General features: G+C 31.3%; 5 protein-coding genes across 8 annotated transcripts; 1 reads left to right on the top strand and 4 right to left on the bottom strand.

The window, feature by feature from the left end:
• Nucleotides 1-2,482: 2,482 nt before the first annotated feature.
• On the bottom strand, nucleotides 2,483-6,591 carry LOC109797727 (homeobox protein ATH1). Of its 4 annotated transcripts, none has more exons than XM_083077461.1 (7): nucleotides 6,483-6,591; nucleotides 5,602-5,737; nucleotides 5,393-5,488; nucleotides 3,882-5,133; nucleotides 3,080-3,432; nucleotides 2,909-2,969; nucleotides 2,483-2,792 (listed from the first exon to the last, which is right to left on the bottom strand). In XM_083077461.1, exons 4-7 carry the CDS (start codon nucleotides 5,001-5,003, stop codon nucleotides 2,628-2,630), a joined length of 1,701 nt encoding a protein of 566 aa, XP_082933587.1. In that variant the 5' UTR covers nucleotides 5,004-5,133; nucleotides 5,393-5,488; nucleotides 5,602-5,737; nucleotides 6,483-6,591; the 3' UTR covers nucleotides 2,483-2,627. The 4 variants fall into 4 exon arrangements, with proteins under 4 accessions (XP_082933587.1, XP_020213435.1, XP_020213437.1 ...); XM_020357846.3 differs by lacking the exon at nucleotides 6,483-6,591 and adding an exon at nucleotides 5,967-6,463; XM_020357848.3 differs by lacking the exon at nucleotides 6,483-6,591 and having other exon boundaries at nucleotides 3,882-4,735; nucleotides 4,841-5,133; nucleotides 5,602-6,463.
• A 7,782-nt stretch (nucleotides 6,592-14,373) lies between these two features.
• On the bottom strand, nucleotides 14,374-15,424 carry LOC109798081 (abscisic acid receptor PYL2). The gene has a single exon (XM_020358288.3). It carries the CDS (start codon nucleotides 15,114-15,116, stop codon nucleotides 14,520-14,522), a length of 597 nt encoding a protein of 198 aa, XP_020213877.1. The 5' UTR covers nucleotides 15,117-15,424; the 3' UTR covers nucleotides 14,374-14,519.
• An 8,540-nt stretch (nucleotides 15,425-23,964) lies between these two features.
• Nucleotides 23,965-25,736, top strand: LOC109796116 (transcription factor MYBS3). Its single transcript, XM_020355755.3, has 3 exons — nucleotides 23,965-24,465; nucleotides 24,826-25,025; nucleotides 25,355-25,736. The coding sequence occupies exons 1-3, from the start codon at nucleotides 24,201-24,203 to the stop codon at nucleotides 25,517-25,519; spliced, it is 630 nt and encodes a 209-aa protein (XP_020211344.1). The 5' UTR covers nucleotides 23,965-24,200; the 3' UTR covers nucleotides 25,520-25,736.
• Nucleotides 25,737-29,438: 3,702 nt separating this feature from the next.
• LOC109796115 (glycine dehydrogenase (decarboxylating), mitochondrial) lies at nucleotides 29,439-36,861 on the bottom strand. Its single transcript, XM_083077462.1, has 15 exons — nucleotides 35,296-36,861; nucleotides 34,406-34,651; nucleotides 34,248-34,325; nucleotides 34,058-34,158; nucleotides 33,783-33,978; nucleotides 33,563-33,688; nucleotides 33,061-33,246; nucleotides 32,817-32,930; nucleotides 32,486-32,638; nucleotides 32,057-32,245; nucleotides 31,905-31,982; nucleotides 31,693-31,818; nucleotides 31,504-31,602; nucleotides 31,203-31,320; nucleotides 29,439-29,859 (listed from the first exon to the last, which is right to left on the bottom strand). Exons 1-15 carry the CDS (start codon nucleotides 36,481-36,483, stop codon nucleotides 29,768-29,770), a joined length of 3,090 nt encoding a protein of 1,029 aa, XP_082933588.1. The 5' UTR covers nucleotides 36,484-36,861; the 3' UTR covers nucleotides 29,439-29,767.
• A 28,321-nt stretch (nucleotides 36,862-65,182) lies between these two features.
• LOC109796894 (zinc transporter 4, chloroplastic) lies at nucleotides 65,183-66,900 on the bottom strand. Its single transcript, XM_020356740.3, has 4 exons — nucleotides 66,731-66,900; nucleotides 66,601-66,658; nucleotides 65,802-66,439; nucleotides 65,183-65,715 (listed from the first exon to the last, which is right to left on the bottom strand). The coding sequence occupies exons 1-4, from the start codon at nucleotides 66,743-66,745 to the stop codon at nucleotides 65,260-65,262; spliced, it is 1,167 nt and encodes a 388-aa protein (XP_020212329.1). The 5' UTR covers nucleotides 66,746-66,900; the 3' UTR covers nucleotides 65,183-65,259.
• Between the last annotated feature and the right edge of the window lie 5,189 nt (nucleotides 66,901-72,089).

The raw sequence follows: 72,089 nt of genomic DNA on the forward strand, positions 1-72,089 counted from the left end.
AATTTTTTAATTTTTAATTATATTTTAAATTTATTTTTATGCAATTTTTATTATATTTATAATATTTTTTATTTAATTTTTAGTTGCGTTTAATAGTTTTATATAAATAAATATAATAAAATTAATTTTTAAGTCTCAAATCAATTAAAAATAATATGTAAAAACATATATCAAAATTGAAAATAATCATTATTTTAAAATAATTAAATTAATTCAAATTTAAGAGATAAAATATCAAAAATAAAATTTTAAAATATAAAAAATTAAAATGAATCTAATAAATTAGATAAATGAGAAAAAAGTATAATTTAACCATTTAATCTTTATAATATCAAAAATACTATTTACATCCCACTGTTGACTTAGAATTTTGTTTCCTCTTATCTCTATAACTTTTAAGAAAAATTATATAGAAGTAGTACTAACAATATTCTCATCCAACCAAAGAAGAAAATACTACTGTAATTTAATTAAATCAAATATATCATTAATTACACTAGAATAATATTCTTTTTCTAAAATTTAAGTATACTTTTATTTATTACCATAAAAGTAGTACTAACAATATTCTCATCCAACCAAAGAAGTTGGAAAGCCTTCAAATTTATGAAACTTAACTTTATTTTTAAAAAAAAAAATCAAAATTAGAATGTTTGGTGTCCTAAAAATTTATATATCGTAACAATATATCTTGACATAAATGTTAACAAATTGTCTGCAGTTCAAATCATGTATTTAAATATTAAATAAGTTATATTAGAATAATAATATTAAATTTATATGCACTCATAACCTCCAAGAAATTAGTTATTATTTTTATCAATAAAATATCAATATCGTAAATAAAAAAAGTTTATATATCGTTACAAATATTTTACTCATGTTAGTCTGTATTAATCGTGTTACATGTATCTACAAACATTGTCAAACAATATTCAACTTTGTTGTAACAAGAGCAATGTTTAAACCTGAAAAGAAAAAAAAATAAACAAATACTTTAAAAGAAAAATAATTATTTAAAAAAAATGGAAGTTGTTTCTTAAAAAAAAAAAAAAACTGTTTATTTTAAAAAAAAAAAATTAGACAAACACATTAAAATCTTAAAAAGAAAGTACTTTTATAAGATTTTATTTTTAAATAAACAGACCTACGTGGACAAATTAATGCTTGGAAATTATATGAATGAAGTTTAATGATTAAGTACGGATTTGATTTGACTTTAAAAATGTCTAAACTCTACAATTTAAAAGAACACCTTCGATCCTTCTCACTTCTTTCATTGAAAAATGAAAAATTAGTTACGTTTAAAAAAACGCGTACTCAAACATGCTGTAAATGTATGTTTGTATGGATGTTTGAAAGGATTCAAATGAATGTTTTACTCAAAGCAACAACTACTTATTTATATTCACAAAAATAATAATTAATTTCCTTTCCTTGTAATGTTGGACTTTTTTTTTGTCTTTGCCTACAAAACTTAGAACAAAAATAATGTGATACTAAATAAAAATATTTTAAATGAAAATGTTTTAAATTACAGTAAAATTACAAATGTTAAAAAAATGTTGATAATATACAAAATTATCTCAATTTTGGGTTTAGATAATAAAATTGTAGACTTATTCAATGAGACTTTATTGAGTAAATTACCATTTACTTTTTACTTTTTTTCTATATTAATTCAAAATATTTAAAATAACATTTGTAAATATAAAAAAAAATGCAAGTTAAATAAATTTAAATTAAAAAGTTAATGACCAATGCCTAAAAATTACTTGTATAAATTATGTCAAATTTAGTCTATTTTTATGGCATGTGTGCGGTGGTAAAAGAAATATTGCTGAAGCGATACTTCAGCAAGGTATGGCTATTCTCCCAAAAGAAAAATTTCCTCCTACTACCTTGAGTATGTTAGGTTGAGTCAGTCAATTTTGTTGGTGTTGATAGGAAGTTCGAGGTCGTGCTTCTTTCCCAGAGTCTGATATAGTTCATGCATGCCAAAGGGTTAGCCCATTTTACTTCACGTTTCCATGTGTAATATAACACTTCAAAATAGCGATTTTATTACAATTCGAAAGTGATTACTTGTTACCTAAAATATGTGTATGTTTGGAGTGGGGTGGGGGTTTACTGGTTTAGGAGTGGAGTTATTCTCTACATGATATCAATAAATTATTGCTAGAAGCAATAGGAGTGAGCTAGTGGTGAGAAGTTTAGCTAGCAGGTTCAAACCTCCTTGCCATCTACGTAAAGAAGTCCTCTCAGTCCATCTTTCATTTCTCCTCAGCTTTACTCCCCAGAAAGTATGTGTGATGACGCCAAACCGTTTGCTTTTTTAGTTTTAGCCAGTTCGCAAATGAATCGATCCATTCTTTTCAAAAATGATATTAACCGACACTTCTTGCAATCATGCAATAACACTAATTTCTAGTACGGGTGCAGCGCTATAAAAGAAAATGAAGCTTAAACAATCGAGTTAGTATAGACAGTGAAATAAATGGCGCATTCTATTTTCTCAAGGCGAGTCATGGATATCATCATTAGTAATAGACCCAAAACCACGCGGAAATTGACTTCAGTTGTGCTGTTTTGTATTTAAATTAAGAAAATGGTCCATTTTTGTTCCTTTAGTTTACATTAAACCTTTGATTACTGATGCTTATCCTGTTTCCGTGGCTGCTCTGCAATCCTTCTTCATTCCGACAAGCCTTTCTTTTATTCATCTCAGCATACATCTCTTCAATCATAGGTTTCCACAGCCGAACACGAGCATTTATAAACCAATTCGATACCTGTTCAAAGGCACAGTGGATGACACAACCAAACAAGCATACTAGATCGTTCCTCTTTAAACAAACAAATAACAAGGACGTAGCATGAGTAGTTAATACGAATATAATACTAATACCTGGCTTCTTGTCAACCCACTTTTTACTGCAAGCAAATGCTTCTCTGCATCTTTAGGATACCTGAAAAATCCTTCAGTCAAATTCTATAAATATACTCATGAATCATGATTGAAGTATAAAATAAATCCATGAAAGAGGTATGTTCTGTATGTTCTATAGTTGAAACTCACGGATGAAGGAAATTCTGAAACATCCAAGCCCGTAGAACTGAGACAGATCTTTCTGGCAAGCCTCTTTGGGGCCTCCACAACTGATCTTTTCTTTTCAACTGCTGGAGTGCCCATTGCTTTTGAAGGAATGAAGTTTCAACAGACCATTCATTCTCTTCTGAGAAAGAGTTGTCGAAACTTGATCCCATGGCAAGAATATAATTGCTAATCCTCTCTCTTAAGTCCCTGTAAAGGATAGAGATGGTTTGAAGAGCAAAATGTGAATGTATTTGCGGGTCCAGCTCTGTTGCGGCGTGGAATGCCGATACAACAGTGTGTATCTCATCCAAACACTGGCTATATCGATTGTCCACCTAAGTAAAAAAGAACAGAACATTGCTAATTGCATCATTGCATGACAAGATTTCAGGATCAAAAGAGAAAACTTTCATGTTCTACTGTTAAACTTCACTTTTCTGGTTACCAGAACATTATTATGGTCCAATTTAAGTAATTTATTTGACATAACATGAATATGAATAGAGAAAAGTGCAATGACATTGAGTGAAAAACCTCTATAAACACACGAAAGTAAAATGAATTGAACTAAAATCAATTTATGCATTTAACTTTTATAGAAACTCTCTCATCTAAATTCTCTAAAAGTTGAAGTTCATAAGTTGATTTTACTTTATGATTGACTTAATTCATTTTATGTCTTATTTTCTTCTCTTATAAATATTTACAAAGAAGCTTATCTAAACATGACCATTGTCTATGAGACCATGACCAAAATTGAGGAAATTTAAGAATAGTGTCATACCAGTTGTAGAAGTGTCAGCAATTGGGCTTTCTTTGATTCAGTGGCATGCCTTTGTAATGGAGACTCTGCATGAGTTTCATACACGGAATTTGCATTGTGATCTATCAGTATCCTTCTCTTGAGTGGGAAAGCTGAAGTTGACTTGTTCCCACCTGATCTATTAGCAGCAGCTGAATAATTTAACTGTTCTAAATTTTCAAATGAATATCTTGCAATTTGAGCAAGTATTTCTTGAATCCCAACAAGGTATCTTGACTCCAGTACTTCTGGTGAAAACTGTACATATTTATTACCACCCAAATTCATAGAAAGCTCCCTACTGCTGCTGCATGAGGCTTGTTCCAAGCCTGACATGGTTCCATTCATGCATGGGGTCACATTAGAGCAACTCACCTCTGAGCACTGTCCTGCGGTTGTAGACGATGCAAGACTTAGAGAAAGTTCCTTGCTAAAGTTAGAGGAATGGTAAGCATGATTGGACATGTTTGCAACATTTGATAATGGCCATTCATCTGGATCCAGGTTTCCTACTATTGAAGAATAAGGCTGACACACAGTTGCATCAATCTCTGGAGTCTTAGGAAACTTGTTAGCATTCCACTTGCTAGGGACTTCATTGTAACCACAGTCCTCAAAAGCTGCAGCCAAAGGGTTTGAAGAACCATGCAAAATGTTGAAGAATGGCGCCAGTGGCCCCATTGAGCAGAGTGCGGGAGGCAAGGCTTCTGAGTTCTCTAAATTTTCTTCAAGACCAATTCTAGCAGCGAGAATGGCAGCAAGGGAAGAGGGAGTAATTGGCATTCCTCCAACTAAATTCTCTTGAAGCTCACTGTTCTCCATGGGATTTGAAGCATCTGCCACAATAGTCTTTCCTTGTGAGGCAACTAATGGACTAGAGTTGGCAATAATTGAAGGATTAATGAAGCAAACATCAGCATGGACATTGCTTATAAGTTCACCTTGCTCTCCAGAAAGCATTGGAATTCCATTTATGATGTTGGTTTGATTGTTAAGGTCAAGTGAATAGCACTGAATGAGAGGATTTGAGGTGGAATGTTGGGAAATTTCATCTGTTACTGTAGCATCTCGGCCAGCAATGTACATATCAGTCTCCATCAGCATAAGCAGTAATTAGTAAATTGTAACAAGAGGCTCTTGATCTTGCAGTGGTCTTTCAGAAAAGCTTTACTTCAATAGTGGTATGATCCTTCAATAGAGTCTAGTCATCCGAAGAGAGAAAAGGAAAATGGACCTACATAACAAGAAAACATCCCCACCATAAACTAGAAAAGAAATTTGGAAGGAGAAACGGAGCAAATGGTTAAATAATTATGCAGCATGCGACTTAATCGAGCGTCATTTCAACATTCAAAATAGATGATATGCTGAAAGAAGAAAGAGAAAATCGATCAAAGAATGCTCTTAGCTTAGTTATAAAATATCAACAACGAACAGCCAAATGAATTCATGAAAAGTATCAAACCAAAATGATGCGAGCTAGCACAACCAACCTGAGATTTTTCATCACCCAACAAAGCAAGCGAAGCCACTAAAACATGAGACATTAAACAACTCCTTCCCAAGATATTTTGTCCTTTGAGAACCTACTATAATGTAAAAAGAAAATGCAAAAGAACCGCAGTGGCAAATAGCAAGGTTATTTGTGTTGAAAACAATAAAAGAAATGAAGGCATTCCAAAGTCCAAACTCGGAAACTTACATCATGCCAAATGAAAGACCAGCACCAAAGTTGTGCAGTTGTGCTGATTTCTTTTGCATGAACAGAAGCATCTTTTCCTTCAAGCATCCCAACCCCAAAACACGAGTTTTATTTTCTTAGACCCCATCAAGATATCCTGCACCACCCTCTTTGTCAAATCCTTAACACTAAGAAACACAAAATGTTGCCTATCTAGTCTTGCACATTAAAGACAAGAAGTTGAAGTAGAAAAGCAGCAAAAGGAAGAAAGTGAGTATAAAGTCCAAGGGAAAAAGAGAAACAAAAGGGGGAGTGTTGAAAATGAATGGAAAAATAAAAATGGCATAAATTAAGAGGGAAAGGTGAAAGAGGGGAAGAGGGAAGACATTAGTGTTTGGTGCACTGCAGTGGCACTCATTTGTGTTGCAGGCTTTGCTGGGCCCATCTTTTCCCTCTCTCTCTCTTTCTCTCTGATCTCTTTTGTCCTCCTCAACACCCCTTATTATCTGTTTCCCTGCAATCATCATAATCAAAATATCTGGATTCTCTCTGTTCAAACTCCTGTTCATGGCAGGTAGCCTCAGAAACATTTTCAGAGAAAGGGGTTTGCTTTTTAGCTATTTTAAAACAAGAAGCAAATGTGACGAGAAAGGAGAGTAAATAAAGAAATGAGCTTCAGAGCTTTCCCTTCGGAATGTAACAACTAAACGCACAAGGCAAATGAAATGAGAGGGACAGAGAAAGGGAAACACTGTTAGAGCCTTATAGCAGTGTCCTTGGTGGTGACCAGATACAGAGAGCTGAGATTCAAAGGTGAGGTAAGCAAAGCAACCAATGACGACAAATTTTCACGAATTTATTGTTGTTATTACCGATAAGTAGATTACACTACGGAACCCAACCTGGTATCAACTCTTTATTGGTTGCAACTTGCATGGCACTTGCCAGTTTGTATCTTTGCATGAGCAAACCCATGACTTCATACAGCAGTATAACTTTGCATATCGGGTAATTACCAAAGCCAACAACCACAAACTCTATATTCATTGTGCAAATGCAAACAGTGCCACTAGACATGTGACATGTCATTTTTTTTTTCTCTCGCTTAAATTATCAAATAAAATTAAAGTGTGATTTTGTGAGGTAAACATGACTTCTGTCTGAAGTCCAGCTATTTAATAGACAGATGCTAGCGTCGGGGAGCATGGCATATCCCCACGGTGCAAAAGTAATATAGACCTTCAGATGTGTAGATGAAAATTTTATTCTTACGATTTCAGTAGCACCAGCTGTATTGAAATAAACTTTAGTTTTATATTTAAAAAAAAAATCACGTGTGACAAGAAAAATCAAAAGTCTTCACTTACAGTAAATTAGAAAGTTAAATAAATTAAAATTGTAACCAAACTCCGAAAAGTTTACATGATAGAATAATATATTTAAATTTTTTCTAACATTCAAAATAAAAATTATATTAATGGATCAACTTTGATTTATTTTTTTTGTGGAATGTATTACCATCGATAAATCTTGCTATTTATGAATATAGTTATTCAAAAATTATTACTCACATTTGAATTAAATAAGATACTATTTACATTTTAATAGCATATATTTAATAAAATTTAAATTTAATATATTATAATACTTCTTATTTTTTATATAAAAAAATCATACACTTTTTTTCCCTAATTACAATAAATAGGTAGTTACTTTCAAATATATTAATTACTATTTTTTTTTATATCCTCATACAAATGAATGCATTTATCAATATATTAATAATACAAGTGACACTAATAAGTGAAAAAATATATTTTTTGAATTAAGTATAGTATCATTTAATGTTATCACTAGTTAAATTAATCAAATTCAAAAATATTTTTGAAATAAATTTAATTCTATTACATTAATAATGAAAACTATCAATCATAAAGAGATGTTAGGTATGTGGAATATTTTTGCATTTTTGAGAATCTTAATTTAATTTCTTATATTTGGTAGTTATTTAAAAAAAATCATTTGAAGTATAATTTTTCAGGAACCACTTTTATTCTACTTTTTCACAAAAGCATTTCTATAAGAGGAAGTAAAAATCTAACTTTTTTGAGTTAGAAAAAAGTTTAATGTATATAGAAAAAATCATAACATCCTTTTTTTAAAATAGAAAATATTTCTCTTTCTCTCTCCTTTTATTTTTCCTTTTCTCTCTCACTCCCGCTCTCTTATCTAATTTGTAACATTTTTGAAAGTTTAATGTGGATGGATGCAAGCATGGAAGAGCTTGACATGTCACTCATGGTGTGAGAATAATATAAGCGATTCGATTTATAAATCGTTAGTTTATAGGTTACAATTTCAATAGCATCGATCATAGAAGATAAAATTTAGCTTCATACTCTTAAAAAGAAAATTAATGTGCAGTGAGAACACACTCAAATAAACATCTTTAAAATATAATAACATTAAAAAATTAAATAAACAAAAATAGCCATCACATTTCAAAAAGTTTACATGATATAGCATTTTTTTTCTTAGAATAGTGGATCTACAAAACTGGCTTGTAAGGTGAGAGTTGTTTTCCACTTATATACTATTTAATTGCATAATTTTTAGTCAATATAAGACTTGGGTTTTTTCCAATACACCTCCCTCACGTCTAGCACTACTGGGTTTGGTACGTGGATAAATGGTAGGTGACACTTTTTAATGATTTAGGATTGACGGGACTTGAATGCACTCCTTCATGTCCATGGTGCATGTATCAATGAATGGTGGGTAGCCCATTTTTAAGAATCTATGATAGCTCTGATACCATCTTAAAATAGTGGATTTAAACTTAATTCAACCCTACAAAACTGACTTGTAAGGTGAGAGTTGCTTTCCACTTATATAATATTTAATTGCCTAATCTCTAGTCTATGTGAGACTTGAATTTTTTTCAATATTTTTAATATTTAAAATTTAAAAAATATATAAATGTTTTAAATTTGATTTTTAAGGGATGTATTAACATTGCATTTTTTTATTATTATTATTATTATTATTATTATTATTATTATTATATATATATATATATATTTTTTTATAATAATTTTAAAAAAATTATTTTGTGAGCAAAATAATTGAAAATATTTTATAAAATTATGTGATTAATTTTAACAATATTCATAACAATTTTTAAAATAATAATGATTAAACATGTAAATCAAGAAATAAATTATTAAAGTGTAACATATTTATATTTATTAAGTGAGAAAAGTGATTATCTTAGCATAAAGATGAGAGGCGGTGTAATACTTGCATTTGCATATTTTAGAGGATATTAGTATAAATAATGTTTTAGTAATATTTTTTTAATAAAAGTTAATAAAACTTAAGCAAAAAATTTAAAATAAATAAATAAAGTGTCATATGTTAAAATTTATCAATGGAGTAAAATATATTTTTTAATATAAGATGAGAGAACAATGTAGTATTTATATCTTTTGAGAAAGGAGTATAATTCACTCCTAAAATAATAATACAAGAGAACATTTTTAAAATAAAAAATATTTTAATAGTTCAATTGTTTAAATAAATTTATAAACATTTTTATGTAAAATAAATTTATTTATTTTAATATTCTCATAATTTAAATTTTGCATTATATAAAGATCATGTTAAACTTTTGCTTTAATTTATGTTACATTATTATATTTCTGAAAATAATAAATATTTTTTACAAAAATATCTTTTATTAAAATATTTTTATTTATTCAAATTCACGTGATTTATTATATTTGTGATTTTATTCCAAAAAAATACTTATTCATAAATATTTATAAAAAAAATAATCTAAGAAGGATTTCATATATTTTTAAAATTAATTAAAATAAAATATTTATATTTATATTTATATTTTATGCATAATAAATATTTTGTGCCCCTTTCTTTATTAATCACTTATTGAACAATATTTACCTTATTTTAGGAAGAAAAAGGTAGCACGTAGTAGTTGAGTTTAAAACATTTTTGCGTGGTCTATATGTTAACTCTGAATTGGCAAGGACAAAAAAGGTTACAAAATCTTGTGATGAATACGATCACTTCACTTGCGACCAACCTCGAGGAACACGTGACTATGAAGTGTGAAGGACAACCGCGTAAAACCTGCATCAATGAATTAGTCTATTTAAAACTTTTGATAAAATATTCATTTTTATTTAAAGTTCAAAAGACATAAATATTTTCCATTGATAAAATTAATATTTTTCGTGATATTTAAGTAAATCTTTGATTTACTATATGTTTATTAATTATGAACTTCACTAGTTCATCAATATGTCTTTCTTTAATAATTATGAAAAAAATGTCTGAAATATAATTAAAATCACCTCATCATTTTTATGTTTACGTACCACGTTCATGAAAATAACCACTTAATAAAATTAACATTTTTATTGCGTCATTTTTTCGGATGCATAATCATAAAATTATTTATATAAAATTTTAACAAAAATAATAGATTGATGCATGTACGAGTAAGGCCTTTCGGCCATAACTTTCGGTACAGACATACCCTTCAGCAAGTGTGCAAAAAAGGCCTTTCGGCCATGTCTTTCAGCTCGGCTATACCTTTCGTCTCGGTAGTACCCTTTGGCATAATAATAAAGGGTAACCTCGAGGACGTGGCTCACTCCTCCCCGACATAGCCGAACGGCGACACAACCCAAGGATCGGGGTCAGAATAGTCCACGCCCGTTCAATCTGTTGCACTTATATGTGATATTTCAAAAGGAAATAGTCCACATTGCTTGGTCCACCTATATGTAGAGCCTTTATATATTAAAGTGCTCCTTGTGAGCCCATTGTAGTTCAAATCTGTTGATTTGCCCCCCCTCGTATCCAAAAATATTTTTTATTTTTGATTACATTAATTTTTCTTAAAATTAATTAAAGAAACCTTATTCGAATATGACCGTTTTTCCATTTCAAAATTCAAACTTCATTCTGTTTTGAAAAACCGATCAAATCTTATCACTAAAAATTCGGATCAGATCCTTTTAGGGTTACTGAGACTCTATACATAAAGGATGCGACATTTGTTTGTTAACCTACCCGAATACTTTTCTCTGCCTCTCTCTGAGTTCTCAAAACCTCGACTGCCAGTTCTGCTCCTCGTTACTGAGAAGACCCTGCTGTATCCTGGGGGGCTTGCGCGTATACCGCGAATAAGTCCTTAAGGTCAGTGCTATCACACGCCTCAAGGGATTTTACTAACGTTGTTGTTCAGTGTTTCAGGTTTCAGCTTCATTCAACTTGCGTCTGCCATTTCAATTACTACAACTAGTCGAGGGCCGAAAGGATTGTGTTGCTTGAATTGTCGGGGCCCGAAATGATAGTTTTCGGTTGCCAACATCCAATCGGCACTCACAACAACCGAAGGCACCCCAAAGGGCGATTCAAAGGATAAGTGACCTATAAAAGAATTATGAGAAGTTAATAATGCGTATAAGACGATTAAGAGCGTATTACCTAATTCGGTAAACTTAGTATATGGCCATAGAGGATGAGGCCATTAATGTCACTATAAATAGTTCACATCTCGAGGTAATGTCACTGTTCATTAATTACTATCGACATTTGTGTTTGTCCTGACTTGAGTGTCGGAGTGCCTTTTGCAAGTATCCCCCTCGCCAGAATATTTGATTGGAGCTCTCGTTAGGCCTTCAAAGTACAAGAAGATTACTATAATGTGTCCTTTAGATAGGTACAATGCATAATATTATCAAGCAAATTTTTTATTATTTAGATTAAATTATAAGTCTATCTATAATTTTTAATATGTGTTTTTGATTTTTCTAATTTAATTTAATTTATGAATTGATGATGACATGACACCTTACTAATATTGCAACTCACATATACTAGAATATAATATAATAACATAAATCAGTAATGTGGCACTTGAAAAATAAATTTGGTTATTTACTTTATTTTTTTCATCTGATAAACAAATTTTTATTATTGAATATATATTTTTATCTAATAAATATAAACACAGAATATAAATATTAATATATTTTCGTACAATAAAGAATATAAGTTTTATAATATTCAAATAGTAATATAACATTACATGTGTACTAAAAAAACGAGAAAAATATAATTTAAAAACACTTAACAAAATAATTGTATTTTCATATTATATTAATAGATACATTTGTTACTATATGATATTTTTGTAGTGTATTTTTGTCTGACACAGTAACATATATGATATAGTGAGAAATTTTATGCTTGGGAGGGACAGCTTCTTGCATAACATAACAATGGTTTTGTATCAACGTGCAATATATATATATATATATATATATATATATATATATATATATATATATATATATATATATATATATATATATATATATATATATATATATATATATATATTTAGTCGGGTAAAACATTTGATTTTGGTTTCTATAAAAGAAGTTTTTAATTTTTTATCTTATAAAATTTAGAATTATTATTTTTAATTTTTATTATTATATAATATATTTAGTTAATTTATTTTTTTTTAAAATGTTAAGTGTTCATCTTGGATGTTATCTATAATTGTTAGTGATGTTATATTAGTGTGTGATACTTATAATTTTTTTTATAATTATTTAAAATACATGTTATTTATTTACCTTAAAAATATCATTATATACTAAAAATAATGCTTTTAAGAGAAATGAATATAAAATATATATATATATATATATATATATATATATATATATATTTTAATGATTAAAATTAAAATTTACTCATTTTATATAAAAATAATAATATTTTACAAATTTTAGAAAAATAAAGATTTTTTTTACGGTAACTAAATTAAAATATGTTCATTTTATGAGACAAAAAATATATTTAAATTAAATAATAATAAATTATTTATATTAAAAAATTTGTTGTAATATTTTGTATAATATTAACCTATAATATTGAAAGATATACCGACTATAAGGTGAATTAATGTTGAATAGTGAGTGGGCCCAGAAGTTCAGATTGCAGAGATGGACTTGTTATTTGTGAGGGGTGGGCAGCATTAATACAGCCCGTGGCCTAGTTGATGGCCCTTTTATATAAAGGGTTACACAAAGCCCATATATGACCTTGTCTTCATTACATAATGAGCCATGTGATGTGAGCATTCTTCACCGGCTCGTCTACATCAAGTACCAATAACATAGTTGACCACAAGTCCCAAAAATATACAAGATAAAAAAGTATAAATAATAATGAACTATTTATAATGTTAGAATGTTTATGTATAATTGTTAAAAAAATATAATTTGATCTTCCCCTCAAAATAAAGTTATAGTTCCACTCTTGAAAGTGTTGAATATGTCACTTCTTGAGATACTTTGATAAGAAGAATTTTATAACTTCATATAAAGGTTTTTTGATTTCTTTGACAGATCTTTGATCTAAATTTATCCTTTGTTGATTTAATCTTTGTTTCGTGACGTCTTTCTTCATCCTCTTTAGGTCTTTCACTTTTTAATTATTTGTTCTTCAAGGTTCATTAATGGAAGTTGATAAGATTGACTCCAAATAGATCCATTTTAGCTAAATCCGCGAGAGTAGCATATCAAAACATTTTTTTATCGTAGAAAACAATCTCGCGTTGATATTCATGCTGAAGGCCAAAAGGAAAATATATGGCAGTTTATTAATTAATTAAAGTACACTCAGTTTCTTTTGGTTGAGAAGAGCAGTCATCATAAAAAATAAAAAAGACAAATGGAAAATAGCTCTAACACAAAGAATATATAATCGAGAAAGAACGAATAGAAAATGGAAAATATATACGTTCATGTTAATTACCTCTTCATTCTTCATTTCAAATTTGAACATTAAAAAAGATACACCATCAATCGTTTTTGTTTTTATTTCAATCGTCAATAATAATAAAATGAAAAAAAAGTAATGCAAAAGACAGTCAAATAAACAAAAAAATCCTTTCCAAAAATAATTGCTTTATTGGAAAGATTGGGAGGTTAAGTTAAAACTTTATTTATTTCACTTTCTTTCTTTTATTATTAAGATTCAATAGATATATTTATCCCTTATACTAAGTTAGGATTTGGTTTAGGGACAGGACAAATTGAATCCAATTAAAAATGTTTAATTTTTAAGTAACATTTATGAATATTCTTGATAACATTTATGATTAAATTTAATCATTTTTAAAAAACATGATTCCTAAGATTCATGATTTCTTAGAGTCACGACACTCGGGCATAAAAAAAAACTCCTTCTACCAAACACTCATTTAGAAAAATAAATAATATTCTTTCTTCTTCATTTCATTTATTTCTTCAAAATTTTAATAGAAAAAGTGAAAGAAAAAATATAAAGCATCTTGATCTATTTAGATGCTAACCTTTTGTTTTCTTCCATTTTTATATATAAGAAAAAAGGTATAAAATTATTTGAATAAGGTTATCTATATCACCTTTTCTTTATTTTCTATTTATTTTTATATAATTTGAAATGTATAAAAGACATTAAATAACCATCATGAAAAATATTTATATCATTTATACATCTAAAACTATAATAATAAACAAGAAAGGAAGAAGATCTAATTCGTCATAAAATATAAAAAAAATTATAAAAATGATATTCTAATATTTTTTGAAGTGAAATATTGTAATTAATTAATGTTTATTATTATTATTATTATTATGTAATATTGTAATATAATTTGAGGCACAGACACAGTAGTAATTATTGTATGAGAAGATATAAATATAAAAACATAAGAGAAGTAAAATAATTTTAAAGAGGGAATAGAGTTGAAAAGTTGTAGGTTGGAAGTTGCAAGCAAAAGCATGCAGGAGTAATTATGGAATTAATACAATAGTGAATAGTGATGGTAGAGAAAGTGAAAGGTGGGTTCAGTGCAGTATGGGAGTGGTAGCCATAGCAACGTGGGCGAGTTTCTGAAGGTTAAGCTTGACGACAGTGTCAACAAACATCTTAGTATCGACACCGGTGTTCCCTGGGGGGATGTCGACAACGTAAGACTCCAACACAATGGTGTAGACCTTACCCTCTCTGTTGAACTCGTTGACGGAGGTGACGGAGCGATAGTTGTGGAGCCTGTGCTCGCCGCCCACCACGCGGAAGCTCAGCAGCTGCTTCTCGTCGTCAAGGATCTCCAGCCTCTCCGTGCTCGTGGACGCCGGCAGCCCCGACACGACGGTGACCTCTCTGATGCTGCCCACGCCGCCGTCGCCTGACCGCATGTTGCAGCTCTTTATGAAGTGCTTGTACTTCTGGGGGTTCTCGAAGCTTCGGACCAGGGGCCACACCGTCTGCGCCGGAGCCTCGATACGCTGCGTTATGATGGACGTGCAGATTTCTGGGGAAGGATCGAACTTGTGGTGCGTCTTTATGATGCTTTCCAGTTCGCTGAATTCCTCTGGGGTTAGCCCCACCACAGTGCTACCTTCTGCTTCTGATCCTGATCCTGATCCTGATCCTGAGGCCATAACAATCTCTATTAAGTTTTAACACGCTCTCTTTATTTCTTTAATTTTCCTTCACCCTTCTGCTTCTCTATGCAACCTTTCTCTTTCCCCATCCATGAATACTGAGTGAACTCAATCAAATCACACAACTCTCTAACTGACGTGACTCTTATTTATCTTTCCTTCACCCGTTAAGACAACTATGCCCTTCCAAAAACCTCTATTTAAACCATAAATTACTTTGCTAACAACATACTTGCCACTTGGGACAAACAAAATCCAATATTAATTTCTGCTGCTTGCATCTAACTAAATTTATGCCATCATGGAACCATGAATTTAATTTTAATTTCTTATCCCGTAACTTCAAGTTCTCGTTACAAAATATTAGCTGGGAACACGTTAATTAATCGTTTAGTCAGGGAAACAATTAATAATTAATCCAAAAAACAAATAGTGGATGGGAACTGGGAAGTGGTCGCATTCATTAATTGGAAAAGGAGAGGGAAAAGGAAAAGGGTGAAGTGGAGATAGAGAGATACGGGCTTCATGTGAACTCTTTAACCAACTCTCACCCTCATCTCCACTGGACCCACTATTCCTCCTGCAATATTGGTTTTCACTCATCTCAATTATTTATTATGACTTATGTTATGACCCACATCATCTGTGTTTTTATTGCTATAATATAATGTTTGTTTTTACCAACATCATACGTAGTCACCTGTGCTTTTGAATTTTCATGGTGTATCTTTTTTAATGTTCAAATTTGAAATGAAGAATGAAGAGGTAATTAACATGAACGTATATATTTTCCATTTTCTATTCGTTCTTTATCGATGATATTTTCTTTGTGTTAGAGCTATTTTTCATTTGTCTTTTTTTATTTTATTTTAATTTTTTATGATGATTGCTCTTCTCAACCAAAAAAAACTGGGTGTACTTTAATTAATTAATAAACTGCCATATATTTTCCTTTTGTTCTTGTTTACGGTGGAATTTGTTTATTATGGATTCTTTTTACTTAGATTAGTACACCAAGTGTTTCAATTCAGACATATGTTTCTCGGATTATAATGAAAAGGAATGAAATAGAATGATCAATAATTGCTGGTCTCTAAGCATTCGTCAATGATTAATAAGTAGTTATTTCCATGCACGTAAACACTTAGATGAACATAATGAACAATAATGATATTAGCAATACAAATCATGGTTCACTTTTACAAGGTTTAGAACAATACAACATTGATGATGATCGAACATTACAAGATTGAAAACAAGAAACTACGCTAATTCTACTCCTATAAGAAGAAAATGAAAATGGCCGAGAAAGAATCATACCCAAAAACAATTCCATGCACGAAAGTCATAGCGCAGACAGAGAGTGCTTCAGAGTATAGTCTTAGTATGAAATTTCCGACCCCTGTGAAGATGCCCAACTCTCAGATTTATAGGATTTAACTGCGAGCAGTTAATTCGTGGGGATTATCGTGGGTGAGTATAACCGCTAGCCACTACGTCGCGCTTATGCGGGTTTAAGAGATAACTACCTTTAACCGCTCTTCCCACGTGTTTTATATTTTTCGATTCTTAGTTTCTGCTACCTTTCTCGATGTCCGACCCCTTTTTTAGAGGCCTATGATAACCCCCTTCCTTTCTTTTCGAGCATTCATTCTCTTGGATTAGACTCTCGAGTGCAAACAATTAAATCCCCTGATACAATCTTAGTAAGTGTTGACCTTTCTCTACTTCAAGCAGTTCTCACAAAAACCCCCTTTTTCGAGTCATATGGCTTTCGAGTAACCCTAACAAATGCCCCCCTAGGAATTCAGTTTCAATGAACGTGCCGGATGAATAGAACTGAATTCCTATCAGGAATTATCTTCGATGCTCTCTCGAATTGTATCAGGAATTATATTCCTTCGATAAAACCCTATTTCTGACCCCTATTTAATGTGACGACTGTTTTGATGTGATATTAACTGCCCTGACGGCGCGTGCTTGCGTATTTTCCCAAGTTTCATCATTGTGAAACTGTTTTTTGGCGGTCGTTTCTAACGCTCATTTTAAATTTTGAATTAACTGATGGGCCTGTTTTACCTTAGGCCCGTTAAAAGCCTTTTTTACCCTAACGTTAAAAACTACTTTCACCATCGCCTTCCTTTGCGCCTAAGTTTCCTTGCTTTTCTGCTTTGCCCTGTTTCTCAATCTCCTTCTCCGGCGATCCTTGTACCTTCGTTCCCCACGTTCTTAACTTTGCTTCTGTGCTTCAATGGCCTCTTCTGCCGCGTCTACTTCCGCCGCCGTAGCTTCTTCTATATCTTCAACTCCTACTGCTGCCTCTTCTCCCGTCTTGGCTACTATGACCACCACTCCCTTAACCACTATGGACACTGCCACTTCAACCCAGGCGGGTTCCTTGTTTAAGACTAGTGCTCAAGTGTGCAAGGTCAAAGATGGGGACGATACCTTCGTCCCTATCCCAGGCATGGAGGAGGCAAGCCTTAAAATTTATCAGTCCCAGGTACTTCTTCCTTTTACTCTTGCCAATGGTAATACTCATGCTTTTTTAGGTCCGTTTATGGGTCAAAACAAGAAAAAATTTGGGAATACTTTGTTACCTGAAGACGAGTCTTCCTTACCCTTCATCTACTCTTCGGAAATAGATTTATCTTTGTTCAACGATACCACTAAGATTTTTAGGGCTTTCCCCCCTCTTAAAGATAGACACTTTCAGTGGTTACTTTGAGTAGAACAAGCAATGGGTCCTTCTTGGGTAGAAGCTGGCATTTCTGAGTTTATTCAACTCGCCAAATTTGATCTTCATCTCTTCGATCCTCAAATGCTCCTTTCTGCAATCTTCTTTTGGAACAGAGAGACTCGTGCTTTCGAGTTCCCCTGTGGTTTTGTTGGTCCCACACTGTTAGATATCGCGGCCATAACCGGTTTAACCCCCTTAGGAGATAGATTCCACCCTGATGCTGTCGAAGAAGAAATTTCGATCAAAGAAGTTTCGATTACTTGGGACAAGAAGACTTACCTGGCCTTTATCAATGCTCATGTAGGACAACCTGGCACCCCTGTTTCAGAATCTGAACATATTGCTTTTTTAATGTAATGGTTATCCGCATGTGTCTTCTGTACTCCCTCTCTTCAGGTTCCAAAATATTATTACGTTTTAGCTCAGGCCTTACATCTTAAAAAGAAAATTTGTTTAAGTAAACTCTTGTTAGCCTCTCTGTATACATGTCTCGATGAGGCTTCGGAAAGTCTTTCTCGAGAATCTGGTCCTCAAAACCTTTCTGGGCCTCTATGGTTACTACAGTTGTAGCTGAACGCCATTTTGGAGAACAAGCTTTCACTGACTTCATCTTTTGCCCCAACGTGTGCCCTCGAAGGAGCTCGCCTCACCACACTTACTCCTCGAAAACGTCTGGTTGACAACTTCTCGAAATATATTGCTGCGATTCTCAGTTTCGAAGAATTTAGTGAGGATTTGGCTCCGTTCATACGTACCTCTTTGATAGGTCCTACTTGGCTTCGCCACAATAATCAAGTCTGGAATATGACACAGGATTCTGTCGAGATCTGGTTTGGATTCTTATCCTGGGATGTGATTATGTCTGGCATGCGTCAAAAAGATGTCAGAATTTACCCCTACCAACCTCAACTCTTCGCTCGACAATTTGGACTTTGTCAAATGAAACCTCTCCCTCTTCGATGTAAGGAAAATATAGATTCTGATATTTGTGTCGAGAGAGGGAATTACGAAGAAGTTTTGGAGTTCATCTTACGTCCTGAAAAACAACTTCACCTCACGCCTTGCTCTTTTTCTCCTTTCTTAGTTTCTCGATGTTTTCTTCGTTGGTGGTGTGAGTATCATGTTGACAAAATGATCGACTTCGATACATTTTTAGCAAAGCTGATTAATTCTCCACTTTCTTCGCAGGGTCCCAAACAAACAGGTACTTTCAAGAATCAAACTATAATTTATCAATTCGAACAATTTTTTAATGTTTGTTATCGACCTGACAATGTGCATCGAACCATCTTTGACGCTTCGGTCTCATTATCGAAAATGGTACAAAGGAACATCCGCTCAAAAAAGGTAATAAACCCTCGAGGTAAAACTGATTTCGAAAAGTTTTGTCCAAAACACATACCTCCTCTTCCGAATGCTCTCTTCGGTTTAGTTAAACATTTATCTCACCCTCCTTGGGTGAAAACCCTCGATCCGTTTTACCTCGAGCGCAAAGAGATTCCTGTAAAGAATCGAGTTACCTATGCGAGATGTTCCGTGTATGATTTTCCTCGAAGCAAATGGTGGCCACTATGTTGGGTCAATAACGTTAACCCTCCTCCTGGTAAATGTCTTTCACCACTCTTCTTCGATTTTGATTTGAACTTGTCTCATCTCTTTCTTCGAATTTTGCAGCTGCCATTCCTCAACGTGTTCCACAACATGTTGAGCAAACTCCTAATTGGGAGAGTGAGGATGATGAAGATAAGGAGACATCAAAGAAAGGTCGAAAAAGAAAGACCGCTGCTGACAAAGTTTCTTTACATTCTAAGGTACCATTCACTTCGATTTCACTCTTTACTAAAACTTTTCGATTGTTTCATCTTACCTTTTCAAGATTTTACCTTACAGAGTATTGAAACCTCAAAGAAACAAAAAGTGAGCTCAGACAGTACCAAAACTGTAAGTGAATCAACCCAAATACCAATGTTACTCTCTTGCTCACATTTCTTAATAATACAATTGTCCTCACTTTCAGGTCTCGACCACTAAAAAGCAGGATAAAGGGAAAGGAAAGATGGTAGTTTCTATTTCCAAGAAAGCCCAGAAGCCTCCGACTGTGAAGCTTCTCCGAGATGCAATGAATCGGTGTCAAAGGTAAGTTAATTTTTCTCGATTTCATTTTCCTTTTGCCATTGACTTCTCTAACACCTCTTTTTTATTGCAGGATGTTGAAGTCATCCAACTTGATTCTTCTCACGATGTGTCGAGAGATGTGCCTCTTGTTACCGGGACAACCCAACAGGTTCACTTTTCATTTTTCTATTTGGTCTCTCTCCCAAAACCTTATCCTAACCTTGTGATTTACTTGCAGTTAACCAACCCTCAACTAGATGTTGCTACGATGGCTTCAGTTTTGGCCTCGACAGAGGTCCCTCCTCAGGTTAAAGAAGACAAGGTTCCCCAATCGGAACCTCTGGTGAATGAGGAGCCTAAGCAAGAGTCTGCCCAAGGTGAAGATTCTATCACGCTCCAACCCCCCTTGAGTCCAAACAAGGGTATATTTCTTTTAACTTCACACCCTTATTGTGATTCTGAACAAAATTATCTTATATATCTATTGTCTCTTTTTGTATAGATTCGACCGAGTCTCCAAGACCCTTCACAACTTCTCCCTCAACCCAAAAGGGTACTACCTCTTCCATCCAGGGCCTTTCATCAATTCCTTCTCTAGATTTGGACTTGATGAGCTTCTTTAATGACGAGGATGAAGATATTAACAGTATCTTCGAGGTGTTTAACAATTGGACGAGTGGTCCTTCTGGGTCGGAAAAAGAAAAAGAAAAAGAAAAGGTCATCGAGCAAGGTTCTGAGACTCCATCTTATCAACCTTTGCTTGATTCTTTCCGATTGAAAGCATATGTCGAAAACCTTGATCAAGCCTTTCTCCTCCCTGCGTTTAAGACAAAAGTGGAATAGATGGTCGAAGATTTATTGTCTTATTCGGATCTTCCTCCCGAGGTTCATTCTGAGTTGCAGGAATTTATTAAGCCCTTCAGCCTCGCATGGGATCTTCGAGCTCAATGGTCCACTACCTTCCAGGAAGTGTCTCAGATTGAGATCGAAAGCGAGGACGACCGTGTTAAGCTCGAGAGCCTTCGTGAGGAGTTGACCCATCAAGAGTTCAACGACAGAAATGATTTCTTCCTTGCAAAAATTACAAAAAGAGGAGGAAGATATAGAAACAACTATCAAGGCTCTTCAACATGAATTGGACAAAACCCGCTCGAAGAAAGATGGTATCAAGGTCCAGAGCCAAGAAATCAAGCAGCGTCAAACAGGTCTCAAGATGAAGGCAAGGCCATATCTTCTCGACTTGCGAAGACCTTGGAACAGAAAAAACACTTGGAGGCTCAATGCACTGCTCGAAGGCAAAGCCTGGATGAGGCTTATAAGGCTTTCAAAGATTTTAGATCAAAATTTTGTAATAATTAGATTTCTCTTTTCTATCTTTACTTTTATTTATCCTTGAACAATCAGTATTCTACCCTTTTATGAAAGCACTTTAAGTATTTTTCATTTATTACTTTGCTTGTATTCGAATTTAATTCTTTGATCACATATGCATTGCTTGAATATACTTGCTCGACTATAAAGGGACCTTCCCAATTGTAGGACCACTTCCCTAGGTATCGAGATTTCTGATCCATGGGAAGGATCACCTTTAACACCAAGTCCCCGACTCGAAATCGTTGTGTTTTAACCTTCTTATTGTACGATTTCTCGACTCTTTCTTTTTGTCGAACAAGATTTTGCAACGCTATTAACCTTTCTTCCTCTAAAGAAATCAACTCATCATACACTAAATTCCAATAATCGTCAATAGGTAATTCGTTTTATTTCTATATATGAATTGATTGTAAGTTAATATCAATAGGAATGATAACCTCATGCCCATACACTAATTTATATGGAGTAGTTTTCGTGGCATCTCTAGGTGAATTCCTATAAGCCCATAATATTTGAACAAGAGTTTCGTGCCAACTTCGAGGCCTGCTTGATACATGCTTTTTTATTAACCCGATCACCACTTTGTTAGCAGCCTCGACTTGACCATTTGCTTGTGCATAATATGGTGTTGAAGTTATCAACTTAATCCCTCTCGATTCCGTATATTGAGCGATTTTTCGACCCGTAAAAACTGTGCCTTGATCAATAGGGATTGTTTGAGGAATCCCAAACCTTGTAATAATGTGATCTTCGACAAAATCAATTATGTCTTTTTGCTCAACTTCTTTTAAAGGAACAGCTTCGACCCATTTTGTAAAATAATCTATGGCAACCAATATATATTTGTGATTTTTCGAAGAAGGTGGGTGTATTTGTCCAATTAAATCCATTGCCCAACCTCGAAAAGGCCAAGGTTTGATGATCGAATGCAACCCACTTGCTGGTACCTTTTGTATTGGTCCATGTTTTTGACACTCTTCACAACTTTTTGCGAATTCGATACAATCCTTAATCATAGTTGGCCAATACAAACCTTTCCTCGACAAAACCCATTTCATCTTCTTTCCAGCCTGATGTGCTCCACAAATGCCTTCATGTATCTCTGCTATGGCTATATAACTCTCATGACTTCCAAGGCACCTGAATAGGATTCCATCGAAACCTCTTTTATATAATTCATTGTCTAGCAATACATAATTGAGGGCTTGGAGTTTGATCTTTCTTTCGACCCTTAGATTGAGATTTTGCAAATATTCTATCAATTCGCTTCTCCAGTCTCGTTGATTCGAGGAACCAATATTTAGAATTTCTCGATGATCTATCAATTCACTTTCTATATGCAATAGGTGCTCCAAACACTCTTAACTTACTTTATACCCTGAGGCTGTTTGGGCTAACTTATTTGCAATGACATTTGAGCCTCGAGAAATATGTTGTAATTCAACTTCATCAAAAATATTAAGCAACTGCACAACTCGAGTTTTAAATTCAATTAACTTCTCATTTAAACATTTATACTCTTGTGTTAATTGTTTGATGACTAATTGTGAATCTCCTCGAATTAATACATTTCGAGCACCCAATTCTACGAGCATTTCGAGTCCCGTTATTAGTGCTTGATACTCATTTTCATTGTTCGAGTACCTCTTGTTCGTTTTAAAGGATAATTTAGTCGGGAACCCTTCTGGGGATACGATTAAAATCCCTATTCCAGCGCCTAACTCGTGTTTCGAGCCATCGAAATATAATTGCCAAGGTTTTGTGGTTAAGTAGATGACTTCCTTTGTTTCTTTCGAGTGGTGAGCGAGAAAATCTGTAATTATTTGACCTTTAGTTGCTTTTAACGGCTCAAATGTTAGCGAATATTCAGTTAATGCAAGTGCCCATTTACCAACTCGAGAATATAAAACAGGTTTACACAACATATACTTAATCACATTACTTCGACAAAATAAATATTTCAAAAAATAAAGGATTAATATTTTAAAATAATAATTACAATAATTAACAAATAATTTCTTTAAATTTTGTAATATTTTTTTTAATGATTTTATCTAACATTATTGTTATGCAAGAACTATTCTCGTTTATTTATGCAAAATGACACTGGGTTAACACACATTTGAGAAGGCTTTCTCTAATTAACATTTATAGTAACGAAAAAATTATAGAATTTGTTCCTTATTAACACATTTTAATCGAAAGTTATCTCTTTCCCTTCTCACAGGCCTACTTATATAATTGACGAATATTTAATACTCTATCGTTTTGGTATATTCCACTTTTTTGGTATAAGAATATTCAATACTCTGGTGACTACTTACATAATTTCATTAGTATAAAGATTACTTAAGAGAGTGAGTGATATTTGTTGATTAAATTGATGTATAACTTTTTTCATATTTTAATGTACGGAGTTTGTTAATGACTGTTCTGACCTGATGGCTGATGTATGAAATGAAGAATATTTCTCTTGATCCCCGCATGCTTATTGTGCCACTTGAAAAGAAAGCTAGATTATGTATTAATAAAGGATAAGCTTTTTCTAACTTTGTCCAATTATAGTTGAAAGAGAGTACCTGGACTTGTTTCTGTTTTAGGTTTCAACCGCAAAACCTTGGGTGGGAAAGGTTCAAACCAAAAACTATGTTCTCTAATTCCAAATTTTTTAACTCCAACAAACCTTTTTACTCCCACTTTGCACGTTAACAATAGCGCCACCAAAGACCGCACAAATGTACGATTTCTCTACCTTTCTGTGTCTCTTGCTTTTATTCTCATTTCCAAGTCTATATATGCGTGTGGTGTTTGTGGGTTAGTAAGTGATATATGCGAGGGATATTCTTTGAGAAATGGGAATAGCTAGGAAATGTTCATATTGTGGTAACTTGGGTCACAATGCAAGGACTTGTAAAAGTCTCAGTCACGGACAACCAAAGCTGTTCGGAGACCAACTTGGTGGTTATTATTCTTCATCGTTACCTTCCTATTCTGCCACAAAAATAAGTCTCAGCCCCAACAACTTGTTCTCTTCCCATGTGTCCTCCTCCTTTTCCTTGCCTCCCCTGCTTCCTGCAAATCATAATTCAGATAGTTACTTCCAACACACAAAAAAAGGTTATCTTAATTTTCTCATCTGTTTTGGATTCCAATAAATTTTGGTACTTGCAAAAAATCTTTTTTTTAGTTCCTATAATTGGAAATCTTTTTTTTTCCTTCTTATTTTAGACTCTACTCTATTCAAATGTTGTTAATCAATATTTCAATAAAACTTATTTATTATTGAATTTATTCTACCAAATTTTTTCTTTATTGTTGTTATTAGTAAAAATATCATGTTAATTCTAACTAAAACTATAATTATCTTTTAATATAATGTACAAAAGCTATACAAATTTTCTAGTAACTTTGCAAATCAAAAGATGCATGGTATTTGCCCTTGTTTATTTTATAGTAATTGTGTTACGATGAACTTAGGTGTGCCGTGGACAGAGGAGGAACATCGGATATTTCTTGTAGGGCTTGAAAAGCTGGGGAAGGGAAACTGGAGAGACATATCTAGAAATTTTGTGACAACAAGAACGCCTACCCAAGTTGCCAGTCACGCACAAAAATATTTTCTCCGTCAATCAAACAATACCTTCAATAGAACAAAACATTCTTCCACCCTATTCCATGTACGTGACGTTTCTCCATTTATTTGATTTGCCACTAGTTGAATGAGTACTTGCATGCCTCAGATTACACGAATTCACAAACACTGTTATAACTCATGCTTAGTTTTTACCATTTGGCCATAGTCGGTTTTAATAACTTATTCTACACATTTTTCTGGATTACATGAAACATGCATTTTCTTTAATATTTTTTGCACATATTTTTGCATATGGGAATTAATGAAAGTAAAACCACATTTAGTTCTTGCTTTGGGGTTTGTCGACTTTAATTTAACTTTTTATCATTGCTTCAGCCAATTAACTAGCTATCGATTTTTACGTGTTTTCAGTGGCTTTCGCATCCTCATTCAGCATTGAATTGGCCTACCACTTCAACTGATTGCACTCTCCAGAGCGCGTCCCTAGATTTAGAACTTAAACTTGCAACTCCCAAGCCATTGGAGCTGGTAGATGCATACTCTGCAGGCCTTTCTAAGTTAACCACTAGTGTGTAATATTTGAAGTAGTTTTCTTAGGATATTGCTAAATTCTAAATTAAGTTAACCACTAGTGTGTGATATGGTTAAGAGCTACAAGTCAAATATTTCCTAGGCATTCATCGTGTTATATATATTTATCTTTATTTTTCACTCATTCATCTTAAAATATATCCTATTCAACGTAACTTTGTTGTCCCAATTAATTTTGATTACAAGATATTACTCTTTCTTACAGACTCAACTTATTCACTTCAAATTTAATAATAAAATAGAGGGAAGTAACAAAATTAAACTATTCTTATGCAAAAATTATATTTATCCTCCTATAATTTTCTTTTATATAACATGATCTGACGTATTTAAAACTTACATGATCATATGGTATTAAATTTAATTAATTTTGTTCATTCTTTTTTTTGTTTTAATATAGACATTAACTTTAATCTCAACCTTTTATTCAAATAATCAACCACCAAACATGTTTGTCGTCACCATTATCATTATGGGTGTAAATGGTAAACTTATCTAATAAATTAGTTAAAAAAATTATAAATCAACTAATTGAATTAAAAGTGTTTGATAAGATAAATTGGTATAACTAATTAATGTAAAATTATATGTATTTATTTAGCAATTAGAGTAAGAGAAAAACAAGTAGGTAAAATAATTTTTAAATTAATAAGGATAATTAAAAAAGAATAGAAAAAACTAAAAATTAAGTTATACACTACTTCAATTAGTCTATGGAAATAAACTATAAGGACTCATTTAATGTTCAAGATAGGATAAGATATTATATGAGAGTAGGATAGGATAAAAGTAAGATAAAAATTAACCATATCCCATGTTTAGTGCACATCAAGATAACAAACAAAAAAACATTATTACAATATATATTTTGTAATTAATATATATCAATAAGATATTATATAAATTATATTTAAATAATAAAATTTTATTTCATTAAAATTATTATTTTTAATTTAATTGATTAAAATTTTCATATTAAAAAAATATAATCTTAACTATATAATAAAAAGATTGTTTATAATATAATTTTCTTAAAATTAAAAAACTATATTTTCAAAATTATAATTATTATTCATATATTTTTCTAAATAAATATTTAAATAATAATTTTTTATTTCCATATTTTAATTAATAACACACTTTAAATTTATATGTCAAAATTATTATAATTATATATATATATATTAGATAAAATGTTGAATGTAAATTTTATGATATATATTATATAAATTAGTATTATATAATATTTATTGTTATATAATCTATAATTTGATATTTATTATTATATATGTTATATTTATTATTATTTTTTACCATTATGTATAAAATTGTAATAATTTAGTTAATAATATAATTTAAATTTACTTGTCAAAATTATTATAACTATATATAAAATAAAATGTTAAATGTAAATTTTATAATATATATATATATATTATAAATTAATATATACATTGTAATATGTAATATAGAGAAAGAATTCACTTACTTTAAGGATAAGTTTACTTGGACTTCTTTCACTCAATATCTTATATTTTACATCAAATTTTAATTATTCGACCATTAAACTAAGAGTTTTTAATGCATGAATTAAATATGAAAAATTAAAAATAAAAATAAAAATCATTTGATATTTCATTTCACTAATTCGAATTGATGGATAATTATAAAAATATTTTATATGTTGATTTGAATTAATGAAACAGAGTATCAAATAATTTTCAAATTATTTCAAACTTTGCAAACTTACTTATACATTAAAAACTTTTAATTCAAAGATTAGGTCAACAAAATTTAGTGTAAAATATGTATTATCCAGTGAAATAAGTCTAGATAAATTTGTTCTTAGAATAAGTATACCCCCTTTATAATATAATATTATATTATATATTATTATATAAATGGGTATTATATAATATATTATATATTTTATAAATTAATATTTAATTATTTATATATGCAACAAACAACAAATCATATCCTAACCGTCAAACAATCCCTAAGTTTTTAAAATAAACTATTGTACCAAACAAATTTATTTTGATTAAATTATAACTCTTTTTAGATTGTCTTCTTTTTAATTTATGCAAACCAAAATATAATTTCATAAATGTTGCATAATTACTCTTTTGATGATTTTGAATTTTACAGAGAAACATACTATTAAGACTATAAAATCACATCCTTAATTAATATATTTAGAATTATTTAAATTTCTTGAATTTAGTTGTAGATAATCAATACCATTGATAAGATTTTTAGATAAATATAATTATCCACATGTGCCTTTGTACAATCCAACAATAAATGACAATTTTTTTTAATATTTATATTATATCATGATGGAACTCAACTAAATAAAAAATGCAATACTAATGGCCTTGTGCATTTTTCAACCACAAGAAAAGGTTCAAATAGTAAAAAAAGAATTTTAACAAATAAATGAATTAATATTATGAAAATGGATGGTATATGAAGAGTTTTTTACTCAAATAATACTATTTTAAAAAATATTTACCCAAATAGCAACCGTGTAAATTTATTTTTCCAACTAACACTTTTTACTGTTCACGTTCCAAAACGGGCCGTTCTGATTCCAGAACGGGCCGATCCAGATTAAAAAAATAACACATGACAAATGGATCAGAACGGGCAGTTCCGGATTCAAAAAATGCACATAAAAAATGGAACCAGAACGGGCTGTTCTGAATCCAGAATGGGCCGTTCTAGCCTACAAATTCAGGTTTTTTTTTCTTTTTTTTTTTGATTTTCACTTATCAAATACCAAAACTCAGAGATTACCATCAAGTGATTAAATTTATTGAATATTAACATTATAAATATAACTAAATAAATTTATTAAAATTCATTACAATAAAGATCAATGGTGGCATGACCAGGAGTGTGACAATAGGAACAATTTTTTACACGATTATGTTATTCTTGAATGTCCATCTCTGTTCTAATCTTACTGGACTTTGACCGACCCTTGAAAATTCTTTTGCGTTCTAGATTTGGCCACAAAGTTGGAAGAAACACAACATCCGAGAGAAGTTTCACTCGTTGAGAAATTTACAATAAGGCTAAATGAAATGTGGTATGATTGCAGCAAGTTTCAGAAAGTTCATATCCCTTGCTCGCATGACTCGCTAGGAGATTTACAGTAAGACTAAATATAATGTGGTGTGATTGCGGCAAGTTCCAAAAAATTCATATTTCTTGCTCGCATGTACTCGCTTCATGCTTACATGCACATCACGATTATCAAACTTACATATCTCTCATATATACCTTACAATAAGTTGCAAAAGTATACAAAGGACAGTTTGGAGAGCTCCGACATGAAGATTATTGACCTACTTACACTGGCCCAACTTTGTGGTCAAATCCAGAATTCAAGAGAACTTTCAAGGGTGGCCAAAGTCCAGTAGGATTAAAACAGATATGAACATTACAAAATAACATAATCAGTTTCTACCACCATTGATCTTTATTGTTGTATTAAATTTTAATAAATTTATTTAGTTATATTTACAATGTTAATATTCAATAAATTTAATTATTTAATGTTAGTTTTTGAGTTTTAGTATTTGATTAGTAAAAATCGAACTAAATTTTTTTATTTATAAGCCAGAATGGCCCGTTCCGAATTCAGAACGGCCCATTCTGATTCCACTTTTTATGTGCATTTTTTGAATTCCAAACAACCCGTTCTGATCCATTCGTCATGTGTTGTTTTTTAATCTGGAACGGCCCGTTCTGGAACGTGAATAATAAATAGTACTAATTTGAGAAGTAAATTTATACAGTTACTATTTGGGTAAATATTTTTTAAAATAGTATTATTTGAGTAAAAAACTCGTATATGAAAGTTAAATTATAAAATAAAAAAAGTGAGTGTCAATTAATAAAATAGAAGGAGGAGCGTTGTTGTCATTTTGATTAACCTCAATGAAGGCGTCATATTGACAAATCTCAATGAAGGTGTCATTTTAACAAACTTCAAGGAAGATTATAGCAATTTTCCAAAAAAAAAAAAAATCCCAAAATCCAAAAGCAGGAGTTTACCGCAGGCCACGACCGTTTATTTCTTTTTTGAATAATGATAACTATTTAATAAAAAAAAATTATGATATGATGAATTGTTGAAGCAAAGGTGAACCTGCAACGACTGTATGATAGGAAGAGTTTATGTACTGTACAATTTAAAAATGAATACTTGTCAATGGAAGATTAGGCCGTTGCAACAGCTTGGTCTTCGGCCTGTGATGCTGGGAGAAGGGTGCAAACCAGGTTGCGGTCACCGTACACGTTATCAATTCGTCCTGATACGACCAACCACAATTTACATTTATTAGTCTATTTAATTGTCCTGATAAGGTGAAAATTTTAAGAATTAATTTAGAGTAAAAAAAATTCACACCAACTATTAGTAATGACTCAAAATCAAATAATCACCTGTATGCTTCATAAAATATTTTCTGTATAATTTTATACTTTCGGTCTGTCTTTATTTATCGGATAGATTGACACTATATATAGTCTATATTCATTAATCTGAGGGGTTCAATCTATCCTATTTTATGAGACTTAGTCTTAGTGTTTTGGATCCTTTTTAAGAGTAATCACAAAGAGAGAGAGAGAACATGAGAGCAATGTGTTAAGTGTGAACACAAGGAACTAAGAAAAAGTTACGTAGAGAGGAAAGCTGAGAAGAAGATACGTAGAGAGGGAAAGAGAACCGATTAGAGAGATCAAGGATTTTTTGAGAAGAGTAAGAAATTGCTCTATTGTAAAAACTTGATCTTATTATCAGATAGTGAAATTTGCTCTTTTTCATGAATGTAGGTCAAATCGGTTGAACCACATAAATCAAATGTGTTCTCCCTTTCAAACTTTTTCATTGCTATTGTTATTTTTGCGTTTACATTTTACGTTCTTGTTGAATATTGTTTTATGATTTGTTTTTGCATAGGATCTATTTTTGTTCGCTTTCTTTCTTGTTTTATACATTTAATCTGTCTCCATTCATCTGATGGGTTTGAACTATACATAATATGTCTTCATTAATTTGATTGTTCAGTTTGCCTTACTTTATATGATTTAGTGTTAATGTCTTGGATCCCCACACACACATATATATATATATATATATATTTGTTTGGGATCCTTTCTAAGAGTATCACATAGAGAGAGCGTGAGACCAAAGTGCTAAGTGTGAGCACGAAGAGCTGGGAAGCAGAAACATAGAGAAGAAAAGAGAACTAGTTAGAGAGATCAAGGGATTTCTGAGAAGAACAAGAGATTGTTCTATTGTAAAAACTTGATCTTGTTTTTGGATACTGGAATCTGCTCCCTCCCCTGGGTAGGCTAAATTGGCTGAATCTCTTAAATCTATTGTGTTCTCTTCTTTCAATCAATCTTTTTGTTTGCTGTTGCATTTTTTTTGTATTTACATTTTACTACTGTTGAGTATTCTTGTCTCAACGTTTTATGATTTGTTCTTGCATAAGGTCTGATTTTGTCTGCTTTCTTTCTTGTTTTAGAACCAACACCGACTTTAGAGAATAGCCTTACATTAGCCTTACAATAGAGGGATAATGTGGTAGTTAATTACGAAAAGGATATCAAGCTCTGAATAATAATTATATGAACAAGTATGCCCTACCTGTTGAAGGCCAGAACTTGGAAGCACGGAGCCAGGAAGCTGGGAAGGCTGCGTATTCTCGAGAGTATGGTTTTGTCCATGCATCTCCCATGAGCAGTGATGGTGGGTGAGGGGCACCCTGCATAATATTTCAGACAATCACTCAAAAGTGCATCAACCAAATTCAAATTGTAAGCAAAAATATGAATCCTGTGTTGTATAACACTACTCAATAATCAAACTAAAAAAGAGTAGTAATGTGTTTCTTGTTATACCAGATTAATGGAGAAGATTGCCAGAGAGCCAAAACAAAAACTCATACCTTAAGTACATTGTTGTTAATGTCAGCCTTTCCTTTCTCAATCTCAGCAATTTCTTGTCGAATGGAAATAAGAGCATCACAAAACCTGTCTAACTCAGCCTGCAATGACATTTAGTTGAATTATAGAAAATTTTACATGATAGAAAGTACCAAGAAAAGAGGCCACAGTTTCCCTGAATGTCATCATACCTTGCTTTCACTTTCAGTGGGTTCAATCATGAGTGTGCCTGGCACAGGAAATGACATTGTTGGTCCATGAAAGCCATAGTCCATAAGGCGCTTTGCAACATCTTCAGGCTCTATCCCAGCAGTATTCTACCATAGAAATAAGCTAACAATTAAGCAGAGCAATACAATCCTAATTGGTTGAGGAAACAACCGCAATGATCAATTGGACCTACCTTAAAGCCTCTCAAGTCAATAATAAATTCATGAGCAACTGTTCCATTGACCCCACGGAAAAGAACAGGGTAATGACTCTGTAAAAAAAAATGTGTGAGTAAAGTTGCAAGGTAAAGAAACTCATGAAATTTATGATGTAGCACAAACAAACCTCCAATCGTTTAGCCATATAGTTTGCATTCAAAATGGCAATTTTTGACGCTTCAGTAAGTCCTTTAGAACCCATCATGGCTATGTACGAGTATGAGATAGGCAATATCAGTGCTGAGCCCCATGGTGCAGCAGAAATGGTACCAAGTGGCTGCGACTTGTCAGGGGCAGGAATGCCACCAGTGGGAATCTTCAAATATGGTAACAGATAATTACTAAGGTAACAACGATATAATTAAACAACAACAAAATAGACAAGTGTTACTGCTAGCTTTACAGGGCTCTCAGTTGAAGAGAAAACAATGTCATTCAGTTTCAAGGAAGCTAAAGATGATTTTTTTTTTGTAAGGACAATTTTTTTCTAATGAATATGTAATTAAAAACATGTATGCATGTCATAGATAATGTCACACATAACAAAAATTATTACCACCGGATGTGAAGGTAAAAATGGTGCCAAGTGCTTCTTTACTCCAATAGGACCCATGCCAGGACCACCTCCTCCATGAGGGATGCAAAATGTTTTATGGAGATTCAAGTGGCAAACATCTGCTCCAATCCTACCTGGGCTTGTAAGTCCCACCTATAAACATGAACCAAGTGACCAAATACAACTTGATAACTAACATCATCTGAAAATTAAGCCAAAACAACCAAATTCCAAACCAAAAGCAACAAAGCATCAGTTTGTACAGTGCCCAACTTTGCATGACAATATGATTGAATATTTACAATGTAAAGACGTTCGTGGAAAAACAAACCTGTGCATTCATGTTAGCACCATCCATATATACTTGACCTCCGTTATCGTGAATAATCTTGCATATCTCATCAATACCTTCTTCGTAAACACCATGTGTTGAAGGATATGTTACCTATAGTTTAAATCAAAATGACCACAAATGAATATTTATAAAACTGGCCAAGATGGAAACACTCTTCCTCCAAATTCCCAGGTTATCCAAATAGTGCAAGTAAAATTCCATTATAAGAAGCAAGTTGTACCATAAGTGCAGATAAGTTGTCCTTGTGTGTTTCAGCAGCCTTCCTCAACTCTTCAATATTGATGTTTCCCTTGGCATCAGTTCCAACAGATACAATTTTCATTGCACACATAGCAGCACTGGCAGGATTTGTACCATGTGCCGAGACTGGTATAATGCAAACATTGCGGTGGTGGTCTCCTCTTGCCTATAGTGTTTCCAATTGCCAAAAAAAGTAAGCATCACAGAAATATTAAGGGCAATGATGTAAGGGAAGGCATTGCATGCAGCAAAAGGGAAACAAGCAACACAGAATTGAGGTAATCTGTTATTGATTGAACAGAAAAATAGAATTGTTAAAATTAAATAACAACTGAAAACCTTATATATCTAAAAGTAAATCAGAAGAAACTATGAATGCCTTATGCCCTAAAAAAATAACAGAAGCCACACAAGCCCATTAATTAACATTGTGCACAAAATTTACGCAAACATGTTCGTGATACCGATTAAAGTCACCATACCATGTGATATGCACGAATAACCATGAGTCCAGCATATTCACCAGCAGCACCAGCATTAGGTTGCAAGCAGAAGGAGTCGAACCCAGTGATTGCACACAAAAGGTTACCCAAATTTTCAAACATTTCCTGATACCAGATTTGCTTGTTAAGACACCAAAAAAATTCTATCCCATGTTTTCCTGAATAAAAAGCACTTTTCTTTTATATATCCTGTACATACCTGATAACCTTGAGCCTGTTCAATTGGTGCAAAAGGGTGAATGTTGGCAAAGCTAGGCCATGTCACAGGCATCATTTCAGTAGTTGCATTCAGCTTCATTGTACAAGATCCCAGAGGGATCATACTGTGGCACAATGAAAGATCTCTTGATTGTAGTCTATGAATGTACCTGAGCAACTCATGCTCAGTGTGGTACCTATTTAAGAGCACATAGAATTCAGGTAAACTTCCACAATGTAATCACATGAATTTAACATATGCGCAAAGGGATATACATGTTAAAGATAGGGTGTGTCAGATAAGGACTCTTCCTAATTAGTCCAGAAGGGAGTGCAGTCTGAACTTCTGGTGCAAGAGATGCGGCTGTGAAGGAGATCTGCATACAAACTAATGTTTTAGATGGCCTTATAGTGAAAACTAATGACAATTGATAATTATCAGCATGGTATACATATCAAAGCTTACAGGCTTGCTGTCAGAAAAAACTTTGAAAAGATTATCAACATCCTCCAAGGTTGTTGTTTCATCAAAGGCAACAGTGATCTGAAAAGCAATCAAGCTCCATAATCCAAAGACATGAAAACAAACTCAGCTGATTTGATGCAACAAAAAGCAACACTCACTGTGTTCCCATCAACAACCCGCAAATTTATTTCACTTTTGCGAGCAGCATCAGCAATTGCATGGGCATTGGCAGTCTTAATTTTCACGGTATCAAAGAACGGAAGGTCCTGAACTTCCACCGTTCCAAGTTTCTTCAATCCCAGGGCAAACACCCCAGCAAGACCATGAACCCTTTCAGCAATGGTCTTCAGTCCTTCAGGTCCATGATACACAGCATACATAGCAGCCATGTTGGCAAGCAGTGCCTGATCAGAAACAATAATGATCAAACAAAATCAACCAACTCAAACAAGACCAGGACATGGCTCGGGGAATACACTAATAGAAGGACACTAGTCCATTCCCAACAGGCTATTCAAAGAAAAATGAATTGAAACAATAATAGAAAGTGAAAATTTAGAAATGAAAAACATTGAGCAGTTTTTTGCACACCACAAGCCACCACCAATTATAAAATAAAACTAAGGCTATTGTAATGATGTGCTCACTTTCTCCTCCATCTGGTTTTCACTCCATTTCCTTCATATCACTTTTTTCCTTCTTTGCCACATGTATCTTCTTTTTTCCTTTTTTTTTTTTTTTTTTTTTTACCACCTAAACCCATCCTAAAATGGGATAGACATCGAGTATTATTCTAAAACTAAAACAAGCCTTATATTTTGGATGGACATTAAGTATTATTCTAAAACTAAAACAACCCTTATAAATATCCTGCTGTGTGACTTTCTCTTTATTTAATTTTCATTTATTTCTTTCATTATATCACTTATCTGTCATTTTCTCTATTTATATTTTCCTTTCCTTTCCTGTCTCCCTTCCATTCCGGTAGAGCCCAAAACGGGATTTTTTTTACATGTTTCCAAATGAGGACGAGGAATGAAGGTGTTACCTGAGCAGTGCAAATGTTGCTGGTGGCCTTGTCCCTTCTTATATGCTGCTCCCTAGTTTGCATGGCCATTCTCAAAGCTGGCCTTCCACAAGAATCAACACTGACCCCAATGATCCTTCCCGGCATCATCCTCTTATACTCCTGCGAAGTGGCCAGGAACGCAGCATGTGGGCCCCCATAGCCCATCGGAACTCCAAACCTCTGGGCCGACCCAACAACAATATCCGCCCCCACTTCCCCGGGAGGCTTCAACAGAGTCAGAGCCAACAAATCAGTGGCCATAACAACCTTAACTCCATGAGCATGAGCCTCCTTCACAAACTCCCCATAGTCGAAAACCTCACCCTCAGTCCCCGGGTACTGAACAAGAACCCCACAAACATCACCGGATCCGTAATCGACATCCTTAACATCGGCAACAACAACGTTAATGCCGAAACCCGCCGCTCTGGTCTTGCAAATATCAACGGTCTGAGGGTGACAGTTGTTGGCAATCACAAACGTCTTCCTCTTCCCCTTGTGAATGTTGTTGCACATGGACATTGCCTCAGCAGCCGCGGTTCCTTCGTCGAGCAAGGAAGCGTTGGACATGGGAAGCGCGGTGAGATCAGAAATCATGGTTTGGAAATTGATGAGAGACTCGAGACGCCCCTGGGATATTTCAGCTTGGTAGGGAGTGTACTGCGTGTACCACGCCGGGTTCTCCATGATGTTCCGCAGGATCACGGGAGGCACGTGCGTGTTGTAGTAGCCCATCCCGATGTGGGACTTGAAGCACTTGTTCTTCGAGGCCAGGCGCGCCATGTGCGACGCCATTTCGGCCTCTGTTAGGCCATCGTTGAAGGTGCTGAACGACATGTCGTTGTCCTTCAGACGGATCGACTTGGGAACCGTGGCGTCGATCAGGGAGTCCAGCGAGTCGAACCCGCACGTCTGCGACATCTTCTTCTGTTCTTCGGCGGTGGCGGAGTTGTGCCGCCGGGGGAACGTGTCGCTGGGTTTGAGCGCCTCAACGGAGATGGATCGGTACGCGAGGCTTGTGTTGTTTTGGATCAAGTTGTCTGGTTTGCGTCTTGAAAGGGAGTGAGAAAGAGATGAGACGCGCCTCGAGTGAGAAGGATCATTCTTGGGCTGGTAGATCAGCCTCCTGAGAATCGCTCTGTTTGCGAGCCTCCGTGCACGTTCCATGAATGTGAATGAGGGGGGAATAATCGAGAGGAGGGTGTTTTATTGTTTGATTATTCCATTTGGTGCGTAAATTCTAAAATAGGATTGGAGAGAGAGAAAAAAGAGCATCGGTTTTGAGATCTGGTGTTTGGGGGTTGGTGACTGTCACAGTGTCAGTGGTTGGATGAAAATACGTTTGAAATTGGAAGTGTAGATTGAGATTTGAGATTGTTGTAATGAGGTACGAGATTAGTAAGTTGACGGAGTTAAACGGAGTAGTGAGCGGTGGGTGGGAGTGAGTGAGACCACACGCCAGCTATAAGAAACATGGGAGCATCACCATCGGGTTGGGAGATCTCTTCTTTCTTGTTTCGACAGGACCGTATTCCATTAGTCAAATGATTACCCTAAAAACGACTATTTATGTTATGCTATGAAATAATAAATGGATATTTCTTACCCTGCTATTATACTCCTCTGTTTCGTATAAAAAACATAACACAGATAGCAACTCAGAAGAAATGGGTTGTTTGGTTCTAATATTCTTTCAACTTATATTATATTAATTCAAGTAATAGTGTGATATTCCACGATTATGTTCAAAGTGATATTGGATTATGCTGGAGTTATATTAGATTGTCCTTATTTCTCGCTTATTATTTGATTATGTTACTATATTTTATGAAAGAAATATAATCTTATTTTTATTAAGGAATAAAATAATAATTATATGTATATATATTATTTAGGTTAAAATAATTTGTTACTTTTTATAATTTCATTTATTTTATCTTTTAATTTTTATAGTTTAAAATAAATAACTTTTTTATTTTTTTAATATTTATAATTTAATATAGATCTTTTTAATCTTTATATTTACAGTTTTTTGACCCTTTCAATTCTTATTATTAATTTTTTTAATGTTGTTTGTTTTGTATTAATGTGATAAATATTTTTAATTTTTTGAGAGAAAAATATCTCAATAATGGATAGAGTATATGAGAGTACAAAAAAAGGTACAAAACATAAAAGAAAAATCTAATTTAAAATAACTCCAACAAAATAAATCTAACATTAAAGATATAATTCTGTCATGTTAACATGTTACACAATCACTAGTGAAAAAAAAACTTTTAAAATCGGTTTCGTAACCGATTTTAAAAGAGCCGATTTTAAAAGAGACTTTTAAAATCGGTTAAATAACCGATTTTAAATGTTAACTTTTAAGATCGGTTATTTTATAACCGATCTTAAAAGTCTTGGCCCTAAAAAAATTAAATTGGAACGGGTCATTCTAGATTGTTAAAAAGGCCTAAAATTATACTTTGGAACGGGCCGTTCTAGCATAGTTTGGCATGAGTTAAAACTAATCCAGAACGGGCCGTTCTCCTTGGAGAACGGGCCATTTTCCTTGGAGAACGGGCCGTTCTCCTTGCAGAATGGGCCATTTCATATTCAAAATTTACCCAAAATGAATCTACAACTACAATAGAGACACGAGAAGAGCATGAGAAGACAAAAAGAGACACGAGAAGAGCATGAGAAAACGAAAACGAAAACAACAACGAAATTTACCTTGTGGGAGACTTTAGAAAATGAGAGCGTGAGAGAGTAAAAAAAGGAATGGAGGGAAAGATTAAAGAGAACGAGAATGGAGAGAAATATAAAAGGTTTCTGGCGATATTTTTAAAATCGATTATTTAAGAACCGATTTTGTATACTACATACAAAATCGGTTCTTAAATAACCGATTTTAAACGTAACACTTTTAAAATCGATTCTTAAATAACTGGTTTTAAAAGTAACACTTTTAAAATCGATCATAAAATAACCGATTTTAAAAGTACTTTTAAGATCGGTCATAAAATAACTGATGTTAAAATTTAACCGATCTTAAAAGTGTTCACATTATTTACAAAATTGCCACCGCGTGACTTTTAAGATCGGTCACCTTTTAACCGATCTTAAAATTTCGATTTTAAAAGCTTTTTTTTCCATGGTGAATAATTAACGATATGGATTAAAAATATAAAAAATTTAAATATATGGGTCAAAAAATTTATCTTAAACTACGAGGACTAAAATTAATTAGAAAAGATAAATATAAAACTAAAAATTTCTTTTTTAAACTAGATGGGCTATAAAGTAAAAGGGACTTAAAAAAATGTTTAACCTATTATTTATTTTTAAGTAATGATATAAGTACAATAAAAATTGTATAACGTCATTTTTGTGTCTATCTTTCTATCATTTTATTTATTATGGAGAAAAAAAATATCTATTAATAATAAAGAGATAATTAATACAATAGTAATATTGTACTAGTAATATTACTCTTTATTTTTACATAAAAAAATCTAATTATATAAAATATGATTTTAAAATATTAACTTTCTTTTATTTTTCACCTAATTTCACTCTACCAAGTAATTACAATTACTCTATTTTATTTTATTTTCTATCAAATTAATTATTATTTTCTTTTATTCCATTAAATTTCTCTCCAAATAAAGCATTGATGTTGTTGCATATTATAAAGAGAGTTATGTATAGAAGTTAATTAGTAATTTGTTTCTATATGTATATTTGTACTCTTTTATGTTAATGATGTCTCTTACCTTTTTGTTATTTTCATAGTCGACCTTAAGTATGTATGATTGAACATCCTAAGATCTCCGAAATATCATAGTTGTCTTTAAAATTTGTTATGTATCGAAAAAAGTGGCTTTGTTTGCCTGTAAAAACTTAGAACGAACTTAATTATATTATCCATAAAAAATTATACAAATGCAATTATGCAAATATTTTTACGATCGTTAGTTACTTACACATATTTATTATCAATTATTTTTATTATTTTATTATTATTTATATAAAACACACAGAAATAAAAAAAAATTACCTTTTTTATGCTTGTTATAATAATGATAATGTTTTTTGTTTTAAAAAAATATAAAAATAACGATGATAATTAATTAGTTTGAATAATTACAGGTTCAAATTTTAGTTTGTATAAAGTGATCATAATCATCTGTATTTGTTTTGATATAGTTAGTTTGAATTTCTTTTAGTTTTATATTTCTTCTATGTTTTATCAGTTTGTTAACCTGATCTGGGATGTTGCCTGTAATTAACATCATTTAACTTGTTAATGCTCTTTAGCATTCAATAATTATAATAATTAGATTTCATCTTAAACATATAAACTACGCTCAAAGAATTAAGGTGGTAATATGAAACTTCTCAACAATAATACTTAATTAATAATGTTATTTATATATTTATGAAAATACTACTATAATAATATCAAAATGTTGAACTCGATATTCTTGCATATGGTATTAGGTTCAAGTATTAGAAATGGAAAAGATATGATTGAGAATGAAGACTATATTAAAGGTGACTAATTAATTTCTTGGTAGAGATTAGTAATTGATAAAATTGGTGAATATTTTACATAGTATGATTAAAAAAAATTTGTTATATATTTTTTTAATTAATAGAAAACATTACAACAACAACAAGCATGAAACCTAAATTTTCATTCATCTACCTGAATACCTCAACCACCAAAAAGACCTTAATAGTTCATTGCTCATGATCCTCACATAAAATTCATTATATAATAAATAAAGTTATTGTAAAAAAATTATATTAAAAGCTATGTTGTTAACATTTTTGTCCTTGTTAATGATGCAAGAAAGTAGTTTTTTTTTATATTTAAAAGTGAATAAATTAATTTAGTTTATTTTAAAATTAAATATATTTTTAGTCCTTAAATTTTTAGAAATTTTTATTTTTAAGTTCTTGAACAAATTTTATTTGGATTTAGTCTCTAAAATTTTATTTTATGAATAAAAATTATTGATGTTAGAGACTAAAAATGTTATAAAAAAACCCAGGAACTAAAAGTAGTAAAAAAAATATTAAGAGACTAAAAATAAACATTAACAAAAGTTTAAAAAATAAAAACAAATATTTTACTTTTAAATATTACAAAAAGTTGTATTCATTTAACATTTAATTTCAGGATAAATTATGCCATGGCTTGTAAAAATATAAGGTAAAAATTGTACGTGGCATGTCATGATAACAGAATTAAGAAAAATCCAACCCAACCACAATTATAAAACAGAACGTATAGTCTTCGGTACGGAAAATGTGGGAAAGAAAATGAACTGTTTATCCCTTAAAAAATGCGAGTCTCTCTATATTTCTGAAGAAAGTGTTTGGATTACTATTTATTTATTCTTTTACTGCAAATATCTGTTGAACTGTTTTTACGAATTTGCACCGAAATGAAACATACTGTAGCAACATATATATTAAGTTTGTCGAGCGGACACCACAGAAGAAAAAAAAACAATTAATAATCTTTTGGACCTATAGATATATATTAGACGATCATGAAAGGTTAATTAAACTCTTTAGATTAGTTAAAATCAGCTGTATTGAGATTATTGATAGGGATATTAGGTCATTATTTTTTAGTTACGAGTATATTTAATGAGAAGAAGTTTTATATCTTGTTTTTATTGATTATTTAAGGCATTTACATATATAACTCTACATCAATATTGATATTGTGTACTTTAAACTTACATATTTATGATTTTGATTTTGATTATTAATTAATATTGATATTATTTTATAAGTTTTTATTTTACTCTTATACTAACATATAAAATCTTATTTACATTTTAACAATGACAACAATGATGAATTATTTTTTATTTGTATATTTTGTAGAAATGAATATATTTTTTTCATAGAAACTTAATCTAATTTTATTTATGTGCTCCCTGTTTATAGAACAAACTTTTATTTGTTTATTGCTTAGTCATTGTTAGGATAATGACACTAATGATGAATTATTTTATATTTGTGTATTTTCTAGAAATATATTTTTCTCATAAGACCTTAATCTAATTTTATTTATGTGCCCCCTATTTATAAAACAAAATTATAATACAAATATTCAAATAAAATATCATCATATTCTAAAAATAAAAAAATTTAAAATAATTAAAACAAATTAAATATAAATATTTTAAAACATAGATAATTTTTTTAACAAAATTAATTTATTCACTATTTTAAACTATTTGGATATAAATTCCCTACTGAAGAAATATTGTACTTAAAAGTAAAGAAAGCCTGGAGATAAATCCATGAGAAGCCTGGCCGCCTCAGCTACTTCATCGATCGGAAATACTTGCGGGAAAGAGAATTATGGCTCCAACTTATAGCAAAATCCTTCAAATCAATCCTCACTTTGTCTTCCTGAGATGTTCCTGCAGCACTGTTAGTAGTAGTAGCAGTGGCCTTAATTGCACTTATTCTTGAACCGTGTAAAATGTTTTGTACGATACTTCTTTTTCTTATGATGCACTCTAGTCTTTGTAGAAGATGCATCCAAGGAAGGTGCAAAACCATTCACATCTTCTGCCATTGCCCTTCTTTCCTTCCTCTGTCCAATACCGCAGGCATTGCAAAGTCACTGCACCACCAACATGTTGCTTGTTAATCAATTAAATTTCTTAATTCGAGTAATTTTGGTAAATTTCTCTGGAAATATTTATAAAAAAAGATAAAATAAGAAAAAAAAAATAAGTTTTTTTATAAGTTAAAATTAATTTATACATAAATTATTTTGTAATTTTTTCTATTAATTTTTCTAAAAAAATTTTAATTAATGTAAAAGCTAGTTTTATTATATAGAAAAAATTGTTTTTTATTTTCTTTCTTGTTTTTCTCTTAAATACTCTCGGAGAAACTTATGTAAACACAAAATAAAAAATGACCAACAACAATATAGTTAGGTTTAATTATATAAAAGGAGAGGGGAATTATACACCTTAGGACCATTAGGACCACTCCTCCAGGGTAGGGTACTGGTTGTGTTAAAATCCACACAATTACACAAACCCTAGTAATGTTGAATGCTTTGTCGGAGGCTAGATCACTGCTAGGTGGGCTTATCTTTTTTCTTGCTATTCTCACAGTTGAAGAAACCCATTTTTTGTACTCGTAACCTCTTTTGTTCTCCTCGTTCACTATATTGTAGAAGGATAAATAATGGTGGCCACAAGCGCTGCTTGGATCTGCCATAATGTACGGACTTAGGTTAAGTTGAACGGAGGATGAATTGCAAACTTGGTTGTTGTTTGATGATCCACCACGAAGTACGAGTTTAATTCACATCCTAAAGTGAAGAGATAAAACCTATAATTTAATGTTACAGGACTAAAATGGGTTTTTTAGGAGTCAAAATAGGACTGAAATGGGTTTTGTGTTAGTATTTTTTGTGACATAAAAACAGATGTTTTTTTAATGATTCCAATTGAACAATACATGCGTGGAACGTGGAGAATAACTTTGACCTGCAATTTTTCATTTCAAAAGGAGGACAGGACGTCGTAGCTTTAATTAGAAGATTTTATGTTACACAACCAGATTTCTCATAAAATTAAGCATAGAATTTGTACTTTCTGAGGAAATAAAGTGGGACTGTGGGAGCTTCATGATATCATAACAATATATTTTAATCTTATAGATAAACATCTATACATATATCAACATTTTATCTTTAGTAACTGATATGTGCATATTCTTACACACCAACAAAAGTACCTTGAATATTGGCGCAGGGGTAATACATTATTATAGTTTTTCTCATACTATATAAAGCCATATATACTCACTATATATAGAGCAGTGCGATATTCTTTCTAAACTATGATTAATACCAGTTTTCAAAAGAAAAAGGGTCAAAAAATATTTTTCATATAAGCCTCGTGAAGATGAAGATAGAATAGAATGTTAAGGTAAAGATATAACAAACTGTAAAAAATTAACTAATTTATTACAGCTCAGTAAAATGAAGACTTAATATAATCTAATACTCCCCTCAAGTTGGCAAATATATATTGATAGATGCCAACTTGTTGTTGAACTTTTTGAATAAAGGTAAAGGAAGAAGTTTGCTAAATAAATTTATTGCTAACTGGTCTTCAGCCTTCATATGTATCAATTTGATGCGGCCATTTTCAACTAACTCCCTAATGTAATGATGATCTACATCAATATGTTTAGATCTGTCATGTAGACCAAGATTAGTAGCTAAAGCCACAACAGATTTATTATCACAAAGTAACATAGCTGTAGGTATATGAATTTTAAAATGTTGTAAGAGTCTTTGCAGCTAGACCAATTCACTAGAAGTAGCTAAGATTGAATGATTTTCAGCTTCTGTTGATGATTTTGAAACTGTGTTTTGTCTTTTAGATCTCCATGATAATAAAGATTGTCCTAAAAAAATGACAAAATCAGTGGTTGATCTACGGGTACTTAAGCATCCTGCCCAATCTACATCATAATAAACAGTTAATTGTAATGTAGAGTTAGCTGGAAATAAAATTCCTTGACCTGGTGTGCCTTTTAGATATTGCAGCAAATGATGAACAGCTTTGAGATGAATGTTTGTTGGACTTTGCATGAATTGACTTAGCTTATGAACAACATATGTAATATCAGGTCTGGAAATAGTTAGGTATAGAAGCTTTCCAATAAGCCTTCTGTATAAAGAAGGATCAGGCAATAAGTCACCAATTTCAGCATTAAGATTGTTGTTTGGATCCATGGGAAGACTAGTGGGCATGGAGGCTAAAAATCCAGTATCACTAAGTAATTGAAGAACATATTTTTGCTGACATAAATTGATCCCTTTACTACAAATTCTGACAAATTCCATACTTCTGAAACACAAGAAAATTTCTATCCCTCTTCCACAACATTGTTAGAAGTTTCACCACAAAACTTTGACCCACAAAGTTCACGTGTTCCCTACTTGCCTGGAACACGAAAATCCAGCAGACAAACTCATAAACCAGGATACTTGGATGCTTATGATTGTAGTAATGCATGCAATCCTTTATCCTATACAAGATTACATCACCTATAACAATTTATCCGCAGAGTTTAAACACTTCATTGGCCAAGTCTTAAATACTTATGAACCTATCTTTTATCATCAGGCTGTAAATTACTCGGAATGGAGGCAAGCTATGAGTAGGCATGGCAACGGGGCGAGGCGGGGGCGGGTTTTATGTTCCCCGCCCCCGCAAATTTAAACCGCCCCCGCCTCCGCCCCCGATACCCGCCGTGGATAAAATCTAGGTCCCCATTCCTGTCCCCGGCGGGGTTCGGGTTTCCCCGCCCCGCCCCCGCCCCCCGCTCCTATTTTTTTTCTTCTTTTTTTCTTTTAAATAAATATGAACAATTTTTAAAAAAAAATAAAAGAAAAGTAAAATAATATAAATTTTTACTTATAAATATTTATAATTTTGGTTTATATATATATAAAAATAATTTTTTAATTATATTATTAAGCGAGGCGGGGACGGGGGCGGGGGTAGGGTGGGTATTAACATCCCCGCCCCCGCCCCCGCCCCCGATTTTATCAATCGGGGAAAACCCGAACCCGAACCCGGAACCCGATAAACACGAGTTTTCCCCATCCAAATCGGGGCGGGTTCGGGCAGGTACCCACGGGGGCGGGTTAGATTGTCATGCCTAACTATGAGTAAAGAACTTCAAGCTCTTGAGGAAAAGGACACATGGACCCTTGCAAAGTTACCTAAAGGCAAAAGATGCATAGGGTGTAAATGGGTTTATAGAGTTAAATACTTACCTGATGGAACAGTAGATAGGCTCAAGGCCAGATTAGTTGCAAAAGGATATACTCAATAACCTGAAATTGATTTTACAGATACTTTCTCGCCTATGAAAAAGTTAACGACAGTGAGAACTCTTATTGTTGTTGCGGCTGTTAAGGGATGACATCTCCAACAGCTTAATATCAGTAATGCATTCTTAAATGGAGACCTCCATGAGGATCTTTACATGTCCTTACCACCAGGACATCCTTAAAAGGATTCAAACCTTGTTTGTAAACTGAACAAGTCTTTCTATGGCTTGAGACAGGCAAGCAGGCAATGGTTCAATAAGTTTTCACTCTTAAAGCCCACGGGTTCACTCAATCTAAGAATGATTACTCCTTGTTTAATTGTGGTAATGATACTAATCTTGTTACCTTGATTGTTTATGTAGATGACATCATATTGTTGCTGGACCAAATGCTACTAGAATCCATCAAGATATGTGTGGATGTGTGTAGTGATTAATCAAAATTAAAGGAATAATAAGATCTTACCTCTTGATCACCATGTCTTAAATCTTTGATATCTTTGGTTTGCCTTTGATCAGGCATGTCGTCAAAGAAGTTGCAACATGAAAGAGAAGCTGATTCATGATTATTCGCAGAAATGAAAAGTTTACTATGTTCTTGGATCGTTGGAAGGAATGGGTTCAGAGAAACAGGAGTCATGAATGGAGGGAGGGAGGAACACATGTGTCGATCGTGTGGCAAAAATGGACAGTAAAGAGTACAGTAATAACAGGATTATAAAATATTATAAAATTAATATAAGGGGCTCACCACACAAAGCTAGGATTTCTAGAGTATCACAATGGTAGCAATCAACAAGGGTTGCTTCTGATGGGATCCACAATTTTATATATATATATATATATATATATATATATATATATATTCGACACAACTTTAAACATAAAATTTATACTCAAGTAACAACTCTTCAACGTTGTATTCAAAGGGTTCCATAAAAAAATTTAAATCAATATGTTTTATTAATAACTTATTTATTAATTTATAATGATATTATTTACAAATTATTCATTAAAATTATAAAAAAAAGATTATTATTGTGAAAATTTACTAAATAAAAAATAGAAATAGAAATAAATTATATTTTATTTAAAATGATATATAAAATTTACTAACCACGTAACATAATTATGTTAATTAAAATATTAAAATTATATAATTAAAATAATAACTAATTTTTGTTAATTATCGCATTTAAAGTGTTCTCAAATATATTTCACAAAGGTTCGCTTGAAGTTGACAATGATATATTAACTCTCGATACATCATTTATAGGATTATCATAATGGTGGTCAAAATTGTTATTATATGTGTCATTATATAATATGATATATGCTCCACATCCTTTATTGTTGTTTCTTGATGTTTAACAAACAATTTTCTTTTATTACCTTGTGATCTTGAAATAATCTTCACAAAAGTCACTTATTCTAGATAAATATGATTGATTAAATAGTATCTCATATCATATTAAATTTTATTTAATATAAGTTGTATTGTAAGTTTGTAACATAATTTCATTGAACAGAGAATTAGAAGGAGAAATATTGACTTTTGGAATTTGAAGGATAGGAACGAGTGTATTTTGATTTAGAGTCTTAACAAGGCTGATAGCTTGGATAATCATGAAATGAAAAGTAGTGTTTGAATTTCAATTGGAAATTCGACTTCCCAATTTAAAAAAAAAAATTAATTATGAAAGTAATGTTTGAAATCATGATTTTTGTTAGAAGAAAGAAAAATTAAAATAGTAAAGTTGTAAAACACAACTTTCGTGACTTTCATTGAAAGTGATGTTTCAGAAACACAAATTATATATTTTTGGAAAGAAATTTAAAATCTACCCATTTTGAGTATTTCTTAAAAAAAAAATTATACCTGTAAAAAAGCCTAAACTTTCTCCTAAACAATAATGTCTCCTTTTTTTTATTGGCTTTGGTTATGCATGACTAAATATTGGCTTTGGCAGCCAATATTTACTTTAAATTGAATCACTATAATCTCCGATTATGTCTTTGATACTCTATTGATTAATTTGTTATATAATTAGAGCATGTTTAATGTAAAAAATTTAGTTTGAGTTTTTAGTTTTTTTTTATAGTAAAATCTTGTAATATATATGATTTATAAGAATATTCGTTAATTTTCACTATAACAGCTAACTTGAGCTTAAATTGTTAATAGTTAACATTGCGGTACAGAATCCTTTAGATTTGATCATTATGATGCTAAGAGTCTATATTAATTCAGCATTTTGTCAAAGTCCTTTTGGGGTCGGACAATAAAAAATCACCACGATACATAATTATATATTAACCTTATTATATTATTTTTTTTTGGTGAGGGGAACAAAAAAAAACAAGAAAGAAAACTAAGAAACTACATCTAACAGAAGCCACTTGAGTACAAATGGAGGAGGACTCGTCCAATACTCAAACACAGGGGAGGACAAGGCCCCCAGCTTTGCCAAGGCATCCGCACTACAATTACGGTCTCTATCAATCCAAAGGAAGTTCATCGTCCAAGGTTTGTCCACCAAGGAGAAAATATCAAAGAGATAAGAAGCATGAGAGTGTAGGTAAGCTTGATCTCTATGAAGAAGAGACTGCACGATATCCATGGAGTCAATCATACATTGAACAGTTTTAAATCCCATATGCCATGCGATCTTGAGACCTTCCAGAATAGCCAATAATTCAGTTAAAGAAGGATCACCATGTGAAAAATTGCCGGAGAAACCAGCTAACCAATGACCTGATACGTCCCGGATCAGACCACCAAAGCCCAGACGAGATTGATCAGAGAACCAACAACCATCAACATTCAAGTGAACAGTAGACAAGTCAAGAGGAAATAGGGTAGGTGTGAGATGAAAATCAGAAGAGAGTGACAAATGAAGATTCAAAGCATCCAAATAGATACACCTGACTACATAGTTCACCGACCAACAAGAAGAATCCAAAATCATGTTATTGCGCCAGCGCCAAACCCACCAAATTGTTAACATTCTGAGTTCTTTATCCTCGGCCGAGAGTTGTTTAAAAATCCAAGCCACAGGATCAAGAATCTGAAAATCATTACTCTGAGCCAAATCCAATCTAGTCCAAAGCTCTCTGGAGTGGGGGCAGTCACGAATGCAATGAAGAATAGTCTCAATATTACCGGAACACCTTAAACAATATGGGGAGTCTTGAAGATTACAACGGTTTCTAAAGACGTTAGTTGGAAGAGCTTGGTGAATCAACAACCACAATAAAAATTTTATTTTCTCTGGAAGTTAATGTTATATTATCTGTTAATGTTATGTATACGGAAGAGATAAATGATTGAATGTATTCGTTTATATTTGATTCATATAATTGCGTGAATTTAAAATCATATTTGATTTTATATCCAAAGGAAATTTAAGGAAGGAGAGGGGAAAAGATAGATGATATTTATAAGCCAATATCTTGGAATAACCATAACCATGGCCTGTATGGATAAATTGTACTTTTGAGATAGAAAAATCGTAAGAAAAATGAATAACTTTTACCATAAGTTTGAATTAATTATGAATAAGTTAATTTGTAAAAAATATTTTTTATTAATTTCTTCAAAATTTTAATTATATATGAATAAATTAATTTTAACTTCTGAAAGCATTAATTTTATTATTTTTCTTATTTTCTTTTCTAAAAATATTTCTGAAAATTTTATCTAACGAAAATTTGATAAAGCTATATATCTGCTACATTCATTAGGGATTATATATGCATAAGGCTTTAAGATGAGGAAGGAAGGTATATATATATATATATATATATATATATATATATATATATATATATATATATATATATATATATATATATATATATATATATATATATATATGAAAGAGTGACATGAATGAGTCTGGATTAAGCCAAAAGAAGAATAGATAAGTGTTACAATGGTGAGGCATTTTGTCTCAAAGTGTGTCCTGATGCAAGTGGTACGTAGTCTTCAATTGGAGGGGCCATGGAGCATGGTGGTATTCAATATCAGCTAAATGACACTGCAATCGGTGGCCGAATTCATCTCACCTTCTGCTTTTCTGACGGAGATCCAGCTAGTTATCTTTAAGCTATACCATTTTTCTCAGGGAAAAGAACACTCGAAAGCTTTTTTTTAAAGCAACTACCATTATATAAATCTAAATCACTTTTTTTTTACTATTATATAAAGAAATATCTCTTTCAATAAGTATTATGAAATAGCTTTTATAAAAAATGTTTAATATAAGAGAAATGTGAATATGTCAATAAATAAATATAAATATATAAATATAATATATATATATATATATATATATATATATATTCACATATGTACATGTCTTAAACAATATTATTATACAAGCATAATTTTATCTTTGTATATATTTATTTTTTATTTTTTATAGTAATTTATAAGTTTAAATATCTATAAATATCTCTTTTGTTTATAATTAATGGTTATCACTTCATTCCTTTATAATAAAAAGATATATATATATATATATAAATAAATAAATAAATAAATAAAAGGGGAGTTCAAATAATACTAATGTGACGAAAGAAAAGAAATTAGTAAATAAGAAATAAGAATATAACAATGATGAAGAGAAGTAAATCCATGATGAAAAATTAACAAAGAAAAATATAACAAGAACATTTGGAAGATCAAAGATTCTAAAGCATTTGATCTTAAATGAATCTTCTCTTGAGTAGAGAATCTTATCTTTTAAAGGATCTTGAATAATTTTGTCTAAATATCTTATCTTATTAGAGTATCTTACCTTTGAGGTATAACTTATCTCTTATTTTTTGAGAATCTTATATTGTTAGAGCATCTTATCTTTGGAATATAACTTATCTCTTATTTTTTGAGAATATATATGTATATATGTATATACGTGTGTGTGTGTATATATATATATATGTATGTATTTATTTATATATATACATGTATATATATAGATATATGAGAGTTATAATAACACCCGTGTAACTTTTACTAAGTATTACACCGTTCAATAATTTTATATTAATTGTGAATTTTGTAAATCCAATCATTAGATTGAAAGTTCATATCACTTTATATGTGTATATCAAATTTTGTTAAAATTGAACAACAACTTGAAGGTAATCAAAGTGTTCATATATTTAATATATTTTGAAATGAATATATTACGTCAATTTTATTTTATAAAAAAGAAGTATCAAATCATCTTGGATTAATACAAAATTTTGTATATATGATCTAAGATATATGAACTTTCAATCTAACGGTTAGATTTTCAAAATTCACATTTAATATAAAATTATTGAGCGGTGTAATACTTAGTAAAAGTTACACTGGTGTTATTATAACCCTCCTATATATATATATTCACATACACATATATGTAGATATGTATATATGTGTATATATATATGTATGTATATATATATGTATTTGTATATACATGTATACATATACACATACATATATACATATCTATATGAGAAGAGTTCAAACGACACTAATGTGAGGGAAGCAAGGAAATAAGAAAATAAGAAATAAGAATATAACCATGATAAAGAGAAATAAATTCATGATGGAAAATTAACAAAGAAAAATATAGTAAGAATATTTGAAAGATCAGAAATTTTTGAGTATTTGATCTAAAACGAATCTTATCTTAAGTAGAGAATCTTATCTTTTGAAAGATCTTGAATAACTTTGTCTAAATATCTTATCTTATCAGAACATCTTATCTTTGAGTTATAACTTATCGATTATCATTTGAGAATCTTGTAATCTTATCTTGTCAGAGCATCTTATCTTTGAAATACAATTTATCTCTTATCTTTTGAGAATATAAATAAATATATATATATATATATAGATATATATATATATATATATATATATATATATATGGGAGTGTATCATGTGAAAGGACATTTTATTGTAAGAGATAAGAGAATTAAAATATAACCCTTAGATTAATTTAATGAATCAGATTAAAACTAATTATTGTCCATGTTAAAATTTTAGATATTGCATTCATAGAATTCCAGAACCTAAACAACTCAATTGAGAGCTCCGTGACCGTTTCAATTCAAGGGAAGGTCCACCAATAATGGAAAGGTCATTCCCCTCCCTAACTGTTTCTTGATCCCTCATTCCACGAATTTGTTGTTACTGATTCATTCAAGGACTGAAAGCTTTTCGTTTTATGAAAAGGCATAGACTCCCCACTTTTGAACCCCCACTTCCCAATATGGCTACCACACTCTGCTCCATCAATGTCGTCTTCCCGTAGTCAGTGCGTTTTGCATTCTCAGTTTGGGACTCTCAAATCTCTACCACACTTGGCTCCATACTACTTGGCCCTTTTTCTCCTCCTCCACGCTATGACGACGTCTTCCCGTAGCCGGTGCATTTTGCATTCTCAGTTTGGGACTCTCAAATCTCTACCACACTTGGCTCCATCTCTACTTGGCCCTTTTTCTCCTCCTCCATGCTACGATGTTGTCTTCTCGTAGTTGGTGCATTTTGCATTCTCAGTTTGGGACTCTCAAATCTCTACACACCGTTATATTCCTACAATCCTAAGCCTTTCGGTGCCATTTTTTTAGTGTCGAAGATTCTGTTTTCGGAGACGCGCAACAACATATAAGAAATTTGAACCCTTCTGGTACCATTTTTTCTACTTGCACCATCTTCAATTGTTTTTTTCATTCTTTTGAACCTTTATTTGGTTCTCAAGCTATGAGTATCGGTCTCTCGATCTGGATTCTAATTTTAATGTTTTAACTTTCATGTCACAGTTGTGTTTATAGTTTCTATTTTTATATTCTTGATCATAATAGTATTTTTCTTGAATGGTACCGTGTTTATGGATAATTGAATTTGGGGATGTATGCATCTATCTTTTTAAAAGCAATCTCTTTTATTAAATACTCAATGCAATGTTTTGTTTAGACCACTATGTCATCATCAATGACTTGCCCTTCCCTCGACATTGATATTAAAGAGATTCAAAGCCCCCAGTCCCACATTTCTACAGACCTTAACTCCACAAGTCCTAGGCCACCCACACCTTAGGTAACTTTGTTTGATTGTAAAAAATCTATGGTTTTATTATTAACACCATGTTTTTTCTATCACTTTATTTAAATTATATATTTTGTACTTTTATGAAAATGAATGGGTGCCGAATTGTGATGAAGAATTGAAGTCCAAGGTTGGTCATCAATTTGATACCTTAGAAGAAGGTGAAAATTTTTACAAAAGGTATGCACATAATGTGGGATTTAGTGTGCATTGCTCATCAGAAACTAAAGATAAAGATGGTGTGAAGCATTGGAAGTATTTTGTTTGCTCAAAAGAAGGTTATAAACCATATAAGAAAAAGGTTGTGGAACAAAGCAACTCAACTATTAAGTCTAGGAGAAGGAGTCTTATAAGAGAAGGATGCAATGCAAAGGCTGTTTTCAAACTAGTAGGGGAAGGTAAATATGAGCTAATTTGATTTTATGAAAGTCATACACATATCCTTGCTTCACCTATGAAGAGACAATCTCTAAGATCAACAAGGAAAGTGAATCTTGTTCATAAGAGTTTATTGCATTCATATAATAAAGTTAATATTGGGCCTTCAAAAATGTACCATCTATTGAAAGAACAATTTGGGGGTTATGAAAATGTGGGGTGCACACAAAGGGATCTTCAAAATTATTCAAGAGATTTAAAGACCCCAATTAAAGATTCTAATGCACATGTATTTATTGACAACTTTAGGAGGAAGCGAGAAATTAATCCATCATTCTACTATGCATATGAGGTGGATGGAGAAGGTAGACTAAAATATGTTTTTTAGGCAGATGGCATTTCTAGGAAAAATTATTCCTTGTTTGGGGATCTTGTTTCATTTGATACCACATATAAAACAAACAAATATTCAATAATTCTTGCTCCATTTACAGGAGTAAACCACCATAGGCAATGTATTACATTTGGTGCGGCCTTTTTAGCAGATGAGAAGGTTGAATCATTCATTTGGTTGTTTGAAATTTTTTTAGAAGCAATAGGGGGCATCAACCAAATCTTTTAATTATTGATCAAGATCCTGCCATGAAAATTGTTGTAGAAAAGATTTTTAATTCTTCTTCTCAAAGATTTTGTATGTGGCACATTATGAAGAAAGTTTCTGAAAAAGTAGGTGTGTCATTGAATGCTAATAAGGAGTTCAATAGTGATTTCAAGTCATGTGTTTGGAGATAGGAGTCACCAGATGACTTTGAAGAAACATGGAAATCTATAACAATTAGGTTTAAATTAGAAAAGAATGATTGACTCTCACACATGTATGATATTCGAAGCATGTGAAACCCAACTTACTTTAAGGATTTTTTTTTAGCTAGGGTATTGAGAACAACTTCAAGATCAGAAAGTGAGAATTCTTTTTACGGTAACTTTTTGAATCCTCATGTTAGCCTAGTTGAATTTTGGATGAGGTTTGATTTTGCAATAGAAGCACAGAGGCAGAAGGAGTTACTTGCTGATAATAATTCACTTCATTATATGCCGACATGGAATATATATATATGTACATATATGTAGGGATGGCAACGGGGCGGGTCGGGTACGGGTTTCATGATACCCGTCCCCTTCCCTGCGAATCAAACTCATCCATGTCCCCATACCCGTACCTGTCGGGTATGGGATTTTCATCCCCATCCCCGTCCCCGTCGTGTATCGGGTATACACGTACCCGTACCCGTCAATTTTTATTTTTTATTTTGTAAAAAAATATGATATTTTAAAATTATTTTTTATTATATTTAATTATAATTATGTTATTTCTCTATCTCATATTATAATAAATAATCACACATAAAAAAATATTAAAATTCTTTAATGTAATTAAATTGAAAGTGTATTAAATTAAAAATAGAATCAAGGACGGGGACGGGGACGGGGACGGGGACAGGTACGTGGACGGGTACGAGGCGGGTAAGTATATACTCGAACCCGTACCCATACCCGATTTAATATATTGGGTTTTACCCATACCCGTACCCGGTCAAACCGAGTATTCCTGTCAAAGTCGGGACGGCTTCAGGTATTACCGCTGGTACGGATATATTTGCCATCCCTAAATATATGTATATATCTATATGATGAAAGTTCAAATGACACTAGTGTGACAGAAGAAAGGAAATAAAAAAATAAGAAAAAAGAATATAACCATGATGAAGACGAATAAATTCATGATGGAAAATTAACAAAGAGAAAAATAGCAAGAATATTTGGAAGATTAGAAATTTTTGAGCATCTGATTTAAAACGAATCTTATCTTGAGTAAAGAATCTTATCTTCTGAAGGATCTTGAATAACTTTGTCTGGGTATCATATCTTATCATATCATCTTATCTTTGAGTATAACTTATCTCTTATATTTTGAAAATCTTGAAATTTTATCTTATAAGAACATTTTATCTTTGAAATACAATTTATCTCTTATCTTTTGAGAATATATATATATAGGGGTTATAATTACATCGATGTAACTTTTACTAAGTATTATACCACTCAATAACTTTATATTAAACGTAAATTATGTAAATCCAACCGTTAGATTGATAGTTCATATCTCTTAGATCATATATACAAAATTTTATATTAATCCAAGATGATTTGATACTTCATTTTTATAAAACAAAATTGACGTAATATATTCATTTCAAAATACACTAAAATATGAACACTTTGATTACTTTCAAGTTGTTGTTCAATTTTAACAAAATTTGATAGACACGTATAAAGTGATATGAACTTATATATATATATATATATATATATATATATATATATATATATATATATATATATATATATATTAATACCTTCATCAGAATAGTCATCCGTGGACTCTTCTTCAGAAGTTGCAACTAGGAGACTGCTAATTTGTTCTTCTAATTCTGGTTCTAGATTGAGATTGCTAATTCTCCTTTTGAGTCTACAGTATTTACTGATATAACCAGGTTTTTTGCAATTGTAACAGACTATGGATTTCTTCTTCCCTGGTGGGGGTTTTGATTCTGTTTTACACGGCGATAGTCCGCACAATACTGGATATCAAGGGCACACCTGACGAATCAGGTTTACAAATCCCAGGTTTTCACAAACTCTTTAAATGATGCAAGAAAGTAAAGAAAGCAAATGAAGAAAGAGATTTTATAAACAGAAAAGCTTACAAAGAAATATCTCAGAGCTTCTCTATTTGAACTCTCTCTCTAAGAAGTGCTAAAATGAAAGGGTACCTCACAACATGGACGAGGCCTCCTTTTAAAGACTAAAATTTTACTGTTTCAACAGTACAAGTTACTTGACTTGAACTATTCACTACAGTGCCGGTATCTTGACTGGAACTGTTCATTCAGACCATGATTTGCTACAGTGCCGGTATCTTGACTGGAACTGTTGATCACTTCAGACTGGGTAGATATCTACATACAATGTCGGGTTGAAATGATATCGGTAAATAGCCACGATGATATGCGGTGCAGGGTATTCACAATATGTAATGTGAATATGTCCACCATTAAATAAATATATCATGATTAATACTTTAAACTAATTGAAGATTGTCATATTTCTGCTAGGTTTATACCAAAGCAGTCATCTTCATTTTGATATAATTCATCTAGAGAAGTTGTAGACTCTGATGAACTGGGTAAAGAGGATTTTGAAGTTTCGCCTTCATTCTTGAGTAGAGCTAAAATTTCTTCAAGGTTTTTAGCAAAACTTTCTTTTGTTTTTGTAGCAACCAGTGACGCTGTAATTTTTGCTTTCTGATTAAGGAACAATGATGTTTCTGGGTCAGCTAGTTTTAGCAACTGTGTGTTGGAGGCAAACCAATTTTTTACTTCTTGTGGGTTTGCCCTACTTGCATCAAATTGAGTCCACCATTTGACATAAGAGTTTCTTTGCAATGGATGTTGTGCTTTTCCAAACTTGTACTACCATGAATGTATCTATGATAGTGAGAAGCTTGAAAGGAATTGAAGATCTGCTGGGATCCATGTATTTTGATTGTCATACATGGATTTGAAGATCTTAAATCCTTCGTTTGCTGGGGTTGGAAGGATTTCTTCAATTGGACCAAAGAAGTCCCACCATTGGAGAAACCAATTGGGGAACTTATATTGGACATTTCGTTTGAAATATATCAGCCACGAATGGCGGTTGGTCTTATTTTGGTACCAGAATGTTTTATTCCAGGCATCAATATAATCCCAGTAATTATACCCAATAGGGTCAAAAAGTATTGAAAATTTCCGAGTAGTACTCGGGTTTTGGCCAAACTGGCTTGGGGTTAAAACCTTTAAAATTTGGAAGGTTTAGGGTTTACCATAGCTTGAGATATTCAATGTCAAAATCAAAAACACTTAAAATTGCTTGCCATCTAGCAAAAATTTGCTTTGATGCAAGGATTTTAACATCTTTTTGCAAAATTTCTTTGGCTGATTTGCAATCAACCCTAATTAAAATTTTTTGATTTAAAAGATCGGATTGAAATTTTAAAACACACAAAACAATTGCTAAAACTTCTTTTTTAACAGTTGAATAATTCTGCTGTGCAGGATTCCAATGTTTGGAGGTATATATATATATATAGGGGAATGCTAATGTACTCCCACCTATTTTTTAGTGGGAGTATGTTAGCAACCTACACCAATTTTTTAGGACAAAAAAACCACTCATTTATTTTGATTTGGTTAATTCGTACAAAGGATATTATAGTAATTTAATTTAATTTTAAATGAAAACAAAATATTTTCTCTCTCTTATTAATTTCATTCTCTAAATCATTTTTCTCTCTTATTAAATTTCTTCTCCAACACATTTCTCTTTCTTATTAAATTCTTTCTCTAACTTATTTATCTCTCTCCTATTAAATTCTTTTTTTAACTCATTTCTCTTTTATCTCTCATGATGTCTCCCTCCTCTCTCTCTGAACAAATAAAAATTTATTAATAGAAAAAATAAATGAATTGGAGAATGAAATTAATAAGAGAGAGAAAATATTTTTATTTTCATTTAAAATTAAATTAAATTACTATAATATCCTTTGTACGAATTAACCAAATCAAAATAAATGAGTGGTTTTTTTGTCCTAAAAAATTGGTGTAGGTTGCTAACATACTCCCACTAAAAAATAGGTGGGAGTACATTAGCATTCCCCATATATATATATATATATATGAGTGAGGTTATAATTACATCGGTGTAACTTTTACTAAGTATTACACCGCTCAGTAACTTTATATTAATTGTAAATTTTGTAAATCCAACCATTAGATTGAAAGTTCATATCTCTTAGGTCATATATACAAAATTTTATATTAATCCAAGATAACTTGATAGTTCATTTTTATAAAACAAAATTGATGTAATATATTCATTTCAAAATACACTAAAATATGAATACTTTGATTACCTTCAAGTTGTTTTTCAATTTTAACAAAATTTGATATACACATATAAAGTTATATGAACTTTCAATCTAACGGTTGAATTTACAAAATTCACAATTAATATAAAGTTATTGAGCGGTGTAATACTTAATAAAAATTACACCGGTATAATTATAACTCTTATATATATATATACACGTACGTATACACATATATACGTACGTATATATACATGTGTATATACATATATACACATATATATTTATATACATATACACAATGACGGATCCATAAATTTTAAATAGTGGGGGCAATACTTATTCATATATTTGTAGTATTAAAAATTTTATATATAACTTTTAAAAATATAAATATATATTATAATTATTTTTTACAGTTTTTATATCTACAATTACGATTAAAGATGAAAATAAACTATGTCAAACTATGTTATATTATAATTTAATAGATTTAAACCTAACTATTTTTAAAAATATATGTTCTAAATATGACATATTTATTTATCATAGAAATTTTTTAAATGTTTAGTTAGAACTACAATCTTAAAGACCTAGTTAATAATAATTTAACACTAATAAAAACATAAAAATAAATATGTTAAATTTTATAAAAATCAAGTTTAATTTATTTATGATATAAACATGTTTTTAATATATAATATAAATTTTTAGATGATAATTTATTTTAAAACACATTTTATAATAAAAATTATAAATAGAACATAAATCTTCCAAGCTTTCCTATTTTGATATTTTTAAATCAATGTATACAATTTTACAATTTTTACTATTTTAATTTTTTTTATCAATATATACAATAAATAAAAAGTACAAAAGGTAAGCATGCATGCTGTAAATTTTATTTTATCAAAAATCAATATATTACATTATATGTGTGAGCATTAATATATATATATATATATATATATATATATATATATATATATATATATATATATTAATCTCATTCATTAAGAAGTATTTTTTATTACATATGAGAACTAATCTCATTCGTAAGTTTGACAAATATCAGATAAATGAATAGCTCATCAAAATTTATATTTTATACATACGATAATTTTAATATATATATATATTATTAGAATATAATTTTTATTTTTTAAATAAAAAAATTGTGTATGTGTAAAATGGTAGTGGGACAAGTGCCCCCACTATGATATAAGTAGATCTGTCCCTCTATATATATATATATATATATATATATATATATATATATATATATATATATATATATATATATATATATATATATATATATATATACATGTGTATATACATATATACACACACATATATATATACATATACATATGTATATATATATATATATCATATATACACATATATATACATATACGTACATATATGTGTATACGTACGTATATATGCGTATACGTACGTATATATTTATAAAAAAAATTTAAAAAATTACATATATTAAAATTATAACAACATAAAGAATTCTAGATTATGAATTCAACTTCTGTAAAATATTTTTATAATACTAAATTTATTATTTCATAAAATATTATTAAAAATACTAAATTTATTAATCTAAAAAGTATGAAATTACGTAGTAAAAAAAAAACACACACACACAATTTATGAAATTAGGTAGAAAAAAGATGATCCCGAAAGATGATGGGCTTAACCCATGTAATTTAAAACTGAAACACAGTACCAAAAAGAGGTTATATATATTTTATAAATTATATTCGAGAAGAAAATGTAGGCATAACATTAGATATGTTATTTATAGATTTGCATATTTTAATATTTTAACTTTTGTACTTTAATTAAATAAAACTGTTATTTATTTTATAATAAAAATAACAAAAAAGCAATTCCTGTTAAATGACCTCTTAATGTTAGTGAAATACATGCAAACTAAAGATATGAGATGCAGCATATATGAACACATGTAATGCCTTCTTCTAAAAATTAATTTTAAACGCATACAATACAGTATAGATTGGAATATATTTTATTAATATTTGTTGAACAGTGTGAGCGAAGAGGTGAGACATGTCAATGCGAGCGAAGAGGTGAGACACGTGTAATATTTTTTTAGATAGAATTATAAATAGTGAAACTAGCTGTCGAGGCGCATCGGATCAAATACATTGACAATACATTTTTCTATGTAAACTCATAAAATTTTTTAAAAAAATTAATTTAATTATAAAATGAATAATCTAAATTATATTTATAAAATAAAAAGTAAGATAAAATTATAAAAATTAAAATTATAAGATTTCAATAATATTATAAAATATTAAAAAAAAGAAAAATTAATAAATAGTAAAAATAAAAAATTATTAAAATTACAATATAGAAATTCAAAAATTTATGACAAAAAGACAAAAAAAAAATACTTAAAAAATTATTAAAATTAAAATATAGAAATTCAAAAAATTTAAGTGAAAAAATAAAAATAAACTTAAAAAATTATTAAAATTAAATTATTTAAATATATAATAATATTATTGCAAATAAATTAGAATATATAAAATAAAAAATAAAATAACTAAATAATTTAAAAATTGAAAGAATAAAATATTATAAATATTATTTAAATAAATTATTAAAAATATAAAATATTAAAAACTGTACCGGTACCCTCTCAAATAAGATGGGTACCATAGAATTTCTCTTATAAATAGTGAAACTAGCTGTCGAGGCGCATCGGATCAAATACATTCACAAGCACAACTCATAAATGCTTCATTTATGAAACTTAGTATTTTGGTGGGATTCTGATTCCTCCATTAATACTCTCACCTACGCTCACGCAACTCAATGCAACGCACTCTCTAGTACCTTCAGGAACTCAAATACTTCACGCAATTCTTATAATTTAATTATAAGTAGTAGTACCTCCCTCCCTTCCTTTTATATTTACAATAATTGTCCATCAAGAAACATAATAATTTCTTTTATTTTTTTTATAAAATAATTTTTATATTTTTTATTATCTTTTTTTTCATTTTTACTTTAAAATAATTAAGCATTAATTATCATATATAAATTAATTAAGAGTTAAATGAAATATAAAAACATAATCAATAACATAACAATTAATTACAAGTAATTAAAAACAAAATTTTACTTATAAAAAACGGGACGGAGAAGTAGTACACTACAATTTAAGTAAGCTTTATTTATTTATTTATAATTTTAATGCAAATATCCAACCTAAGTTGTGTGTGCGCACTTGCAATGTTGGTATGGCGTGATTAGTGCGTATTAATATTGAATGCAACACGGCTGAATGAATATTCAACCTTAGATTTCTTTTCATTTGACAATTGAGAAGCAGAGGGTGTTGATTCATGAGGCCCCAGAAACATAGAAAGAAGCGACATGCTGTTTTCAAGACTAAATTAAAAGACTATTGCCATGTCAAATGTCAACTTTATTTCTAACGAGACTTCAACATCATAGATTGCAATGAACAGCGACAAAATAATACTATATAACTTTACGAACTACAACCAGTCATATTAATATTTTGCAACTGACTAGACTCCGCAGTCCTTATTAATTATTCAGCTGGTTGATTAATAAATAAAAAAGAAAGAAAATAAATAATGATGCAGATACAATGATGAAGAAAGTAGTATTGATATATCTTAAAGCGGTGGAGAGGTGGAGAAGGAAGGATTAACATTTAACACATTGACATGTAGTAATATATGTAGTTACACAAAAGAAGAAGAAGCACATAGGGTAGGATTCCATTCTGAGTACTAGTTTTGTGTTCAAAACCAGTCACTAGTGTCGAGGACTTGACCCCAACTAAGAACCCTTGCCAACCACTCATCATCGAAATCTCCTTCATCTTTCATGTCTTCACCAGCATTGAGTTCCATGGATTCATCCTGAGCATGCAGAGTGGCATTTGAGGGTGGTGAAGAGGGGGCGATGATCTCTTTGTAAAGCTCTTGCATGAGTTTTTGTATGGTTTCTTCTTTGAAAGAGAACTGTCCCACATCGTTGTCCATGTCGGTGAGAATCTCGTGGAGCTTTCGGATGAGAGATTCGGTGGAGGGAGAGTTCTCTTCCGTTAGAGCCATTCTGTGACTGAACAGTGATTCTGTGACTTGGTAATCGCTAACTCATAAATATTGAAGAGAGTGCGATGCCACGCTGGCAGTGAGGTAGATGACGTGGCAGATTTTGATGATCCTCGTGTGACGAAAGAAAGCATCACTCTTCTTCGGTGGGCCGTTCCGCCTTGCTTCGCACATGGGGACAATGTTTTCCTACCATGCCTGTCTATCACCCGCGCTCCCACCCCATGCAAAATTTCCACATGCCTTTAAAAACTTTTATAAATTATTTTGATTTAATTTTTCATGAATTATAAAGTGACAGACCAAAAAAACTCTCTTTTTCATTTGGATTTAAAAATTTAAAACTAAGCCCGTTTGACATAACCCATATAAAACTCGAAGTTCTAACCCTGTCTACCCGATAAACCACCTGAAACTGTCTAAAAACAATTTTTTCTTTCAATTTTTTTGCGTTTGGTTTGGTTTGTGGGTTTGTACATGTATTTTTAGTCCTATTTTACGGCATACTTTTGTTTAAAAATTGTTTTAACAAATATTCAAGAATATCCTCCAGCATTTATTACAATTTCTTATGAGTTGTTTAATTCTATGCAATGGTTCTTAACATGAAATGATGTGACATTCTTTGTATACGCAGCTTTGTACCCCCATTGCTTTTAACTATGAAACATATAGATGCAGGTTGAGATAGAATAAATGAACATTCAGGCTTTATTGGATTTGAGGGTGGAAAAGGGAGAGTGAAAAAGGAGGGATTTGAAAAGAAAGTAAGTGGAAAATGAGGTTGATTGGATTAAGGGAAAGTGAGTGGAAAGTGTAGAGAAAGTTTGTGAAAGTTTGTGAATGAATTGATTGATGTGATAGATAAAAATAGATTTTTTAATTAATAGTTGTGAAAGATTACTATTTTGCCCTTAGGTTAAATTTTTTTTTTATAATTATTATAATTAAAAGATAAATATATAAATTTTAACTAAAAAAATTATAAAAAATTAATTTAAAAATAAATTAATTTAAATATTTGCTTTAAATTTAATGATAGATAAAAAATAAAAATTTAAGAGATGAATATATAATTTATACTTTTACCCTTAGATTAAAAATGAGTACAATATTATTTATTGTAATTAATAATAATTACAATAAAATTATATTAATAGGGTTTATTTACTAAAAAAAAATTAAATAATGATAAGAATAATAATAAATATTAGAAAAATAATAAGAATCATAATAAATAATAATGATACTAATTATAATAAATAATAATATTAATATTAATAAAAATAAAAACAATAATACTTATAATAATAAATAATAATAACAAAATATATTATGATAATTATATTTTGTAACATTATTTTATTAATGTTTATGAAAGTGTTATTATTATAATTTTATAAACATGTTTTACTTTATTTTTTTTATATTTCCACTTTTTGATGTTAATATTTAATATATAATACCTTAAATTAAATATAATTATTTAATATTAATATTTAATTTATATATATATATATATAAATTAAATATTAATATTAAATAATTATATTTAATTTAAGGTATTATATATTAAATATTAATATTATATATATATATATACACGTATTAAAAACAAATTAATGTGCCTAGAACGGCCCGTTCCGAAAGTGGAACGGCCGTTCTGGGGTTATAAAGTACTACGCAAAGGCCAAAAGTGGAACGGCCCGTTCCAAAAGTGAAACGGCCCGTTCCAAAATTAGAACAGCCCGTTCTGCTTTCTTATTTTTCTCATAACATGCATTTTTGGAACGGGCCGTTCCGGGACCGTTCCAATTTCCACTGGCAGCAAAAATACCCTGCATAATTGATTATGCTTGCCTGCATAATCGATTATTGCCACATAATCGATTATGGCCTTGCATAATCGATTGTATAATCGATTATGCAAGGCCATAATCGATTATGCAAGGCCATAATCGATTATGCAAGGCCATAATCGATTATGTGGCCAATCGATTATGCTCCTTCGTTGAACGTGAATCCTCTGCACATGCATGGCAGGGGCATTTTCGGATTTTCACAAATCCTACGTGTCTTTCACCTCTTTTCTTCCCTCTCGTGCGAGGAGAGCAACAGTGCTTCTCCTCGCTTTTCTTCGCCTTTCCATCGTCGCAAATCGGTAGAAACAAACGCCAACTTTTCTCGCCTTTTGCTGCTCGTAAACAGTAAATCACCCGAAACAAGCACTACGTCAGATAGAGAGAGATGAACAAACATTACGCGACTCTATGAAAAAAGTAATAATTCTTGTGTGATGTGGACTCACAGAAAATCACCTAAGCAACTTTATATCGGAATATTAGCAATGGAAATGCTTTAGAGACTAGAAATCCCAATTATGATGGCCATCAAAAGTATGAGTCGTGTTTCATGGTTGTAATCTTGTCGCTGTGTACTGTGAAGATGATCAAATTGATGCCACCAACGAATCGCACGACACTAGCTGCAGAGAGCGGCTTCTCGAAAGGAAATAAAATGAAAAAGAAAATCATCGTAAACTAAAATATGAAATAACACACTCCATATTTACTTGCGATATGAAACGGCATAGTAAAAGCTCAAGCCCAAATAACTTTATTCGAACTGAATGGACCACGCAACGCTAAATTAATTTCGTCATTTCCATGGCCTTTAATTTCGTCATTTCCATGGCCTTTAGTTGTTAGGGGGAACCCACTTTCAACAGCGTTGTCAACTCTGATAAATTAATCAACTAGTGAGTGAGTGTTGTTGGTCCGTATCTATTTCCTTTTAATGATATTTTTAAGAAAAGAAATGTAAAGATAAGTAGAGAAGAATGTCATTAAAATAAAATATAAATATAATAAGCAAAGAATGTCAGTGATATATTACTATTAAAAAAAAATATTTAAATTCACATTTATTAAAAAAATTAGTTCAATTTATTTAATTTTATTGATTTTATATAAAAATTAAATTTTACTTTCTAAATTATCCTTAATAATGTTTATTAGAAAGGATAATAACATTTAATTTAAGATATTTTAAATATTTATTAATGGCATTTAATTTAAAAGATATTTTTAAAATGATAAAACTAAATAAGATAAGTTTATTAAAATTTGTTTGTATTTAAGTTAAAAAAAATTAGATACTCGATAAGTTTGTTAAGATTTATTTATATTTAAGTATAAGTTTGTTTTATGTTTTATGAATCTAGAGAGAGTATAACAGCGACCATATATAAAATGGTAAAAAAAAGGACGTCATGTAACAATTTGTATGATTAGACGGTTTAAATTTTATATTTGTTGTCTGCGTTCTAGTTAAAAAAAAGAGAGGTATAAATTGAAGTGTAATGAATCCCCAGGCGAGTAGAAGTGAAGGAGATATGAAACATTGAAGATGGGAATAATTACATGATGTATAAAATGAAGGGAGGGGCATCAACATCAAGCCCAAATTGCGAGGGAAGACATCAAGCCAGCCCCAAGGAAAAGCATAGAATAAGAAAGTATCTGCAACCTAAAGTTACAACTCATTCTCTTGCTAAGAAAATCCGCAGCAATCAAATCTACCAAAGCCATATACACTAAAATCCCCGAGGACAAGGAATCCAAGATGCCTTCGGCAATGAGTGCAGCGGGGCTGTAAGGGTTATAGCCGGAAGAAATGGCCGTCCCAATGGCAACACCCAAGGGTGTAGTGAGCGCAAAAAAACAAGCCATTATGGTTGCCGAGGAGGCCTTGAACTGCGCTTGAGAAATGCAGCCTCCAAGCGCAAAGCCTTCAAAGAACTGATGAAAGGATAACGCCGCAATCAGAGGGCGTATGGTACAAGGACTCTGAGAAACACCTAGAGACAACCCTATTATCACCGAATGAGATACGATTCCAAGCTCCAACACCTGCAATGCACACGTGTCACGCACCATAACTAACTCAGCCACAGCCAGGATACTAATTTGTTATTAAATTAATGAATTAATTATACCTGCGAAACGACGACGTGTCGAAGGTCAGTTTCTTCCCCATCGTCCATGTGGGAGTGGACTTGTTCCTTGACGGTTGCATTGCCATGACATGCGTCATGGCCATGGGGGTGGTTGTGCCTGTGATGCGCGGCATGTGCATGCATCCCAACGATGTGCATTCCGCCGCTTTCCTCTTCCCCGAAGACCTTGACGGAATCGGAGGAGCCCACCCGCGCTTGTTCGTCGGAGGAGCGGTTGAGTCCCTGCTTGCGCTCGTAGTACTGCGTTCCAAGGAAATCGAGGAGGAGCGTCAAGAGAGCAGCCACCATGGCGAAGAAGCCGGTGAAGGGGAACTTGGACCACGGGAAGGGAGGGAGGCAGGGGTGCTGGAGCGCTTCGGAGGCGTCGGAGAGCATGTGGACGAATCCCGTGGCCAGGATGACTCCGGCGGCGAAGGCCTTGGCAGCCACGAAGAGGTTGCCGTCGGTGCGGAGGAAGCGGCGGTGGCGTCCGACGAGCGGGATGGCGATTCCTGCCATGCCGGCGAGGAGGATGGAGGCGATGGCGACGAATTTGAGGACGAGCGCGGCGGAGTCGTCTCGGCAGAGGTCAGAGTCATGGCCGGCGCAGGTGGAGTTGGTCATGGATTCGGGTTTTTCTATTTGGGAAAAAGGAGTTTAGAATATAATGGATGATGATTGATTGACCTATAGGCTATATACATAGGAATAGGAGTGCGAATTGTGGGAATTAGACCTTGCAATCCGCCTCTAATCTTAATTAGGCATAAAAGAAAGATGAAAGTGGATTTACATTTACCTGATGAGGAAGTAGGAGTTATTTTCCCAACGATGTGCTGGAGCAGTGGCCAGAGATCCTAAAAAAGAGAACAAGAGTGAGAATGAATTGGTCACATGGAGAAGAAGAAGAAGAAGAAAAGAGAGGAAACCTGAATAAAAATCATGGGAGGGGATGGGAAAGAGAACAGGAGAAAAACAAGTATAAATAATGAAGAAGCAGTGCAGAGGCGTGTTGGCGAAAAAGAAGAGGAGTGTCGTCATATCGAGGAGAGAGGGGTGGGCGAGGAAGAGGTGGATGCTTCGGTTGGGACTTTTTGCAATACAATGAGCGCGATAGTGTCGACATTCTTGCATCACCTGTCGTCGTTTCTTTTTTTCTACTTACGCCGCTCATACCCTTATTATATTTATTCATCTCCTATTAGCTATTACTATACCATATATTTACTATTATTTCAATTTCTTTTTTTTTTATTTAACTACAACCCTTTTTTTCTCTTCCAACACTAGCTAGGATATCTATGCATAATACAGTCATTAATTCCATATTTCAATTCACATCATGTCATTCTCATCTCAACCACATCTGGGTTTTACAATTTAATTCTTATCACTTACTGAAGAGACATTAGTCTCTTCTCATTCATGTCCATTTTATTTGATTTTTAATTATCAAATTTAAATTATATTTATAATTATAATTATTAGCATTCACTTAATGATGAAATTTAAATAATATTTACATAATTTTAAATTTTAAATGATTACACACATATGTTATGACAATCCCACCCTTCCTGTTTGACTGTTTCTGCTCCCTTTGGGTTACAAATTCATGTGACTGATATTACAATAATAATAACAGTAAAGTATTATAAAAAATATATATAAACAAACCTGTTCAGGAGTAGGTTTTTAGGACAAACTGACATTGAATCATTTATTTATTTGAAGTACGACATTTTTTAAGACCTACTATCAGTTCTTTATATTTTGTTTGGATGATGAGAACAAATAAAAAATAATAATATATGAGGATTGATTTGATAAAAAAAATTTTAAATAGAATATAATTTATAATTATTTAATAGAATTAAATTACATAAAAAAATAATGGAGTGAAAAATGATATTTTAAAGTTGTATTTTATATAATTAAATTTTTATATAAAATAAATATTATTTTATCCTCACTTTAGGGTATATTTTAAATTATTATTTTTATTATTATTAACACACACGTGTATATGTATATATATACAAATAATTTAATTTAAAAATTATAAATAAAAATCATTTTCAATATTATTTTATTTTTAAATATTAAATAAAATTATTATTATTATTATTATTATTATTATTATTATTATAAAATCCCCAATAAAATTTTACATGTTGCACCTAAATGGAAATCACTACTAACAATTTCATAAAAGTACCCTTAAATCAATTAACATTCAAATGATTTATATAACTCTATGCAAATATTTTGGAAGTTATATATGTCATAAATTTAACAATGTGTTGTTATTGTATTGTCTTTGCCAAAAAAAAATAGGTTTACTACAAAATCAATGTAAAGTTAAAAGACAATATTTGATCTCTTAAATTTTCAAGTTTTAATAATAACAAATATAACATTTTTCTAAAGGGAAGAGATTTTTACATAATACAAATCAAACGAAAGCATTAGTCGCAAACATTTAGACACATGATGTGTCATCAAATAAAACATATAATTTTACTTCATAAAGTCTCAAATGCATATTATTTATAATGAGTAATAACTACTTGCTACATAACTAACTGATTCCTTAATAAATCAAACTAAGAAAGCTCATTAAAACTCACAAATTTGTTAAAATGAATGAAATCATGTTGTGAATAAGAAACAAGGACAAATGGATCCCTGAAATAACATAGAAAGTTAGTAAAAGTCAATGTAGAATCTGTTCTTTGTTGATACATGCCACAGATAGTTCGTTTGGTACCCTAAAGCTAATAAATAATCCCCTTAACTAGATAAAAAGGGACAATTTGGTGAAAATGCAAGTAATGCAAATATTTAATACATAAACAAACACTTCTCATATCAAATAACTTGTAATGAAGTCATACAAAACAAGCTTGTGATGAATCTTCAAAGTTTTGTAATGATCATCTTCATCCAAACTACTATATAAGAAACTTCAAAATTAGAAATAAGGATAACTTTTTGTACATAATTATCATTTATTCATCCTTTTCTATTAAGACTTTTGTTTTTAATTGGTTATATTATGTTTTATCTATGAAACGAAACAACATTTGTAAGATTTTATCCAAATATAACTGTTGTTATAGGATTAAGCATAAAGAGACTTATTTGTGCTTTTAGTCATAATGTCTAATCTGCAATTTCGGTCCTCATCAAATTTTTAAATTTGTAATTTAGTCTCACTATTTTACAAAATTCACAATTTTGGTCCTCTTACCGAATATTTATCCCCTAATTAATAAAATTGTAATGTCACTTATGATATAACTTTAAGTAAATATCATAATTATTAATATTTAGTAGTATTTGAGCTAAAATTTACTCATAATTCACTTTTTTCTTATAAAAATAGAATAACGAGATAAAAATAAAATTATAAAAAATAAAATTTAATCTAAATACTATTAAATATTAATTATCATTACATCTACTTAATGTGATGCTATGTTCAATATTTTAATTTTAATGATCAATGGAACAAAGAGATTTTATAAAATCAAAGATTAAAATTACATATTTAAAAATTGAGGAACCAAAATTACGGATTGAATATTATAAAGGGACCAAAAATGTATTTTAACTTTGATTAAATAAAGGTATTTTAGAAATATATAATTAATTTAATTGGCAATTAAAAAATAAAAAAAATAATGAAAATGGTATTATATATATATATATATATATATATATATATATAAAGATGAAAATAGTATTTACTAATGAGAAAATTATTTAAAAAATATTATCTTTTAAATAGTTTAAACAAAATGTATGATCTTAAAAATACTTTTATTATTTTTAGTTATTTATCTTATTTGTTAAATTCATTTTAATCCTTTATTTTTTGAAATATTTATTTTAATATTTTATTTTTTATATTTAAATCAATTTAAAACTTTTAAAAAATATTTATTTTTTAATTTTGTGACACGATTTTAAACTAAATTTTGAATGATTCAAAACGTAAAACTTATATCATTATATTTAGTTATATAAAAGCTATGAAATTGAATTGATGTTCGAAGATTATAGTGAAAATCATATAAAAAATATATCTTACAAGTAATTAAAAAATAACATAAAATTAATTTATAAAGTTTTCAATTGTTTTTTACACTTATGTTTATACGATTGTCACTATGTTAAAAAAATTTCTAGGGTAAATTTTAGTTGCATTCAATCATTTTTATATAAGTAAATTTATTAAGATAAGTTTTAAATCTTGAATTATTAAAAAAATCAAAATTTTATTTTTAAAATTAAAAATAATCATCCTTTAGATTGAATCAATCTAAATTTAAAAAATAAAAAATAAAAGAATGAAATCAACCTTTATCAAAATAAATTTTATATAAATTATAGCCTATTGACTTAAAAAGTATTATTCTATCATTAAAAAAAAACTTTTATAGTAGATGTAATGTAAAGAGTATTTGTTAGAACTCAATTTCATAAAGTGCTCTTTATAATAGAGGTAAAGAGCATTTACTAGAAAGCATTGACCTGGGTTCATTAGTGGCAAAATTTTCTCAACAGTTATCATCCAAAAATAATAATAATATTGTAAAGACATGTAAACCTGAAGAGCATATGCAAAATCCATTAAAGTTTGAGAAAGGAACAACGATATAAAACGGTTGTTAAATTTTTCTTTGTGTACAGGTATAATGTGAGGGATTAGTTTCTGAATATTGCTTAAATGAAACTTTCATTTTTTTTTTTTAAATGTTCTCAGGTATTGCATGTAAAAGAAATCTTCTAAACAGTTTTGCATCTAACTGAGTTTAAACTACAACTCAACGTTAGGATAATTCATTGTTCTCTATTGTGAAAATTGTTTGTGTAACGTAGCAAGTTATTTTAGAAGGTCCAAAAGTCCAATATGAGTGATTCAGTAGCCCAGAACGGACCGTTCCCAAACTGGAACGAGCCGTTCCAAACTACTGAATTGACCTATAAAATATAGTTGAGAATGGGCCGTTCTGGATGGAGTATGAGCCATTCTGGAAGGAGAACGGGTCGTTCCAAACCCCAAAACGGGCCGTTCTGGAGGGAGTACGGGCCGTTCTAGATGGAGAACGGGCCGTTCTGGATGAGTCCCAGAATGGGCCGTTTTGATTTCAGAACGGGCCGTTCTGCATGTGATTTTTGTACGTGTTGAAGGGGTGCAGAACGGGCCGTTCTGGATTCGGAACAGGTCGTTCTGGCCACTCCGGAACTTCTATAAATAGAGGTTGTGTGGTTGAGGAGAAAGTGAAGTTTTTAGAGAGAAGTTTTAGAGAGAATGACTCTGGGTCTGTGAGCTCCTTTCTGTCCCAAATTTCTCTATATGATTCATTTTCTCCTCTAGATCACTAATGCCTTCTATTTTTTTTTTAAATTCAGATTAGGAAGCTTGCTTTGGGAGGATTGAAGTTCCGGGTTGAGCTTCGAAAGAGAATTCTACTTTTTCTCAGTTATTGGCTATTTTGAGCCAATCTTCAAGTGAGGGAAGCTAGAATGTTTGTTGTTTAGGTTGCATGTGAGTTTAGAAACTCAATTGATGCATGAATGTTGAGAATCCATAGATGGATTGAAGAAAATCTCATTTTTGGGGTTTTGTGAAAAAAGAGGATTTTGATGATTTTGATGATTTTGATGCATAGGTTGGAAGCATGTGAGGTTTAAGTTTATTTTGAGTTGTATGGAGCCTATGCATTGTGTTTTGTGTTTGCATGTGGTTGGATTTGTTGGTTTGGATGAGAGTTTTGAAACTCTTTGACTAGGTTTAAGCTAGGCGCAGGTTGAGCGCGCCAGGTGTGGAAGAGCTTAGGGCTCTCGGGTTGGTTGTTGAGCCAGGCGTGATTTGGTTGCGTCAGGCGTGGAGACTCTTAGGAGTCTCTGTCTCAAGAACACCGAGCGTGAGTTGAACGCGTCGGGTGTGGATGAGTTTTAGGACTCTCGAGTTGGGATTAGGCTGGGCGAGCTCAGGCTGCGCCGGGCGTGAACATATTTATGAATGAAATGATGCTAATGCATGTTAAGTTGAAGTTTTGGATCATGTATGTATAATATATGATATATGATGAGGTGTGATTCATATGTATGCATAGCGATGATATATATATGAATGTTTGAATATGATATGACATGTGTATATGTTCATATGGGTATGTTTATTGATCATAATGGTGGTAGACCATGTATGATGTATGATGCATTATTGCATGTGATGCTTTATGGCTTGAGTATGTTTATTGATCATGATGGTGG

The sequence above is a fragment of the Cajanus cajan genome, chromosome 6, assembly GCF_000230855.2.
Source record: "Cajanus cajan strain Asha chromosome 6, NIPB_CcT2T_4, whole genome shotgun sequence".
NCBI lineage: Eukaryota > Viridiplantae > Streptophyta > Magnoliopsida > Fabales > Fabaceae > Cajanus > Cajanus cajan.

Bases quoted from the DNA above. Each gene is read 5' to 3' on its own strand.
- LOC109798081 (XM_020358288.3), bottom strand. From the start codon at position 15,116: ATGGCCTCAGGATCAGGATCAGGATCAGGATCAGAAGCAGAAGGTAGC.
- LOC109796894 (XM_020356740.3), bottom strand. The intron at 66,440-66,600 runs GTAAATGTAAAT...TTTCCCAAATAG, and splicing joins AACTCCTACTTCCTCATCAG to AAAAACCCGAATCCATGACC. The intron at 65,716-65,801 runs GTATAATTAATT...TGTGCATTGCAG, and splicing joins GACACGTCGTCGTTTCGCAG to GTGTTGGAGCTTGGAATCGT.
- LOC109797727 (XM_083077461.1), bottom strand. From the start codon at position 5,003: ATGCTGATGGAGACTGATATGTACATTGCTGGCCGAGATGCTACAGTA. The intron at 2,970-3,079 runs GTGAGTTTCAAC...AGGATTTTTCAG, and splicing joins TTTCAGAATTTCCTTCATCC to GTATCCTAAAGATGCAGAGA. The intron at 2,793-2,908 runs GTATTAGTATTA...GCCTTTGAACAG, and splicing joins GTGGGTTGACAAGAAGCCAG to GTATCGAATTGGTTTATAAA.
- LOC109796116 (XM_020355755.3), top strand. From the start codon at position 24,201: ATGGGAATAGCTAGGAAATGTTCATATTGTGGTAACTTGGGTCACAAT. The intron at 24,466-24,825 runs GTTATCTTAATT...CGATGAACTTAG, and splicing joins CTTCCAACACACAAAAAAAG to GTGTGCCGTGGACAGAGGAG. The intron at 25,026-25,354 runs GTACGTGACGTT...ACGTGTTTTCAG, and splicing joins ATTCTTCCACCCTATTCCAT to TGGCTTTCGCATCCTCATTC.
- LOC109796115 (XM_083077462.1), bottom strand. From the start codon at position 36,483: ATGGAACGTGCACGGAGGCTCGCAAACAGAGCGATTCTCAGGAGGCTG. The intron at 32,246-32,485 runs GTAATAATTTTT...CCATATTTGAAG, and splicing joins TTTTACCTTCACATCCGGTG to ATTCCCACTGGTGGCATTCC. The intron at 31,321-31,503 runs GTATGAGTTTTT...AATATTATGCAG, and splicing joins TTAACAACAATGTACTTAAG to GGTGCCCCTCACCCACCATC.